The following is a 72,089-nucleotide window of genomic DNA, read 5'->3' on the forward strand; positions in this document are numbered from 1 at the left end:
CTACACACCTCTACGGACACCTCAACAGTCTTCAGAATGCCCCTATACCCCATGAAGCAAATCAGCTGAGCTGCACACAAAATCTCATACACAAGCTCCACCATTGCCAGAATGCAGAGCCCGAGGTCAACGCCTTGCTGCACACATTCTACTGATCGCACACAACCACTGCAACATGCCTAGCATTAGAATGCAGCTATACACCGTGCAATCTGCACAGTCTGCACAAATACTGAGGGTACCCAAGCACTATATACTAACATACTCTCTCCACTGACCTGGACTATGATCCCTGAGGACGTTCAACCCACAGCGCTTTGAGATAATAACAATGGTATGTAAGGCGATATACAAATGCACAATAACATGACATAACAGGCTGGTTGAGAAATGCCCACTGGGAGCAACAATTCTCTGATAGAATTCAGGTGCAAAGAATGTAGCAGTGCAAACAACTTCACTATTGGATTCAAAGTAAACTTTTATGGGTGGACTCTAAATTTCAAGGGCATTCATGAGGCTTTGACAGTCCAACCGGTGCATTTTCAAAACTCAATGGACTGGTATGTCAAAAAATGAACGATAGATTCTGGGTTACGCGTGACAGGATCTTAACGTTTGAGGATCACTTTGCAACTGAACATTTGGCACTGGCATAACCAAAGGCCCGAGGCTTTTCTGTGCTGTGCCTTGCGTGGAGGCAGATGAACTCAGCATGTTGTCATTCCCAAGAAATGCAGCATCCTAAAACAGCTCTTGAGATACACTACAACATTGATACACATTGGAAAAGTAGCACATGCAAAGAGCAATTTATTTTAGCCACAGAGGGATGTGACAGCAGACATGACATGATGGGAGAAGGCAGCAGAGGGTGTCTTCTGCAGGCCGCTGAGTGCAATTTATAGCAATTGGCGGCTAGGTCAGGGGTATCATGCCAACACCTTCCTTTGTAGGGCTATCCATGCCCACCAGGGGACTGCAGCAAGCATCTGCGTGCCATTTCGGACAGATCGCAATAAAGCAAGAGGTATCATGCGATCACCAGCTCTCGTGGGCAAAGCCGTGCCCATGGGGTGACTGCAGCAGGACCCTGCAGGCATATTGAGTTGAAGGTAACATCACGCCCAACACTTAAAGATGTCCAAAGCCACTCCTACGTGCATGTTGTCTATGCATGTACATGCCTTGGGGGTAATTCTCCAATGCCCTCTTTTAAAGTCCTGCCATTCTCTTTGCATGCATACAGCTGCTAAGTCTCCTAGTTTGGTATAGGAAGATGTATTTGGTGGGTGATCGCATTGAAGAAATTGGAAGTAAACAATGTATTTGAAGCTTGAGGAATGTTTTCCTGGAGGTCGTCCCACCGAAGTCTATAGAATCACAGGGGCAACGGGCTGGTCTTGGAAGCAAAACCACTGCAGAGCAACAGAGGTTCAAATCTTGGATCTGTGCTTAGAAACCGAACTCAGGTATGGTATTAGGCAGTTAGAAAAAAGCTATTAAACAAATAAATATATAAGTAATGCGGCTGGCTAGGAGTTTGGCAGTGAGCTGAAGGCCGATGATGGCACTAAAGTGACAAGAGTTTTTACTCTCCTCTCGTGTGCCATCACACACAAAAACACTCACATGTTAGAGCAGACAAGCTACATGGCAGGGCCAGGCCTATTGAACAATATGTGAGAGGCTGCCCTTGAAATGCATTAACATGAACCCAGAATGTTGACGCTGCTCCCCTAGAGGAAACCCGCAGGTAATGTGCAAAGAGCACTGAGCCAGCTAATCTTCGGTTGCTATGGCCTCTGCGAAGCGTTGTCAAGGCAAATATGTTTAGCGGAAAGCAAAAGAACTCTATATTGCAAGCTCGCGAGAATAGCTCCGAAAATTGTCATTGCGAAATTACCGGTAACATTTCAGTACACGGTTTAAGAGGATTGGGGCCTTAGACCACTCATTACCTCTTACATGCAAGTGGGGGAGGGGGATGTTTAGAGGGGGCACATCACACAAAGGTGCTAATAGCAGCAATACGTTTGGCTGTGAGCTGTGCGGGTCAGTAGCCGTGGCACCAGTCCTTGCTAAAAGCCCTTGGAGCCCCACAGTTTGGGGATTATTGCGTAAAACGTGTTCGTAATTTCTCAGTCTAGTTAGGACTGAGAGCAGTTAAAATACCTTGCTTAGATATATAAACAGGTGGGGGGCTTCATAAACATACTGGGGACGTACCAATAACATATGACTAAAATAAAAACAATAACATTGCATCTAGGCTTAAATACACTGTCTTGCAACACTTATATCAAATGATCCGTGTGTCTCTTTTAGTTTGCATACTGCTCCTACCAAACCACTTTTTTTTCTATTTAATGTAAAATAAATAAAAGCTAGAGCAATGTTCTTCAAACAGTGGGGCTGTGACCCCACACCCACACCATCCCCCTCTAAGGGGACACGAAGGATGTCCAGGGGGTTGCCAGTCACTTCAAACAATTGGTATGGTGGCTGCTTTTGCTAGAAAAGATAAGAAGAAATGGCATCTGTGGGACCCTGAAACAATATGTTTACTCCGGGGGTCGGCAACAATATGTTTGCTCAGTGGGGTGGGTTTAAGGCTTAGCATAGAAAAGTTTGAATACCACTTAAATTCGAAGCGAGGGGAGGAGTGGCACAAACAGTGAGGAGGAAGGGTCCCAAATTGTGTTCGTTTAGCCCGGGTGTAAACATGGCTACCTGGCTCTGTGTGAAACGACACGCGTTTCTTCGTCTGACATCACTTGCATTGTTTCGGGTACTCCTCCAATATTCCACCTCAGCATTTCCTGAACGCTCCGGAAGTAATATTTTGTCATTAATGATTAGTCTGTGAAATAGATACATCGAATTTACGAGACTAAAACGTTCGCTGTATGTGAAAATGGCGCCACCTGAGGAACAGGGACCAAAATCCTAACACGATTTGTTTTCAGTGAATTCAAGGAGTAGTATCAGCATTTCCCAACACGTGATTGAACAGCACTTACGTAGAGGTTATAACACCAGGAAAAACCTCCAGTTTTCAAACATCGCACTCATCGTAGGCACAAGTGCCTCATGTAAAGTGCACAATAATGTTCTACAATTTGAATGTCCTGCCCTTCAAATATAAGCTTAACATAGTGATCATTTGATGGGGAAAGGGCGCACGACATCCCCACTGTCATCTTGAAAAGGCTGCTAAACCACCATTTCGAAGTATTAAATCTGATTGAAAAAAATGCTGCCCTGTAGTTCATTTTCTCAGTTCCCACAGCGGATGCCATGTACAAGTGCTACCCCGAAACAAAGCTCAAGTGTCGCATTGGTGCCCAGATGAAGCAAGGAATCACACACTGAGGCAGCACTGACACCTGGTGGCAGGTTAGAATCTACACTTGAATCAGTTTCTATTGGACACTGCAGTAGCTTCTCAGCAGGTGGAGTGAAAGAAAAAGGAACAAGGACAAGCATTGTTAGAGCCAACTGTTTTGTTTTTTGTGTAGGCATGGGACAGGCATTTTCCAAACACTGCCATAATGATGCTCCCTCGCCATAAGATAGCAACAGCGGGTAAGTCGTCTTAATATGTAGGAATATTATGAACTGGCAATCTGATACCTAAAGAAGCACCTAAACTATTGGCTATGCAAGAGCTTGTTTTTAATGGGAGTTTAGTACCCGGAGCCTATTGAAGGACAATATACTGCTTCTAAATCAAGTGGCTAAAGGAACTCTTTTTGAAGACTTTTGTATCACTTACCACCATCATCGCCCTCATGTCCAAAGTAGACTACGCCAATAGCCTATACCTAGGCATGCCTGAACGACTCTTAAAAAAACTACAACGCATTCAAAACGCGGCAGCCAGACTACTTCTGAAACTACCCCGAAGAGAACACACTGCACCAGCGCTGAAAACACTACATTGGCTACCAATAAAACAACAAAAAAATTCAAAATAATGTGCATTACGCACAGAGCAGTACACAACTAAGGCGCAGAGTTCCTAAGAGACAAACTGCGCCTACATCAACCAACAAGAACGCTCAGATCAAGCATGGACATCCGCCTGGAACCGAAGCCCTACAACAAAAGAAAACTTGGAGGGTCCTCCTTCTCTCACCAAGTCCCGAAAACCTTGACCAACCTTCCAAACAGGGGCGTTGCTAGGGGGGGCTAAGAGGGCTATAGCCCCTGATCTTTTGGTTGTAGCCCCGGATAGAATCTCAGGAGCTACAGCCAAAAGACTAGCTAGCCCCCAGTCCCAACAGTTCCGACATCAGCGTAGCCCCGGGTCTTTTCCAGACCTAGCAACACCCCTGCTTCCAAAGTACATATGTAACACAAGAAACCACCTATTATTTAGGAAATTACTCAAAACCTGGCTCTTCACCTCATAACTAGATAGACTGGCCACAGGGGCACCGACATAACTAAAAACATCAACAAACGTAGAGCAACTGCAATACACACCGATCAATCAATGGGAAAAGCCGAGGTAAATAACCCACAACATACTAAAAACCAAACGGGAGACAGTCGCAATATGACCAAAGCCAGTAAACATAGCAAACTAAGACAGAAAGACTAGAACGAATCATCAAGAGGACCATGACCTTAACTATTACCTTCCCCAACAGCCCTAAAGACAAAACATAGAGAGGGAAAGGAAGCAATGCTCCACGGGCCCCAATGCAATGGGTGAGAAACAGAATGTTTCATCACCACACACTGTCCACCAATACAAAACAGGAAGCACAATGCCCCACCACACAAAACTACAACTAAACAACAGTCCCAAGGATGGTCACCCCACGGAAACCAAAGAGCCAGTGAGGACAGAAGAATACGAACGTCTGAATACACAGGCTCACCAAGACGGATCCACTAGGACAACACATCAACACGACCCCGACCCTGAACCATCCAAAGCCTTAACCGACCAGGGTCACACTAGATCACCTGAGAATAGATATCACCCACCCAGTCCCACACCTGAAGATTAGTTTCAGACGCACCCACCAATCCAAACCATACTCAATAGGATACAGTTGGATCAGTGCAACACTACCAAAGCGAATCGGCCCACGAGGAACCAGCAACATCCCAACCCACAGGTATACAACTCTAACGGAACCATAAGTACCTGAATCAGGATACAGACCCCACTAACCCAACCTTCAACCTTCTGCATACTTAAACCCACACAAAACCACACAAACATCTCTCCCCCAGCAATCCGCATGCACTTTACCAAACCGCATCAACAACACATAAACTTCACCCACAGCACTCGAGGCCTTTGCCCGATCCGATGCTAGCACCAAAGCCCAGCACTTGGTGTATACCGAGCTGAAGCTGCCAACAGCACACCACTTCTCCCACTCTCCTTCTCCCCTCTTCCCGACTAACCCTACCCACCCTTCCTGTTTACAGATCCGCCAGACCACCTGGGGACCATTTCAGTTGGTGACGGTGCACTATACAAGTACCGCTAACATAACACAGTTGCAGTAAAATCATAAGTTTTCACAAAATGTCCTGTAAATAACATTGGTATACCCTTAAAAGCACAGAGCTAGAAAAGCGATCCAGTGGTTCGGGTTAGGTGGTGCAGGTTATAATTATCAATGGCCCTATGGTCTAGAAGTGGCATTGTCAGACAAAGCATGAGTAAACCACCAAACAGCTCCCACAGGCTTTGTGTCCTTCCTCGCATCCCATCCCTCTCCCAACTTCACTTCCCAAGGGATTAGTTGTGGTTTATCGACAGCGCTATCAGCACCACTTTAAAGCCAAACCTAACACGGACTGGCATAATATATATCGAGTGGAATGGGCCATGTTGGCATCAATGTAAAAGAGGTGAAAGCACCACACCTGATGTTTTGTGCACAATTGCATTTAGAACTTCTCTGAGAAACTCAAAATAATCTCCAGCCCCTATGACATTTCCGTTCACATCCCATCCACCTCCATTGACACTGTGACATCATTCCCCCCTGCCGTTCTTTATGACACCCTGAATTGAAATATATTGGAATGTATGGTATATTAAAAATTATCAATAATATATGTGGGCTTCAACAGGCCCTATGCTAGCATGGTGCATCACATCCCAGTGGCATAACACAACATTTGTGTGCCCCCATGCTAGCCATGCTGAGGGGACCCCCAGCCAACTCGGCAACAAATCATGGGTCGTGCCACTCTCTAGGCCGGCCTAGACTACCACACTTGCACAATGCGCACAAACATGCTGCTGCAACGGTACACCGCACACTGCACTAGGAGAATCATATAAATATGTGTTTTAAGGCATTATACAGCACACTTTCTGAGAATAATTGGCTTAAAAGCCAGAGCGTTTACAATTGGTCTGTAGGGTAACCAATCTAAAAATCCAATACACGCAAGTCACCAACAGTTCACATGTACACTAGTGCTCTAATTAATATAATGCTTTGCTATCAATAATGCCAGGCCACAATGAAAACTTGTCCAACTAGCTGCACAATGTAGACCAGTCTAGACACAGAATAATATATATAGTAAAGCATGCCAGGCCACATTTAGACATACGCAGACTGGTTGCACAAAAGTACCAGTCGAAGCAATAACACTTATCATGGTTATTTTATCACTGATACCCTGCAAAATATACAATGCTGCAGTAAGAAAAGGCTAGACTGCCAGCACACAAATGTCATTCTTGCGAGGTAATTACACTTAGCAGTACTGCTTTATGAGAGATGCCCAGTTAAAAAAAGTCAAGCTAAACTAAGAAATTAATTGACTGGCTGCACTAAAATGCCTCTCTAGCCACATAGCAAGCCTGCTTAGCCTAGACATGGATGACTATTACGATTTATCACACAAACCCCATCCCACCCCACCCTGCCACACATCGCCTCTCCCTTGCCCCAAGCCCCAAAATCAGCTTTCAGCCCAGAATTACCTTCACATCACTTTTCCTTGTTCCAGTGCTTACGTATGAGGCTCCTTGTCTCATAGGTAAGTACTGGGATCAGGGAGAGTGGGACTAGGAGTAATGAGGATTAGAGTTAACTAAGCCAGGCATTGCCTCCATGTCCCTCTACCTCATCCCAGTACTTGTGTATGAGTCAAAGTGCCTAATACACAATTAGTGGCACAAGGAAGAATTGTGCTATGAGTAATGAAGATTGCCAATAAGTAACCAAGGGATTAAACACAAGTAGTGGTGCAACACCATTGAGCTGGCTCTGCTTCAACCCAACCGCGCCACCCCACCCCTTGACATTTTGGCCTATGTTGACTCGACCTGGCTGACCTACAGAGCTGTTGCCGGACAGAACAGGACACAGATATTAAACAGCACCTTGATTTTGCAGTTAACAGTTAACAAAGGCCCAGCATTTACTAACGTAAAGCATTTTACTGTTAGTGCCTGCATTCAAATGCATGATTCTTTAGGCAATTGAAATCTTGATGTAGGTTTAGTACCTGCATGACAGGGAAGTGATTGGAAGGGTAGAGAGGGGACAGGAGACCACTTATTCTCACAGCAGTCCATAAGTGTGGGCTTTCAAAATTACTTAAAGGAGAGAGTTAACTGCTTGTAACATTGAAGTTGCACTAGAATAGTCTCATTAGAATGCATAAAGAAGTTAGATGGCCCACACAAATAAGTGTGCCCCAACCCCCCTACTCATGAAGTTATCACCTCTCCCAACATTTGAAGGGTTAGCACCCCCAAATGTAGGTTTCATTGCACCCCTGAACATAAGCACACACACCATTCAACATTCACACACACACACGCACACCCAGCCACCCATACATTTAAGTGTGCACCCTTTCATCAAGAACGGAGAATAGCACAGGGGCAATGTGCTGGTCTTGGAAGAAAGACCATGCCGAGCAACAGAGGTTTTGAATCCCGGATCTGCGCTTGGAAACCAAACTCAGGTATTAAGCACATTATTAAAAAAAACAATTAAATATTTTTTAAAAAGAAATACAGGCACACCCAGGCAGCCATCCATACATTTAAGTGTGCACCTGTTTCACCATACACTCTGCACACACACCCAGCCACCTATACATTTAATTGTGCACCGTTTCACCATATACTAACACACGCACGCATCATGGGGTTGAGGGAATACCTATTACTTAAAAAAGAAATGGTTTCTTTTTGAAGTCACTCCGACTTCATATCAAAATTATTTCCGTTAAGGACCGAACCATAATGGAAAACATTTCTTTATGAAGGCAGAGTGACTTCAAAAAGAAACGATTTATTTTTGAAGTCATAGAGCTCCCCCACCCCTTGACATGGAGGCCTCCAGCCTAGAGGCTTCAATGTCATGGGGTCGGTGGAGGAGGGGAAGCACTCAGACTTCAAAAAGAAATAGTTTATTTTTGTAGTCACTCTGCCTTCATAAAGAAATCATTTCTGTTACGATGTTACGATGTAACTGAAATCATTTCTTCCTGAAGGCAGAGTCCAAGGGGAGCCCGCCCAGTACATGTGGTGGCGGGGCCCCCGCACTCCATGGAGGTACAGGGCCCCCATTAAGCCGGTACCACATCCAAAGGCTGCACCTTTATACCAAATGGCGTGATGCAGGCTATACCACAACCTCAAAGCGATGAGAGTGATTTTCTGAACAATGCAGCAGTCATAGTCCCAGAGAAAGTCCCTTCCTATTAATTTTGGAAACTTGTCTGAATGCTTGCCAAATCCTACCTTGCCCCCCACCCCCCTGAATGCCCATAATGAAGGAACATGTGCACCTGCAGTCCATTCCAGGAAATACATTAAAGTAAAGATCTGTTTTATTTTGTTTCTGCAAATTCCACATTGTGGATTGTCTCTTAATATATACATAATAGTAAATATTTTTAGCAGTGACTTTATTCACCTTCGAGGAATAAGCAGCAGAGTTTTCTTGCTGGCCTTTGAACTTTGACACTGAAGCCTGCAGTATGTGCCTGACAAACTGAGCTACCCTACTGGGCGGTGTTCGTAAACATATCTTTATTGCAAATTGTCAATCACAAATCACAGTCTTTCTATCAATTAAAGTGAACGTATTGATCCTTTGTGTAAGCTTTGTTTGTCAATGAACAATCAATAGATCCCATTTTTGTTTTAAATTCTCCTTTTGTGCCTGAATGGAACTGTTTAACAACATATGGAATAGTAAATATTCGGAATGATACAAATTGTCCATTATAACCAGATCATGTATAATAGCACAATAGAATAATCACATGGCTACATCCCTGACAGCTCCTTTGAAAATGGAGGTGCGTGCATGGGTTGATAAATAATCTCCAAAACAATACAATCATACTCAGAAGTGATTCTACCCAAGTGTGAGACTTTCCCAATGTGTGGATGTTCAAGCCCCTTGGCTGGACTACATTTACCAGAATACATTGTGATACAAGTTTGAATCGCCTGAGCATTGTTCATCTTGTTGGGTCAAATGAGTGAGTCACATCCAGCTTATGTTCTTTGAAGCCCATAAAACGAGTGCCTGTTGTTTTCTCCTGTTCTACAAAAATCTGACAACATTAGCCCGCACATTATCAGAGAGAGTGAACTCACAATGATGGATCAATGAGTTATGGGCTGGCATGGACGTCATTTGGGGCTCGCTAGGGGTCGCAGATGCTACCCCTGGTGACTCCCCTGGGATCCCTGGCATGGCCTCTGCAACCCCTGGCATGGAGCTTGTGTTTTTAAAAAAATAGCTTGTTGTTTTCAACAGGGGCCGCAGAGTCCATCTGTGACCCCTGTTGAAAACAACAAACTATTTTTTTAAAAGTACAAGCTACATGCCAACTTGGGCGGCATGCGCAGCGCCAGCGCCACTGTGTCCCAAGTTCTGTAAGAGTTGCTTAGCAACCATGAGCTCGTCCAGCTTTCAACCACCCACCTGACTAGTTCTGGGGCTGGGGAGCGGGTCCGCCAGAGCACAACACCAAGGAAGCAGCCAGAATCTCGAAATGAGATGACCGTAAAAAATACATAGCAGCTTGAATAGTAACTCAGCGCCAGACCTTACCGGGGTAAAGTTAGGCCCGGCAGAGTCAGTCCATCAGTTCTTTGGTCGATGAAAGATGTAAGTTGAAAATTTGAATCTAAACTTGTATCTTTTCACCTCCAGCAAGGGGCGCAGTGCCCTTTCACCCCGGCACACCAGTCTTCACTTTTAATGATGCACAAACATGTACAGCAGCTTCTATCCATTAGCATCCTAGGCAGCGCCCTAAACCAAGGAAAATGCTCGGAACACGGGCGGTATTAACCAAGGAAAGCCTGTGCTCAGAGCATGTTCATTACATGTTGATTGCTTTAGGATGCTTCTCTTCCCTTCCCCGTTCCCCCCTTCACCACGTAGCACCCGTGTAGTTTCCTACACGGGTGCCATTGGTGTCTTTAACAAAGAAGAACATTTAAAAAAGAAACTTACCTTTGTTTTACAGCCCGCCACCACACAGTGCTGCTGTCAGAAAAGTCCATTTTCCTGTTGATGACATCACAGTCATCAACATGGAAAACAAACTTCCCTGACAGCAGCACCCCCTGGCGCCAGGCTGTGCCACAAAGATACGCTTATTTTCTTTAAAAAATAAATTAAAAAAAAGACCATAAGCACCCATGTAGAAAGCTACATGGGTGCTAATTGCGTGCCGACCCTTTTGGTAACAGCACCGCAACCCTCGTTAAGGCAGCGGGCCATTACTTATCAGGTCAGCCCACCACCTCTGGGCACATCGCCTCAATATTGCCGTTGCCGCTCTTCAGTCTGCGACTGCAGCTTAATCCACCCAGGCAGGCACTACAAGTCAACACTGGCGATGCTTTTTGTAAGTGGGTTCAGACCAGAAGTCCTTCCTTTTGCTGTTCCCCTTTGGTGACCATATATGGTCTCAAGCTCTACGCAGGGAATCTGTGAAGCAGGCTGCAGAGGGCAGAAAGTTGCTGATGCCAATCAGGCCTGGGATGTTTTCATCTGCATGGAGGACCTACACACCATAGCAGAAACCTTCATGATCCTTCCCATTTCAGTGCTACCAGCCCCCGTCTAAAAGCAGAGGAAGAGGTCAAGGGGCATCCACTATGGGCTGCGTGTAACCCCTCTGCAGGAAAGATTCAAATGTTGTACCCACTCTAGGGGCATTCGGTTTCAGACCAGTGGGTGCAGGACATTGTTTGCAAAGTATATCCCATCAACTTCGTAGAAAGCCCACCTGGAGCTACACTTTTGGAAACTCCAAGACTGAAATCATCTACCAAGGCTCAGCATTGCTCCAGCGGATACTGTATTTTGTTAACGAGAAAGCAATCATATTTGACCTGTTAGAGCAGAGTTCTCATGTTTCTACTACTTTCCTCTTCCTGGTGGGCACAATTTCTTGTAGATTACATCCTGTTTTGGATATCAAAAAGGTCACCAATTTTAAAATGGCATTGTTCCATATGAAATCAATCCATTCATTGGAACTGTCCTCTACAGCAGGGATATTATGGTGGAACTGTACTTTTGGAGTGAGTATTTACAAAACACTATCATTCCTTCAGACTTGAAATGGCGGCACTTCTTGCTTTCAGGGTCTCATTTTCAGTTACAAGGGTTCCCTTTTGAATCAAGGCAGCACCATGGATCTCCATGTAGATCCTGACTCCTCTATTGGAATCCTTCATGCAGAAAGTTCGGCCTGTGCCCATACCTGGATCAAGGGTTAATCCACGCTTCATTTTGTCATCTAATCTTAAAAAATCAAGACTGCACTCGACTCAAATCCTGTAATTTGTCGGGCCTGAATTAAAGGATAATGTTTCACACTCAACAGAGGATGCAGAAACTTCAATTCTGTCTACAGGCTCCTCTTTCTCTGTCACAAACACTGGCTTCAATTTCATGTTGCATGTGTCCTCTCTGTCCCTTGGGCAACATTAGCAGCCTCTTGGAAGAGATTTGTATATCCTGTAGTCACCAAATTCCCTGGAAAACAAGGCCATCATCCTCATTCCAGTTCCTTCTGGTCAGAAAACCCGTTACTTTGTTGGTTACAGGATGAGCATTTGTATCTGTACCTGCAGTGGCCTTGCAAGCGACTGTAGCTCAATGAACAGTAGCAGGCTGTGGGTGCCAGAGTTCAAGTCTAGTTGTTGCTGCATGTTGCTTTGACATGTACTTGGGGAAGGTCTGGGCCATAAATACACTTTTGGTGGCAATCATTGGCACCTGTGAGTCCATTTACATCACCTGGATGCTTTTATTGCCACCTTTAAGGTGGAGGTACCTGCACTGTGTTTTTGGTGAAATTAACCCCCAGATCTGGTGGTATTTCGGTCGTATTTCCACTTGTAATTTGCCAGAATTATCATTTTAATTTTTGGCTGTAATTCTGCCGGTGGAATTACCACTCGTGTTAATTCAGAAGATTTTCAACATAATTACGCAGGGGCTAATTCTGCTGGCAAAATTAGGGCTCATCTTAATTCAGCAGAGTGGTAAAAGTGACAGTAATTCTGTTAATGCCACTTTTTCCACCTGCCACCCAACTCTTAATGAGGTTTATTCTTTCTTTCAGTCTTTAACTCAGACAGGGCAAAATAAAGCTATCATTGTGTAATTATAACAGTGTATATGTTGTCAGTTTGCTTTGCTATGTCATTTGTGTACTTATCAAAACATTTCTATGAAAAGAGTACTATTTTAGTTCTTGTAACCCAAACATTAACAAATACTTGTACAAAATGAAGATGGGAAGACATGTGGTCAGCATTTATTTACAAAGTAATCACAACCATTGTGCCCAATCATTATAAATCTTCTATTTTCAATGATCAAATTAAATTAAGTGTACTAAGAATCACAATTTAGCCATTTATCCAACAATCATTTTGCATTTTTTAAAATCTTAAACCATATTTCAAATCACAACATGAATGCAAAGAAACACACATCCTTGAAACATTACAATTGTGGTGTGCTAATGTAAGAACGCGATCTTCCTCATTTCAAAGGAAATGTAAATGTATTAGTGGTACCATTTTTATTCAGAATCATTACACTAAACATATTACTGTGATCATATTAAAATTCAATAAACTCATAACTGTGTGCACATTAAATTCCAGCACACATGAGTATCTGGTGTTTTCAAGTATTGTACCGTCTCTAAACCAATTAGTGACATCTAAGTGCCAACGCGTGTTTCACTTGTTAGGTCATACACTATTCACTACCTCTGGTGAGCTTCATCAGGGCAATGGCTATATCATGGCTATATCATTGGGTCACTAATTCACACCATAAACAGAACATGTAAGAAACCAAACACATCAAACAGTAATACATATTATCAATAGCCTTAAAACCAAAAATTAACATATAGAAACAGGGAAACAAAAACAGAATCAAACATTATTTTAACTATGTATGTCTCTACTCAATGGCATGTCTCATTACACAATATGGCTATTGTGAGCCTCTTCCCAAGTCATTCTTAGCAATTCTCAAACAGGTTTATATATTGCTATGTAACTGCTTAAACTCTTACTTCTCCTAGTTAGCTAAGGTGTGACCCATTTGTGATACTATGAATAATAATTTCTACGTGATCGGTTTCCTCCTCAAAATTAAGATATTTGCCTTCAGTTCATGTAACGAAACATTACTCCAACTCATGTAGCAAATGTAAATGCTCTCCTTGAGCTTACAAGTAGTCTAAAAAAGGTTCAATTACCTACAGATGTAACGTGATGTTCAATTAATCAAATTAATTCCATTCAGTAATGATCTTCATTGATATTTTAATAATACAGCGCTAACACCTGTATGTGTATTCATCCACAAATCACTTCCACGTGTATGAATGTAACTAATTTGTCAATTGCATTTCTTGATGAAATGTAAATAATCATACAGTATTATAAAATACATTGTGCAGCAATTTAACTGTTGGTGCACTTGGCAATTCCAATTCACCCTTCTTACTATTTGCAGATGATGTGCTGAAATTGACCTTGCTGCGATGGTTTACCTATTAGATAAACAGAGTGCTAATGTTGGGAACTTAAAAAGTCCAACTGAACTTGAATTTCTTGTAACTAACCCATTGTTGCCTATGACCCCAATTACCTATGTGTTAGTTGATGTACTGCATGGCGTCTATGCCGTCCAAGGTCCGCGATCCTGTAGGATACCTGCAGCACCGTCTTGGCCTCTATTTCAATACTGAAGCTAAGATTAGCACTGAATATAGCTTCACTAAGTATTCCTTGTCTTGAATAGCTGCCATATTGGACGGGCTAGCCCATACCCGTGCACTTGTATTTTATCTCTAAGCTTAGCTTAGCGTAGCTTTTTTATAGTTTTTTATAGAGCTAAAATAAAATGATCCTACCGGATTGCGTACCTTGGGTGACATACACACCATGCAATACATCTACTGATATAATAAGCAGTTATATTTGCTTAATGAGATAAAGTAATGTTTAGTTAAATGAACTGAAAGCAATTTTCCTAATTTTGAGGAGGAAACCTATCCAGTAAAAATAATATTCATAGTATCACAGTGGGTTGCACATGAGCTAATTAGGAGAAGAACGAGTTTAAGCAGTTACATAGCAATATATAATCATGTTTAAGAGTTACTAAGCATGACGAAGAATGAGGCTCACAATAGCCATGTTGCGTAATGAGTAAAGCCTTTGAGCATTGCCATACATGCTTAAAATAATTTTTTATTCTATTTTTGTTTCCATAAGTTAATTTTTGGGTTTAAGGCTATTTATATATGTATTACTGTTTGATGTGTTTGTTTTCTTACATGTTCTCTTCATGGTGTGAATCAGTGAGCTAATGATATAGCCATTGCCCTGAAACTCAATAGAGGTTGTGAATATTGTATGACCTCACAAGTGAAACAGGTGTCAGCATTTTGATGGCACACTAACTAATTGGTTTAAAGATGGTACTATAATTGAAAGTAACAGATACTCACGTGTGGTGGAATTTAATGTGCGCACAGTTATGAGTTTGTTGTATTTGAATATGATCAGGGTAAGTTCAGTATACTGATTTTGAAGAAAATTGGGGCCACCCAGGAAATGTACATTCCTGGCGGTTTGAAATATGGTTTCAGATAAGTAATTATTTTTAAAAGCAGTGTTATATAAAAGGCTGAATTGTGTCTCTTAGTGCACTTGATTTAGGGGTCGATTCATGGAACTAATGTGCGCTGAAAAATTGGCGCAAGCGTGAAAAAGCAAGCGCACGCACACATGTACGATTCATGCAAGGGCCTGCGCGTGTTTACTGCGGGATGTGCGCCAAATCCGAGCGTGGTGCGCATGGGCGCACACGTCACAGCAACATCCCGAACGCTGTGCGCAACGCACACAGCGAAAGCGCTCAACGTTGGTGCACACACCAAAAAGGGGGCAGAACACGGGACAGAACATGCGGAATGTGGAACAATGCATGAAAAAGAAGGCGTAACTGGGGAAAAAGACACGCACAGGCCTAAACGCGTCCGCCACACGAAGGCAGGCGGAAGCATCCCGGCGCAGCATAAAAGTGCGCACAAACAACAAACACGTATATACAGCTACGATGAATGTCCCATTTTGTGGCCCCTCAGGAGAAATGACATGTCACGCAATGCTCAGGCACCCCAAAATACAAGAAAAACGTATATGCAATCCCTGTAGTCCACGTACGTGTAAAAAAAACTCACACAGTAAGCTTTGGCAACCAGGAACACAAAAAAGCATACACGATCAACACGCGGGCTACAATGACCCCAATAAATGGGGTACGCAACAAACAGGGGCACCCGCAGTGGGGAAAATAGCGTGCAATAGCAATAGCGTGCGCGACTCACCGTGTCCGTGTAAAAGAAATACGTGTAGGCACTGCAACCGCTGTGAAGTAATCGCGTGTGAACCCCAAAGTAGGAAAAACACACGCATCGGTCTCCACTGAAAGCACATACATCGCGCTGCAGACCCGCGCGGAGCATTAACAAGTGCAGAAGGAAACACCTACGCGTATCACGTCACTTTTGCGCTTATGCACTAAGGGCCTTTCCTCGAATTACACGCTGACGTGCTGTTTTTTTCACGTGCCAAACTACTCCGTATCAAGCCGGCCACGTGACAACACACGGAAGACCACGCTCCTGCCCAGAAGGCCGAATTACTGCCCCCCAGAGCCCCGAGCAGCCTCCCACGAGCCATCTGCTGCTGCCTGCCTGCCTGCTGCCACTGTGCCCTGCCATTTGGTGCCTGCACATCTGCCATCTGCACGGGTCCAGTTGCTGTGACCACCCCTGCTTGAACAGAAGACTCACGACTGGTGTTCCATCGCTCCACAGCCCAGCCCCAGGTCCCAGTTGCCCACCCACATATGCCTCGGGGTTGCCATGTCTGAATCAACACCATCCGGCACCAGTGGCAACCCCCCAGCACAGAGGCAGAGGGCTACAAGCTTAAGTGAAAAGGAAGTTGGTATCCTGGTGGAGCAAGTCCTGGGGCATTATGATGCCCTTTTCACACCATTGCATGCCGACAAGGAAGGACGGAAGAGGATCTGGAAGGACATAGTGGGTGCCATCAACGTGGAGGGGGTGGCACCCCGCAACATCAAACATGTCCAGAAGTGCTCGGAGGACTACAATTCCAGGACCCTCAAGAAAGCCCAGCACCTCTTGGAGGCAGCAGATGCATTGGGGTGCCGGGTCCAGCTTACCACCCAGCAGATGAGGGTCCTGGAGCGCATTCGCCCAATGCTTCAACACCAAATCCTCAGGATGCAGGCCCGTCTGGAGTCGAGCGGTAAGTGGCCATGCATTCACGTTTAAAAAAGGGCATGTTGCAGTTTGTGTGCAGGGACATGATGGTACTGCATGTGAGTCCAGTCAGGCGTGATCCACATGGATGGTGTATGTGTTACAATGCATCATGTGGAGCACCATGTGGAACGCACACATGTATGCATGCCTGTGTCTGTACTTTGACGTGTTTGGGGTGTGAGAGATGTGTGCTGCTGTCATGGACATGCATGATGTACATGTCTGTGTGTCTGAGTAGTGTGTGCGCAATGGATGCATGACACATGTCCGTGTGTTGATTCACTGATACAGCCTAGTCATGCTTTTATCCACGATGTCTGTGGGTATACGGGACCAGATGCATGACCCTCCAGTGATGCGTGTGCATGTGATCAGCATGTCCCATGATACATGTGATTTACAGCCCACCATTGGATGTTTGTACGCTGCCGTGGACATGGATGCAAATGTCTGTTGCATGTGCCATTCCAGTTCCTGCATGTGTGTTGCCTGCACTGACCCATGTGTTGTTGGGAGACATGATGGAAGTGACGTTTGACAGTGCCACTCATGTGCTATTGCTTCCTGTCTAGGGGACTATTGTACAGTACCCTGATGTTTGTGTTCAATGTCTCCCTTTACACAGCAGAGAGTGAAGAAGAGGGCGGAGACGGCGCTGTGGAGGAGAGCGGCAGGGATGCATCCACCGGCCGGTGGCACAAGACCAAGTCACCCTCCCAGGTAAATCCATCATCCGGGAGAGAGGGGACTGGTGCTGCGTCTGCCACTACAGCTGCAGCAGAAGGTGCGGATGAGCCCCCACAGGGGCTTGCAACGGCGGAAGACGGTGCAGAGACATCCAGGTCAGTGGTGTGTATAGAGGAGGAGGAGGCCGCTACAGAGCGCACATGGGGCCTGGTGGGGGTGGTACCACTGGTGCAAGTGGTGCAGTCCAGGGGCAGGAGACAGCACAGGTTGCCGTGGAGGTGCCTGTGCATGTCTCTGTCCCTGACACTGTGACTGCATCACCATGCACCAGCAGGGATGCCACGTCCCAGGCCCGTCCGCAGGTAGGGGGAGGTCCACGTCATCTGGCACTCCTCTACCTGTGGACGAGGGGACCCGTGACCGGATGGAGACCATCCTGATTGGTGTCGCGCTGCGCACACGTGACATTCGTGATGACGTGCGTGCTTCCTGGGGGGACCACGCACGTCATCACGAAGAGCTGTGTGCCAATGTGGCCCAGTTGGGAGGGTCCATGTTCGGGGATTTCCTCCATGTGTCGGCCAGTCTTGCGCCCCTCTCCTCCTCTGTGCACACTATACGCCAATCATTCTCCGTGCCGTCTTCCAGCCCAGATGCCACCAGGGCCCCCTGTGGATCTGCCCCAACCAACGCAGCCAGCCAGGTGGAGATCCCATCCCTGCCGCAGTCGGGAGTCGGAGGTCCAGCAGGGGTAGCCACCCCACCAACTGGACCCCAGCGGATGGAGGATGTGCCGGCATCATTGGGCAAGGCATGTGCACAACGGCGCCGGGGGGATTCCATCAGCCCGGATGCGGCCGTGGTGGCAGAGGCAGTTGCGTCGGAGGCAGCAGCAGGCTCAGCGTGGGAGGCATCATGGCTCGGGGCCTTCAGCACCGGGGGCAGGTATCGGCCGAGGGGCAGGAGGACCCCAGACTGCCAGTGTCTTCTGCGTGGCAGCGGTTGGGCCGGCAAATAGATGCAAATAGGTGGCGGGAATAGAGGGCACGGCTCAAGATGGTCAGGACGCAGAACTCCATACACCGGGCTTTGAGGCGGGCAGAGGGCCTCAAGGAAACTCGCAGGGAGTTGAGGGATTCCATGGCTGCATCCCTGCGAGTCCTCAAGGCCAGGGAACAGGCCCGCCTTCGGAACATCGACGTGGAGTTTGATGATGCCCTGGCCCGGAACAACAAACAGTGAGCCATGGGACTAGCCCGCCGCCTTTGTAAATAGTTATGTAGTTGTAGGTTTCCTTTATTTATTTTTTCCTTTGGGGCGCATGGACTATGCCCCGCATTTTTGTAAATAGTTATTTATTAGGTAGGTGTTTTCTTAGGTTTCCTTTGGATTGTTGGGCACATGGACCCTTGATTTTTACATTGTAAATAGTTATGGACCTGATTTTACATACTTATTTTTACCATGGAGGAATTGTTTTGTTTTCATTTTGACTTTGGATTTGGTGTTATGGCCGGACACTTTGGAGGCACTTTTTTTTTGCATTTTATTGATTTCACCATTAATATGTTTTCCTTCATTTCGGACATCCTTTTATTTATCATTTATTTCTTGTGTCATTTCGTTTCATTCATCCATTTCTGTATATAATCCATTTTTATATTTAACTTCAATTGTGTGGTCTTCTCTCATTGGTTTTGGGCATATCACAATGTGGGTTTTCTCATGCATGTGTCGCCATTGTGTGGGTCTGACAGACTTGTACTCATGCGCATACTGGTTATTTGGGATCTATCATGACATGGGGATTTCAATTTGGAGTGGATGGAATGCTTGGTTGGGTGTTAGACTTGGGGTGGCGTGGGGTGGTATTTGGGTGACCATAAGGGCCATGGATCTGGATTGTCATGACGTGTTGGGTGGGGACATAAATCGGGGCCTGCTGGCAGGTGACCGTCAATGGGGGGGTGGGGTGGTGGGGGGACATGAGTCGGGGCCTGCTGGCAGGTGCCCGTCAATGGGGGATGTGGGGGACATGAGTCGGGTCCTGTTGCCAGGTGCCCATCAATGGGGGTGTAGGGGGACATGAGTCGGTGCTCCCGAGTGCATGGTGCCATGTGGCCTGCCTCCGGGGCATGCCCAGGGGTTGATGGGCTGCCTGCGGGGCCTGCCCAGGGGTGATGGGCTGCCTGCGGGGCAAGGTCTGGGGTGATGGGCTGCCTGCGGGGCATGCCCAGCGGTGATGGGCTGCATTCGGGCCAGGACTGGGGTGACGGGCTGCCTGCTGGGCATGGGGAGCGGGGCACACCCGAGAGGACACACACTGCCAAATCCTGTATAAAAGTCCACGTGCACCCCCCGGAATACACGTACCCCGCTCACGCCAGAAAAATCGTGTGTATAAATCCACACGCACCCCTCGGAATACACGTAGCCCCCTTGGGCCAGCGAAATCGCATGTGAAACTCCCCACGCACCCCTGGAATACACGCAAGCAGCCCATCCACCCTCCCCATACCCCGCAGGCAGCCCATCACCCCAGACCATGCCCCGCAGGCAGCTCACACCACAGGGAGGACCTTTCCCACGCAATTTACCTGGCGCGAGCCGGGTACGTGTATTCCGAGAGGTGTGCGTGGGCTTTTACACGCATTTTCGCTAGCGCGGGTGTGGTACGTGTATTCCAAAGGGTTGTGCGTGGTCTTTTACATGAGTTTTCGCTAGCGCGAGCGGGGTACGTGTATTCCGAGGGATGCGCATGGACTTTTACATGCATTTTTGCTAGCGCGGGTGTGGTACGTGTATTCCGAGGGGTGCGTGTGGACTTTTACACGCATTTTCGATAGCGCGAGCGGGGTACGTGTATTCTGAGTGGTGTGAGGGGAGTTTTCCACGTGTTTTCGTGGTTGGGGGGCTGTATGCTGGTCCACTGGCCTTTGCGCCATGCAGGGGATTTGTGCAATGTTTTTGGCATATGGGGCGGGGTTGGGGGCATTACTGGCGCTGCTGCAAGGTCGCTGCGCCACTTTGCGTCACGGCTGCTTATGGATGTATAAATCCATGAGTATGCTGTGCGCTGAAATGGGTTTTGACGCACGCGGCTGGCACAGACTGCCGCACGCGCCCTCTGTGCACCAGCCGCGTGCGCCACTTGTGCGCCGAATACTTTGAACTACCCCCTTAATGTTAGCAATGAAAATAGACAATCTATTAATGGTTATGTGAAATGGATGTGGTTACTTTGTTGAAAAATACAGATTGTGCAATTGTGTATAAGTAAAAGTGCACTTAAGTAAGCAATTTGTTGCATATGTGTTATTACTCGCATAGATCACACAAAGATTTAAATGAATAAATATTTAGCTCAGACAGGATTCCAGTTACACTTTTTTCTACTTTTATGTAACTAAGAAAGGTTGTCAAGTTCATAAATTGCAAACTGAGATCAAATCCTGACTTCAATATTTAACCAAAATGTGTGATCTCTGTCAAATAGTTAATCTCACTGAGGCTTATTGGCCAAAATATGGACTCAGGTTACAGTGCTGGCTATTAGAATGAGCTTCACTTGTGGGTTTTAAGATTCTTTATTAGCCAATTATTATGACTTGACTAGTGAAAATGTTTACTGATGCGACATATTCACCTTACAAAGAAACCTTTTCTTTTTCTACTCTGATGATCCTGACTACATTTGAAGTTGCTGATACTAATTGTTCAAATGGTTTTCAGTAAATAATAAACAACTAGTTATGCTGAGCACATTAACACAACAACTCTATCTCTCTCTCTCTTTCTGATCTTTCTCCGTTTCTCTTTCTTACTCTCTCCCTCTGTCTCTCTGTCTTAGTTGATTTCCCTCTGACTCGCTCAATGTCTATGTCTCTCTTTGTCCCTCTGTGAGCAAGAGTCACTTTGCCAGGTGTACATTTGTTAGAGCCACCCACATTATTGCTTACAGCAGCACAACCAGATAAAACCTAGCGTTCTTGAAAGGATGGGGATATGGGGTGATGTGTATTTTATGACTGAATGTAGAATGAGAATCTTACGGATTATGGCAAGGTTATGAAAGCCTTGTATTTTTTATTTATATGAACTCATGAAATGATGCAGGCTATCTGGTTTCTGAAAGGGAGGCCTGCTAAAACAGACCACTCTTCCATAAAAAGCTCCACGCCAAAAACATAGTGCATGCATGTGCCCTTGCTGCACCAGTCTACTGAAAACTGCAGCACATGCTCTTCAGTGGCAAATACTGGTTTAAAAGTCACATTTGCGTTCCTGACAGATGCTGTGACCCAAAGTTACTAAAGCCAGAGGTGGCATTTTAACTTGTGCAACTGTGATTTCAAATGTAATATTTGCTGTTTAATCAGTCTTTTGGCAAGGTATTTTCCAAAAGAATCCAAACCTAATTGTGGTATGGTAACTGATAAGAACACATAATTAATTAAAGCTGCAACAATTTGATATCATACTAGTGTCGACCCTGTGAACCCATTTCAGTGACCTCAAAGCATTGCATATTATTGGCTAGCCTGGCTGTCTACACAGTTACTAGTGAGACAATAGCCAGGAAACTGCCTTAGTTTGCTTCCCCGGGAGGAAGGGTAATGCATTCACCCAGGGCACAGGAGTTCTCCCCAAGAGATCTCCTGGGAAACCTGCTTCAAACCGGCACTCACGTAACAAAAGCCAGCCTCACACCGGGGTGTTGCACACCAAAGGACCTTTGAAGTCTGCATGCTTGGGATGCGGTGGAGTTCGAATAGCCAGATAGGGAAAGGTGGAACTGAGAAGAGGACCCACCATCTTTTTTCTGTTGGGTCTCTATTACTTCCTGTCCCCACAAATTGCCCAGTAACATTTTAACTTTATAAGAAAGAGATCTCCAACTCCTTCCTTGATTCCATCCTTGAATGCTGAGACAAATGCATCGAAGGAACCCTGTTAGGAGTGTACTCGATTCCAATGTTCTCTATAATGGAGGTGAAGACAGGAGACATTCAAGGACAAGTGATGCTCTTCTCCCTTACTGTCCCCCAGGGCACATTCTGGGTGAACATCTGGACCAAGGCCTCATTGCTGGATGCACAGGAACCAGGACCCTGAGAGTGGAGGAGAAGAAGCCCCTATACGTGCACACCAATCTCCCTGGATTGGGAGTTCATCAAAAGGACATACCTTGTCCTGGAGCACTTGGACTGGAACTCACAGAAACCTGAAGAAATCCAAGGCAGCCTGGAATGCTGGTTCTTCCCTTCGAGCTGCATTTGAATCCTTCAACTGTGCTTGATGCCTTAGAACCATCACATAATCTGCAGTGCTACTTTTGGCACACTTTGTATCTTCCTACAGCTGCTTGCATCTTTGTACCAGTTAAATGCCACAAAGCACCAGCAGCACTCATCGCTGCGTTCACTTGAACAACTTCCTGCTTCTTTGAGCACCGCATTGAACCAACTGGGCATTGAACCAACTGGGCCTCACCTCAACGTGACTTGAACACTGATTTGAACCTCTGGAATGCATTGTACCACGTGTCGACTCAACCATGCAGCAACATCCTCTCAAACAGACTCTATCTCTGATCTGAATCTGGTGGACTCTTCAAACCAAATTGCATCCAAAGCCAATTTGAGCTGCACAGAACCCTGTCTCAACGCCAACTCGACACTGACTTGCGGCCAGGATCAACATGGCTTGCTGAATCTCAAACCCACTTCAAATGCAAGGAAAGTGCAGTGAAGCCTAGTTCAATGCTTTTGAACAAACCATGACCAAGAATATGGTACTGTTAAGAGGCTCTGTCCGCCTGGTCCTCCTCTGTGACCATGACAACTTATAAGCCCCATTTTCAATCCTTTTCTTGAAATACATATTCGTTGAACAATGACATTGCAGTAATTGCTTACCTAAATACCCTCATACAAGTACCCTGGGTGCTATTCCATAACAGTTCTTCCTTTTCTGTATTCGTTCCAGAGGGGTAGGGTTTAGTTTATGTTTTTAGTTAGTTATTTGCATTCTATATCGTTTATTCAAAAGGTTTGTTAAAGAGATGTTATGGTTACAAGTAAAACCAAAAAACCCTTGAAATTCATCAGTTATGGTAAGCTAATATAATTGGTTATTTATAACGCACCTAATAACCAGAGTCTCTAAGCGCAAATATTGATATTGATATTTTATTTCTATCGCGCTCGTACACAAGTGTTTCAGAGCGCGACAAGGCAAGGGAGGGGAACAGGGGAGAACAAAACAGCGATCTTACTAGGCCCAGTGACATTGAGAATGCGTAAGTGCATGGGAGAGGGGGAGGGGAAAAGTGCATGGAAGGGGGAGAAGTGGAACGTGCGAAGCAGAGGATAAACAGGTAAATAACAATAAATAAATAATAAAGGCAACAAACAGTGGTAGTGCAGCCAGCAATTTGCAAGTGCTAGGTGTAAGGCAGCAGACAGGGTAGGTCTGATAAGTGCAAGAAGAAAAAAGGAGGGGGGCTGTATGGGTACAGATACAGACCCCAGTGCAAGGGGTGGCTCGAAAGCAGTGCGGGAGGGTGGCAGGGTGAGCAGGTACCTGGGCCCGGAGGACAGAGGGTGGCCAGCTGCACAGTGCCAAGAGAGAACAGATCAGCAGGGGAGAGGGGGAGCGAAGGCAGAAAAAAAGAGGAAGGTCTTGAGGTGCTTTCGGAACCGGAGATGGTTCTCCTCAAGTTTGGCCGGGAGTCTGTTCCAGAGGGAGGCCCCAACCAAAGACAGAGATCTACCCTCAGCTAGTTTCTTTGAAATATTACTGACCCTGAGGGAGTTAGAGGTAGAGGAGCGAAGAGCTTGAGAGGCGAGGTATTTGCGGAGGGATAGCTGAAGGTATTTTGGACCCAGGCCCCAGAAAGCCTTGTGGACAATGCAGAGGGTTTTGAATGTAATCCTTGCATCCAGTGGGAGCCAATGGGGAAATTACAGAGCTGGAGAGATACGATCCCAGGGCTTGAGGCCAAGGACAAGTCTCGCAGTCCTGTTCTGGATTAGTTGCAGAGGGCCGAGAGTAGAGGCAGGTAGATTTAGAAAGAGGCTGTTACAATAGTCCAACCTAGAGAGAACCACAGCTTGGGTTACCATGAGCTTCTGGGGGAAGGAGAGGAAAGGCAGAGTACCTCTGATGAGGTGCAGTAGGAAATTTTACTTTTTAGAGACCTCAGAGATGTGGGCGGAGAAGGAAATGGTGGAGTCAAAGATGACCCCGAGGTTCTTAGCCTCGCAGGTGGGGGTAGGAGGAGGGCCAAGGGAAGTCAGCCAGAGAGTGAGGGGAAAGGATTGTGAAGGTGTGCCGATGAGGAGGATCTCCGTCTTGATGGCATTCAGACAAAGATCATTGGCGGCACACCAATCTTGAATGGCAGTTAGGCAATCAGAGATGAGAGAGGGAGAGGAGGTGGCAGAGCGCAGCATGAAAATGAGTTGATTGTCGTCAGTGTAGCACTGGAAATTTGAGCAGAAAATGGCAATGCAGTGGGCTAGAGTTGCCAGGTATTGGTTGAAAAGCCAGGGCGAGAGGTTAGACCCCTGGGGAACACCACAGGTAGAGAGGAAGATAGATGATAGGAAGGACCCAAGTTGTACCTGGGAGGGTTGATCTGATAGGAAAGAGGTCGGCCAGGCCAGAGCCTGATCAGTGATCTGGGGATCAAGCCTGTATTGCCCCACGGCATCTTGCTTCCAAGGCGAGTGCGTTCCTCCTGAGCTATCCTCTCGAGACAAGCAACAATCACTTGCACTAACTCTGTGCACTGCTAAGACTAACACCCAGAACATCAAAGATGACATCACAAATGTCATTGCTGACATCACAGATGACATCACACATCTGAGCCACTTCTTTTTGTTCTCTTACATGTCTACCCCACATGGTTTTGTTCAATGATAGAGACATCAATGACATTTGTGATGTCTTACTATAAATGGCGAATTTCAAGGGTTTTTCGGTTTTACTTGTAACCATAACATCTCTTTGACAAACTTTTTTCATTGAATGTCATGGGTTTTTGTTAGTGCAACTTAACCATAACGTCCCTTTAGCAATGTTTTTTCACTGAATTACAAAGGGTTTGATGAGTGAAAATGTTTCATGAAGTTACATCACTGAATATAAGTTCTTATTAATTCTTCTTTTAACATATATGAAAGAACTGTAAACCTCCTTTAACAAACATATTTTTTGCAATGCATACTGATGTGTGTCGTTATCAACAGTGCATGCTGGGAATGCAAGTCATGGTTGAATTGTCTTGGGCATGAGGCTCAACCATGACCCCAGCCCCACCAAACCAGCCCCGTTATCCGCCGTACATTCCCTGCATCTTAGTTCAGTGTTCACTATATTCTCATAATGTGACCAATGGCCAGTGCTCATGGCTTGCAGCCATGGGCAGTTTCCACAATCCATGGGGAATGGGCTTCCGCCATTCGAATTCTCCAGCAGGAAAATCAAAGTAAACATGTGTCCTTGCTGAGGGCCAGGCTCACTGCCCAGGCAGCAAAGTTATATCACTATTTTTTGTGCATACTTTTTGACACTTTCAAAAATGTAAGACAATGGACAGATGTGCAAAACCATGCTTTCGGATTCTTGCAGAAGCTCCTCGTGCAAGTTTTCTGCAATCCTGTCCAGCAATTCAGGTTGCAGCTGCAAGCAGACATTTCTTTCCCATTCAAACCTAGTGCTTCGGCCATGCCACATGCCCCAATAAGCAAATCAGAGTACACATTTGTCCTTGCTCAGGGCCAGTCCCATTGAACATGAACCAAAGTTATATCACAATTTTTTGTACTTATATTTTGACCCTTTAGAAAAAATAAAACACAGGACACATTTGCAAAACCATGCTTTGAGGTCTTTGCTGATGCTCCTCGCGAATGTTTGCTGAAATCCTGTCCAGCACTTCAAGCTGTAACCACGGGCAAAATGTATTTGTCCATTCAAACCTATACCGATTTCAAAAAACGTTACCACTTAGCCGGTCCCTGGTGACTATACCCACTTTAACCCCATTGCACGTCCCAGACTTTCTGGGTTATGTCCTTTGGCTATGACCCGGACAATCTGGCCACTGCCCATTGCCACAGGCTATACCTCAGTGTCACCAAAGGTATATCACTATTTTTTTTGCATGACACTTTAAAAAAAAAACACTGACACTTTTGCAAAACCATGCTTTCAGGTCCTTGCCAATGCTCCTTGCACGAGTTTGCTGCAAATCCGTCCATGTTTTATTTTTTGAAAAGTGTCAAAATGTACATACATATAATAGTCATCTAATTTAGCCCCCACTTGACAGAATCTATTTAGACTTTGCACATGCATTCAAAATTTGGTCTATAATCTTTCTGCAAACATGAGTGCACATTCGTCAAATGGTAACAAAACCCTACCAAACTTTGCAAATCCATTCAATTATGGATCTAAAATCTGTTTGCAAATGTTTGTGCAGATTCGTCAAATGGCACCAACATTTTAAGCCTTTCAAACATTTTTGGTCCCTCCTTTTACTTTTGCACCCTCTTGGCAAAACAGCACCAAACTTTGCAGAATCATTCAGAGTGAGGTCTAGAATGATATTATAACATTTCATGAGGTTTCACTGAGTGGTGCCAAAGTTATAAGCCATCCAAAAACTGATTTTCACCAACCATGTAATTCAAAAATAGGTACGGATGCCCCAGAACATCTGAGATGTTTGCGAACATCACAGATCTGTGCCCGAACATCCGGACTGTTTGCGGACTTTGGGGATGAAAAACACCAGTTTTTTTGATTTTTATGGCCATATCCCATTCCATCCTCATCACCCCTCACCGCCCCAGAGATTGTTCCATTAGTTTGACAAGTGGAATGTTGTGTTTTTTAATATGTTTTTACCTCGTTGTGTGTGGGCCGCGGGCATGGTCCGCAAATCCAACATGGCGGGCGTTTCCCAAAAATATGCTGCACTTCACGCTTTTCACCATCCAATCAGCGGGTGCGTAAGATGTCCACAGACATCACTCTGCCCTCTGGACCCATCGGAGGCCTGTTCGTGGACCAAACAGGGAAGTGAGTCTGCGGACCGAACTCATCTAGCTCTAATTTTATTTTACCAAATTTTTGGCCATTTTAAAAATAACTACTAAACTGATTTACACAAAATTTACAAAAGCATGATTTCAGGACCAAGTGGTCGCTCCTAGTGCACATTTGGTTGAAATCCGTCAAGTGATTTGGGCTGTAGGCCTCAGCAAATTTTTGTTTGCATTGCATCTATGGGAAAACACCCAGATTTTGGGGCCCCCTTTAAACTTCGCCTCCCCTGCACGAAACCTCACCAAACTTTGCAGAATCAAAATAGGCCATATACTTTTTTTGCAAGGTTTTGTGAGGATTCATTGAGTAGGGCGAAGTTATAAGCCGCCCCAAAAGTGCTCTTCCAATGGGTTGAGCAATTTAAACATAATTACAGGGCGTAGTTATGTTTAAGTTGCTCAACCCATTGGAAGAGCACTTTTTGGGCACCTTAAACCTTTGCCCCACATACAAATCTTCACCAAACTTTGAAAAAAAAGTATATGGCCCCTTGGATTGATTCTCTGAAGTTTGGTGCGGTTTCATTCAGGAGGGCAAAGTTACAGGGGGTTCCAAATTTTGTGGGCATCCTCATAGATGCAATGGAAACAAAAGGTTGCTTCCACCTATAGCCCAAACAACTGGACAGATGTTCACCAAATTTGCGCCCTGAGCAGTGCTTGGTCCCAAAGGTGTGCTTTTGTAAATTTGGTGTAAATCTGTAGAGCCATTTCTTTTTAAATGCCCAAAAAGTAGGTCTAAAAAAATGTGTGACATCTGAGTCTGGTCCATGGACTCACTTCCCTATTCACTCCACGGAGACACTCTTGGACCAATCAGAGGGCGATGCGGTGTCCGAGGACATCACACATGCCCGCTGATTGGATGGTGAAAAACGTGATGTGCGTCAAAACTTTGAAACGGACGCCATGTTGGATCCGCGAAAACCACCCGTAGTCCGCATCTGGAGATATGAGGGGTGATGAGGATGGGATGGGATATGGCCATAAAAAGCTAAAAATCAGGCATTTTTCTTCTCCTATGTCCACGAACATCTCAGATGTCCGGGCACATCTATTCATATTTCTGCAGAATAGGGTGGGCACATTTTTGGGCAGCTTCTAACTTTGGCGCCACTCAATGAAACCGCATGAAGTTGCACAATATCATTTTGGACCCGACCCTGAATGGTTCTGCAAACTTTGGTGCCGGTTTGCCAAGAGGGCTTAAACTAGAGGGGCGGGGGGTTTGACAATATTCGAAAGGCTTATACATTTGTTGGTGTTGGACGAATCTGCACAAAAGTTTGCACAAGATTTTAGACCCAGATGTGCACAATTTGGTGGGATTTTGTCAAGAGGGGGCAAAATTAGAGGCGGGTTTCAACATTTTTAGATGGCTTATAACTTTGTTGACGTTTGACGAATCTGCAGAAAAGGTAGCAGAAAGATTATAGCCCCAAACCTGAATGTTCGTGCAAAGTCTGACTGAATTTTGTCAAGATATGGCTGCGTTATATAACAATTTTTTGTATGTACATTTTGACAATTTTTGAAAAATTAAAACATAGACATGTTTGCAGCAAACCTGTGCAAGGAGCATTGGCAAGGATCCTAAAGCATGGTTTTGCAAATGTGTTTGTGTTTATATTTTTGAACAGTGTCTTCAGTAATGTCATCATGACATTTTTGATGTCATCTTTGATGTCCTGGGTGTTCGTCTTAGCAGTGCACGGTGGTGGCACGAGTTATGGTTGCTTAGCTTACCATAACTGGTGAATTTCAACGATTTTTCAGTTTTACTTAAAACCATAACATCCCTTTACCAACGTTGTTTCACTGAATTTCATAGGTTTTGATTAGTGCAACTTATGTAACGTCCCTAACAAAGTTTTGTTACTGAATATATATGTATTCACTGAAAAACATTAGTTAAGGTGCAGTAAAGTTGAGCAGAGTTAATGAAACAAAACCCTTGAAATTTAGCAGCTGTGGGAAATCATGGATATGGCTAGTGGCCCAGTAGTGTTTTAAAATAAACAGTGGATAGGGCCAAAGGCTGTGTTCACTGGCCAGGGCCCAAAAACATGTATAGAGGGCTAGGCCAAACTCCAGGGCCACCTACTGGGTCTAGAAGAAACATATTAAGGGAACATGTTCCTCCACTATGTTTCTTCTGGATCCAGTAGATGGGCAAGGCCTTTGTCCATGACCACTACACATGTCGTTCGGGCCACTATCCAGGACCAAATAACCTGGAGAGAGAGCACAACCTCTGGCCGTGCCGACTGTATATTTTAAAACACTACCGGGCCACTAGCTATGCCCCCCCACCTCACTGCAGATGTAAAGTTCCATTTTGTTTGTATTGTTCAATTTGTTTTAACTCTCTCTTCTTTACAAAAAACGTTTTCCTCATAACCGCGGTTATAGTGGTAATGTTCTACAAATGACCATGGCTATCTGCAGGCACCCGCAAATAAGCGCAGTTATCAATAAAAATTGTGCAAAATACCAAACTTTTCCCTGCCCTCTCAGGCCCTCAGCAAGTGTTCCCCTTGTCTTGGCATGCTCCCCCCGCTCCCTTTAGGTCCACTTTCCCTCCCTAGCCTTTCCCCATTCCCCCCAACACTGGTCCTTTTGTCTGACACACTTTCATTCACAATCTATTTTTCTATCATAACTGTGATTAACCCACCGGATAACCCGGTTATGCAAAACACGTTTGAGCACTGAACTTGGTCCCTAGCCCCCTCAATGCCCCAATTTCACATGGTGTCCTCTTTCCCCCTCACCACCTTATGCCATTTCAGAATTGTTCCTCCTCTGTAAGAAACCTGAGGGCCTCCAATTCCTTCTGCCCGCTATCCTCTGCTCAGGTGGCCTGGGGCAGGCCATTGCTTTTAGATAACGGCCCGAGGGTGGACATGCGAGGGAGGATCACCTAGGTGGAGGATATTTGGGGAATGGAAGGAGGATATCCTTAGATGAGATGCAGTATTCCCCATTCTTATTTCACAATTAACTTTCAGTCTCAGAAACCTTTATAGGGTTCTGTCAAATCCTTTTCTTCCTTTCAAAATGACCCTTTGATAGACCATCAGTATAGAGGGACAAAGAAGATAACAACAAGGAGAACGCCTCCTTCTATGGGCAAGTTAGACCCACTTCCACCTCCTCTTGTTAATACAAGAAATTGTCAGAATTCACCCTACCCTCCCCTTGCCTTTGTAAGTTATTATCAGTCTTCCCCACTTTCTCCCACACAAACTGTTGCACATTCATATTCCTTTAAGACTGGGACGAGGAATAGGCAACTGGGAGTAATGCACACTTCCATTTGTGCACACCACTTTGGAACTGAGACGAGGAAGAGGCATGTCCCACTAATAAGGTCAATTATGAGCAGGCAAAGGATTTACACCTGCAGCCTTTTGAGAGGCTACAGGTGCATATAAGGAGAGACAGGTGAGAGAAAAAGGAGAACCTGCCTGGGGAGAAGGACACAGCAACATGACACAGATCAGGCTGGAGAGGGGCCAGGAAAAAAGACCGTTGAGTGCTGCAGGGGAGCGATAAAAACTCTGAGGCCCGAACGGGCAGAGAGAGTGCCAAGAGCCCTGCAGATCCCTGTGCCTTGTGTCCACAGCTGGAGCTATGGGTCACAGAAGACAACAATAGCCGGAGACCGCAGCAGCAAGGATCGAAAGAGGCAAGCTCACCTCACCGGAGCTCCCAACAAGTGAAAGGAGAGCGAGAGAAAGCCGGGAAAGAAACCAAAAGCACCCGGCCGAAGACATACACCGGTGAGTGACAGAGAGGGAGCACTCATGCCAGGCCACTGCAGGGGCTGGATTTGGGCAGAGGAAGAATGAAAACCTGTAATGAATGGGTCTGAAGACGGAATGGAAGACTATTGAATACCAAACAAGCTGCAAAGTACTTTATGAATTATTCAATACAGAACTAAGGAAAAGATATGCAGAGTATATGAAAATACTGCACGAGTGAAAAGAAAGTGATGTGCATTTATGAATAAAGTTAAAACAAGTAATAAACATTGATGGGCAATGTGAAATTATTAACAGAGTAAAAGCCAGTAAGGAGAGCTTATGAATCAAGGGGAAAGCAAAAGCAAGGTGAAGACAAGAAATAAACACTATGAAGTAAGTTGTGTGAAAGTCACGGTCAAGGCCTAGTTAAGACACTACCAAGAAGAAACAGAATTGACTGTGAATTAAACAAACTGGTTTAAAGAAAAGAAAACCTATGTTGGCCATAAGGATTGTATAAAATACAAGTTGGGCAAGGTGAAGCTGAAATAAATGTAAGAAAAAAGCTGAATTGATTGGCGACAAATAGTACAGGTTCATAAGGGAGAGAACACAAGTGGGCAAGCAAGTGCCCAGGGCCATTGGTTGCGTGACCTGTAGTGGATGGACCGTGCGGTCCGACAACTGTGCCTAGACCGAGTGAGCCCCTTTGTGAAAAGAACTAAGGAAAGCTCAGAGCATAACAGAGTGTCAAGGGTTATCGCTTATGTGACCAGTAATCGGTGGACTATGTGGTCCGACAACTGCGCCTAGACTGAGTAACTCCTTACTTGGAGAGAACCAAGGAAAGTCAAGATACTGCAGCAGTTTTGCCCAACAAGTAATAAAGCAATTAAAGAAAGGAGCAAGCTATGTGAATTGTTGAAGGACCTAAAAGGTTACAAAGTTAATTTGGAATCATTATTGAAAGCTGAGAGAGTTGAACTGACTGTGATTTTGAAGCTAGAAAAGCTAGAAAAGCTGTTTTCTTGTGGAGGGAAACCGCAAGACTTTGTGAACTGTGTTGAACTTGGGAAAGGGAACCCAGAGGCATCTTTGTGGAACTTATCAACTTGCGGAAGGGGAAGCTGAAGATTCTCTGCACTTTATTTTTTAACACTGTTTCTTTGGTTGCTGGCATAGGTTTTGGACACAGACAGACTTTTGAGTTGAACTTAATGACAAAGACTATCCTTAGTTTGTTGAGGTATGGAAATCCCACCTTAGCATAGGGCAAGTTAGGCCTTTCTCCATCCTGACATTTAAGAAATAAACCATTTTATTTTACAAAAGTGAATCTGTTGATTGTGTCATACTTTGTGATGCCTTCACACATCCAAATGTCATTTTTTCCACTATTCTTTTTTGACTGACCCCAGTAATAACCATTATAACCACAGTTATCTCACACATGGAGCAACAAAGAAAATGGCTGCTTTTTCATTTCTGAAAGACTTGCTGATGCATTGTGGGAACCACATAGAGCTATAAGCTCGATTATTTGGGGTGAGCTGGAAGCCTGGGAAGTAGCAAGCGGTTGTTTGCAGAAATTCCAAACTGATTTCCATAGGGTGCTTTCAACCTCCCTTTATGGTTTTATCATTAGATGCATTCAAGAATATTTGTGGGGAAAGGACACATCTACCATTTTTGTTGCAATGATAGACTACTCGCAGGCTTTCGATTAAGTAAATCACTCTCTTTTTTGTTTAACCAATTAAGTGCTAAGGATGAGTATGCTCATCCTAGGTGCATAGGAATTTCCATTTGATACAATTTTCTGAGCAGTTAAGTGGTTAAAAATAGAATCAGGTACAGGCTATAACTGCAGGATGCTTTTCAGGGCCCTTGCAGCAGGGCAGCTTTGAGGAAATCCGAGTTTGTGGCACTTGTAAATGGGAGCGTAACGATCAGACCTCACTGAGAATGTCCACACTTTCTGTGGGCAGTCAGACGCCTCTCATCGCCAGTGCCATGGAGCGGTATGTTGGAGATGACATTCAAAACACCCAGATCTGTTTATTTTGCGGACCAAGATTTCTTGCAAGTGTAGACAACAAACTAAGGGTAAGATCAACATCAGTTTGAGCTAGGAAATCGACAAGAGCATTTCGACTATTTTGACTCCCCTCAGGAGAATCCTTTGCAACTTATTTTGCCCTTATAACTTCTTGAAGAATGTCTTCTTCTAGCATCTGAAAATATTGATCAAACTTTGGGTGATATTTATTTTGCCGATTTTGCATTTTTACTGAAGCGAAGGAGCTGTCTGGTGTGAGTGAGCACCGATAGAGAGGTCAAGGAAAAAGAAGTATAGGAATCATATGTCTACCGAGTTGGGAGCAGTCTCGGCTGTCTCTTTGCAGTATCTATCCTATTGCAGCAGGCAGAGCAAACCTTCAAAACCTCTGTGTCAATGCTTTGCATAGTAGAATTGGGAGCAGTCGTGACAGTCTCTGGCAAATCTGGTGGCCTTGTGGACATTGGTAAACGTTGTTCCTGCTGCATTTGTCCTTTAGAGCATGGGTGAGACCGCTGATTTTTCTTTTCGTGTTCTGCCAATGAACATTTGTACATGTGTGATGTGACTTTCTGGCTGGAAGGAAGACGGGGTTGTGAGCGGGGCTCTTCGGCTGCTAAGCCGAGTCAGCTTTCTAAGGCTGGCTGAGCGGAGGGCCTGTGGAGTGAGATCCCCCCTTCAGTGACTCTCTACTTGTCTACTCTAACCATGAGACAGCATTGTTACGGTCTCCGCAGTGGTGCAACAAAACAGACAAAGCGGACTAGGAGTGCCAATAGATACCGGAAGCAGGTAAAAGACACTCCCCTCCCTAAGAGAGGGAAAACGGAGTAATGCCTTGCCAGTCAGCCTAAAATCACGGGGTTTCTTTTGCCTCCCGCTCCCAGACCTTTGAACGAAACACAGGTATTGTCTCTGCGACAAACTGTTGAATCATCCAGAATTCCAGACCCCATTGACATGCCACATTGATTCTTGATTGATAATGATGGGTCCTTGCTAAAATTGGTCATGAACTTCAAACAGAAGTCCCTTGGGCACAGCTCTTTTTGCCAGGATGACACCCTGGGGCTAAACCACGATGAGTCTTTTGGGACCAATTTAGCTGTCACTCCGGACCTGAAGGCTTTGGTCTCTAGCTCGGAATCCTCTGATAAAGAAATTTCATATACTATGGAAAGAGCAATTTCTACTCCAGATCATCCCATTTCAGAAATCAAGGTCCCTCACTCCTCTATCAATATGATCCTAGCAAAAATTGAGGCCCTCCTGTCTCTGTGCTCCAGACTCGCTGAAGAACAGCAGGAGCTAAAGACTGTGGTTGCAAGGGTTGTGGACCTAATCTTAGACAATGGTGGAGAACCCTTTGCCCACACAAAGGATCCTCTATTTGAGGGAGCAGGATCAGCTCAGATTTTGGCAGTGGAGGGGGCTCAGATAGGGTGCCTTGTAAATGGACCATCCAGTGAGAGAGACGATGTCGATCTTGTGGCTGCCCATACATGTGTTGAAGCAGCCCATATTCAAATGAGCGACTTACTAACTATCCATGCAGGCACGGAGGAAGAAGCCATCGAAGTGTTGTGTAATGAGATCTCCATGTTAAGAGACCAGGACTTAGCCAAAAAGCGAAGAAGAAACAAACAGTCAAGGAAACCAGTGTGCTGTGATACCCGAGTGGAGCTATCCAATAGGAGCTTGGCAGTATTGAAAGAGGGTCACCTTGGGTCTACTGCTCTGGCCCCTCTGTCAGCATGATCTGTGGTAACTAGTGATCTGGGAAATGGCATCCTGAGACAAGTTGAACTAAGGGGTCCATTAGACAACTGGATAAACACTCTCAGCGAACCAGATCAAGTCCCACCAAGAGTATAGAAAAATGCATAAGGCCAAGAAGTGACATCATGCCGGGCTAATAATAACATAAAAACATGCACAAACCTAAAGATTGGTGAAAACACTAAAGGTGGAGGCCGAACCTTGGGCACAGGTGATACTGGGGTCCTCATACAAGATCAGAAATTTCTGTTAAGCCATCTTTATATCCGACTGTATCTACAGGGTTGGTCAATCTGGTGAAAGTGTAAGAGATACTCAAAAAGGGGGACAGTCCTTTCCTTAACCATACTTACATCTTGGCTCTTTTGAAGAAAATCCCCTGGCTATCAGTTATTACTAGAAGAGACTTTTTACAGGTGGAGCTCCATCAAGTGGGATAGTGCAGCTTATTTGGCGCTTATTAAACTTAGCTCCCCTGCTATTGCCGCTTAGTTATGCTCTGGTACAGAAGCTCTGCGAATATGGGGATTTAATTTAACTATATGCAATACCTATCCTCTCGAACACTCTAAAGGTGCTCAGTCAGATTGACAAGATGGGTTTTGGCTCTAGTTCCCTCTGATCAGCCCGCGAGCAGACTCGTAATGGGGCGGTAAGGGGTTGACGGCTCTGGCACCATTACCGGCGCTGTTAACCCCTTACCGCAAACCTTGTAATGACCCCCTTGGTGTCTAGGTGGGGAGACTGCCCACCTGGATTATGTTGCGGCCATTACTGCCCTCTTCGAATTATGTGAGGATCTGAGCGAGGAGGACTCTAAAATAAGTGACCATGCTCAGCTAAGTCTGAAAATTAAGGTCCTCATTGATACTCCAGGAGGGCATGGGGTAAGTGGGTTGATAGTTAACTCGTCAGGAAATAGAGTCTTAGGATACGTGGGGAGACCAGAGGAATTTAATACTCAAGTTCAGAACTTTCTTATGAGATCCTCGGATAAGTAAATTAAGTCTGGATCACCCCCAACCGTTTTGAAGCCTTCCTGGATGGCTTCAAAATAGCATCACAAGATAATTTTAATGGGGGTAGCAAGAGATCACATATATATGATGCAGTGGTCCAAGAGAAAAAGAGAGGGATCAGAAAAGAGATCTGATCCCGGAGAGGTAATTGTTTGACCCCAGAATTATATTTAGTTGCTCTTGAACATTTGAAGCAAAAATGTAAGAACTGGTTGAAGAGCTACACATTTATTTTGATGCAAAATGATGGGGCAACAATGCTTGAGACTTTGGTTAAAAAGGATACAAGGAATATTTGGGATATGGTCAATTCCATGCAAAAGACACAAGGTTTCCCGCAGAGCAACCCAATTTCAGAGGGGGGCGGCGGTGGATAAATCACAAAATGTCTACAGGGCTTCTGAACAACTGTTCTTGTGTCCATCAGTTAAGTCAGCTTGGGATTTGAACATGTCAAAGGATTGTATTGAGAATTTGATTGATAAGGCCTTAAACTCTAGGGCAGCTGGTCCTAATGGTATATTGAATACCCTGATCACATCTGACCTAGGATTGTGGTCAAGGGTGATGTTCACACTGTTTGGCTCGATCATGCGAGGGGGTGTTGTGTCGACTTCTTGGCACACAGCCATAATAGTTCCCATATATAAGAGGGCAGATAGAGCTGGTCCTGAGAATTACCACCCTATCTCACTGCTCTATAGCGAGAGAAAGATTTTTGCAGGCTTAGTCTTGCAGGATCTTGAAGGGTGAATTAGGAAAATGGGCCCTTTGGGTAGATTTCAGACTGGCTTTCGCAGAGGGATGAGTACAACGTTGAATGGTTCGGTAGTTGGTTGTCTGAAATAGGAATCCTTAGGGCTGGAAAACTTCCATTATTCTCCATTATTAGATTTCTCGCAGGCTTTTGACTGTCTGAACCATAACCTGCTTTGGCTTAAGTTGAGAGTCTGGCAGATCCCGGGCCCATAGCTGTCAATTTTGATACATATTCCTGAACACATCCTTTTGCGAGTAAGGTTGAATGTGTGGGGGTGACCTGACGGGGGCCTTCAGTGCACTGAAGGGTCTCTGTCAGGGCTGTGCATTAGCTCCTTGCTTGTTCGACCTATACTTGACTGTTCTGGGAGACGCCTTCAAGAAGGCACTGTTTGCCCCCCCAGAATATTCACTTTGACAATTCCGTTCTTGATATATGCTGATGACGTTATCTTGATAGATAGGACACAGCTGAGCCTCCAAAGATTACTGGATGCCATTAAGGAATATGCTGTGGCCAATGAGTTATCTATTAATGGGAAAAAGACAAGTATATTAAGATTTTCATTAAAAAAAGAAAAGAGGGATTTTACTTGGTGTATTGATGATCAGGTAATAATATCGACAGCATCAATTACCTATTTGCGGTTTACGTTGGATGCAGTCGATAACTTTTAAAGGCCTCACAGGCTGGAGCCCAGATGAGAAAGATCAGAGCCAAGTATTGTAGGTTTTCTATTCATCCATTATTGTCATATTATAAGATGAAGGTGGTGCCGGGCATCTTATACGGAACAGAGATCAGTTCTTATCTGAGCTCTATAAAATTACGAAAGGATTGAGTCTAGAATTTGGAAGAGGGCGCTTGGTTTGCCATACTGTATGCCAATGACGATTTGCGATTTGCCTTGGGAGTAACAACACTTAATGTAATATTACATTGGAGGATACTATCATACAGAAAGATTCTAATGTCTCTGAAGGGTTCATTGTATGAGGACTTAGCAGGTGTCCTGCAGTCCACGCACATGGCAGTGGTAAACTTTAGGGAGAGAGATGATTGTATTTTAGCAAGGTTGGATGTTTCGGTGGAAGACCTTAAGAACTATCAAAATGTGGTCAAAAAGGTGTTGTTAAGAGAAGACTCGATAACAACAATTACTTACACTCGGCAGTCAAAATTGTATTATAGCTCATCATTCCTGGATAAGAAATTGGGGAGTATTCCAAAATATTTGGATAGATTCACAAATTCTTATTGGGCTTTACAGTTTTTGAGATATAGGCTGAACTTGCTTCCAACTGGGGAAATTAGACAAACAAGATCCAGAAATAGGGAGGTCAGGACAAGTAGTGACGCATGTGGGAACTTGAGGGTGACACAGAACAGAGGACATGCAGTTATGTACTGGCCTGCACTGTTAACTTTTAGAACTTTAGCCCTGGGAAACCTGCCAAACAATTATGAAGTGCTTGATGCGGTTCACTTCTTTATTCGGGTCTCCAGTGGGTATCAGGTAATAATATCCCCATATATATGGTTGCCGTATATAATATCGCCGGGAAAAGGTTGTGGCGATATTATATGGGTGACCATATATATAGGGACAGGGGCAGCAAAAAAAAAAAGAAAAGAAAAAAAAAAGGGTTTGAGGGGTTGCAGGGGTGTCCCCCGCATGTTCCATGCAATAATGTCCCCACAAAAAACAGCCATTTTTCCCCAACATTTTTGCATGGCGATATTTTTGAGGGGACATATTACATGGAACCCTCCAGTGGGGATGAAACAAAAGCGACAATAGCAGTTATTACAATTTTGAACAGAGCAGGACTGATAAAGCTGTGATGGTCATCTTTTGATGAGTTATGTCTGAAGTGCCATGTTTTAATTATTTTCTATTTAAGTGTGATGTTTTTTATGTGATGATTTTATGTAATTACTTGATTTTATTGTTGAATGAATTTGTATTGGTCTATTTCTTTTTAATATGTGTAAGGTTGACTTAGTGCAACCAGAATCACAATTAAAATTTGTTTAGAAAAATCGCACTCTATAGGAGAAATTGCAAGATTGGAACATGCCAACCTCTTTGCTCTCTATATTGACTCTGTTGTACGAGAATAGTGCATTGCAGGTGAGATTGAGCAGGCACGGAACTTTGACCAGGGTTATTCCCACTATGATAAGATTAAGACAGGGATGTGTCCTGGCCCTGTGCCAGGTCAATTTATGCCTGGCGAACCTGGGGGAGCATTTGGGGAAGTCAAGTTTGGCCCCACCAAACATTCCTAGCCTTGCAATACCCTATCTCACATATGCGGGTGATGTAATCTTGATGGACTAAAACCCAGATAGGATTGCAGAGGCAACTGGTATCAATTCAGTGCTTCTCAACCAAAAATAACTCTTAAAAATGATAAAAAAGACTCCTTTCATCCGCTTTGTGGGTAATGGTGGAAAAAGAATTGGGTTTAAATGGAAGGTGGGTAACCATGTGTTGGTCCCTGAACCTTTTGTGGTGTCCTTGGGTTTGTTTCTCAATTCTATCCCATCTCAAAAAATTATGATTGCTTAGTCTGTGGAGAAAGTAGATCAGCTTGTGTCGCAGATGAAAAAGATTTTCTATAAATACTGCACATTTTCTTTAATACCATTGATTCATTTCTACAATTAAGGCAGCACTATTATATGGCATGGAGACGGCCCGGGCTACAAGATCTATTAATTGGGCTTTACTGGAAGCCACACTCTGGCGCAAGGCCTTAGGGCTCCCCAGCTCTGTTCCTATTGACACATTGCACTTTGGACTAGGCCTTACATGACTCAAGTGTCATCTATATTGGACAGTTTTGACTGTATACGGAAATGTATTAGACCCAGTGGTTGGTTCATTGTATGTGGACCTGGCCGAGGCGATAATGACTGGCAGGTCAATGCCATTAGTACATGTTGAGGAGGAAGTGGTGAAAATACCAACCGAATGCAATCTCCAGACAGCAGACCTTATTTGCGATCCAACACAATTGTTGGACTACAAATGGATCTGCACAATTGATGATATGAAGGCCCATAAACTATCCAAAAATCGGTGAGTAGTTGATTGGAGAATAGGAACACTAGTGCTGCATTTGAAAAGGTTCCCTAACTCCTATTGTAGAACTCGGTTTCTGAGATTTCGGTTAAATATATTACATACAGGTGAGGTATTGCAAAAGTGTTTCCCTAATAATGCCACCATTTGGGATTGTGGTTGCTGTAAGGGGGTGGGAGGCCTCCAAACAAGATTTCATGTAGTTATTGAATGTGAGGCCCAACAGCCAATAAGAAAAGGCCTGTGGTTAAAGTATGTGCATGCATATGACTATTTTATTGTGTTAGAATTTTATAATAGAGTCACCAGCGGGGAGGAGACAGGGCTGACTTATAGTGTCATTAAATAGCTAAAGGCAGCTGGGCTTATTGAACTGCATTGGTGAATGATAGTGCGACGGAAGATCTGTCAGACTGTGGTTGCACATTAGTCAAGCATTGCACTTTAACTTTTCTACTTAAAAGACTTTGATGTTAAATATTATATGAGATTTCACTTTAGTTCAGCATTTGCCCTTTAACCTTTTAATTTTTATTTTTTATTTTAATCTAAATGGGTAAGGTTTACTGTAAAATTTGAATTGTTTGTTTACAGGCAAAGTACTATTAATGAAATTGATGCCACTGAAGTTTTTTTAATGGTTTTAATGGCTTTGTCAAATGTTGAATCATGAATTATGAGGTTTTAAGTGCATTGTGGACAGAACATGAACTCGGAAGAAAGTTTGTCTTGCTGTTTGTACTAAGAAGAGTAGGACTTGTTATGAACTGTATTTTGATTTGGTTGATTTGTGTTTTCTCAGTGACGCATGGGTGATAAATGTGAATGTATTAGTGAATAATGATGATAAATGCCGAGCTTTGAAGTGTAATGGAATGTTATATGTTTTACTAAATTGTGTGTTTTGATGTTTTGTTCTTTATTAATTATGATAAGTGTGACTTATGTAAGGTTGTTTTAAACAACCAGTATTACAATACAAAAATCAATAACCACAGTTATCTCACACATCGAGCAAAAGAAAATGGCAGAATTTCCATTTCTGAAAAGCCTCACTGATGCATTGTGGGACACACATATAGCTATAATTTTGAGAGGATGGGAACCCCCTTCTGCATCAAATATTTTAACTAGTAGATGTAATAACCTCAGACCTTACCCAGACATTTTATCAGCCTCTCTCAGCCTCTCTGCTGCGAAGCACCATGAACGATATAAAGGTTTTAAGGAGCAGGGGACACACTGTTCTCTGTCTAATATTTGAGAAAATACTGGATGGAGTTACCCCAAACCAGTCAAAGAAATGAGGTCAGTGCTTTGTGCCCAAATTGTTTGTTATTTGGGCCAAATCTGCCAAGCAGTGTTCGCACTACAGCTGTTCAAAAACTTCACTTTTTCTCAATGGGAAAAAGGATGGGAGTAGGCGGAAAAATGTGTTTGAATCTTTTAATCTTTTCTTAACAACTTTTTTATTTTTTTATGAATTGTGCCCAGAATTTCCAGTTCACGGGGGGGCCTAGACAATCTTGTTGTTTACAAGATGTCATCCAAATCCATCCAGCAAGTCAAACTTTATTAGCATCTCTCAGCCTCTCTGCTGGAAAGCACTGATACCGATAGAAAGGTTTTAAGGCGCTGGGCGTACTGTGTTCTCAACTACTGGATATATTTACCCCAAACCAGTTAAGGAAATTAAGTCAATTATTTGTACCCAAATTTTTTCTTATTTGGTCCAACTCTGCCAAGCGGTTTTCATGCTACGGCTGTTAAAAAACTGCCCTTTTCCTCCATGGGAAAATGAATGTAAGTAGGTTGAAAACAGCCATTTTTATGTTTTCTTAATAACTTTTATATTTTCTAGCGAATTGTGCCTGGCATTTCCAGTGTAGTGGGGCTCTTGATAAACTGTTTGTTTGTAACATTTCATCCAAATCTATCCAGCAAGTCAAAGGTTATTAGCCTCGCTCAGCCTCTCTGCTGTAAAAAGCACCAAGGCCGATATAAAGGTTTTAAGGAATGGGGGCACCCCTTTCTCTGTCACATATTTTAAAAACTACTAGATGGATTTACACCAAACCAGTCAATACATTTAAGCCAATTCTTTGTGCTCAAGTTGTTTTTTTATTGGGTCCAAATCTGCCCCTTGGTATTTGCACTACAGCTGTTCAAATACTGCATTTTTTCTCTGTGGGAAAATTAATGGGCTGAAAACTGTGAAACTGTTCTGTTTTGTTTTCTAAATAAAGTTTTCATTTTATAATGTATTTTTCATAATTTGCAGTTTGGAGGGGCTGTGGACAAACCTTTTGTTCTGAGAATTTCATCCAAATCCACCCAGCAAGTCAAATGTTATTAGCCATAGAATTGTGGGCACAAAAAGGCTACTTTTTAATTTCAGAGAAAATCCTGTCAGCTTCTCTGCTGCAAAGCACCATGGGACATATAGCTATCATTTTGGGAGAAGGGGGCACCCTCATCTACATCAAATATTTTAACAACTACTCAACAGAAGAACCCCAGAATCCCCATTAGCCCCTTGGAAATCGAGTCAATGCTTCCTACCAAGTCATTTCGTACCTGGTCCAATTCTATCCAGTGGTTTGGGCTGTGCGCTGGAGCAAAATTTTGTACTGTCTTAATAACGTTTTACATTTTTAACAGATCTTTGCCAGAATATCCAGTCTGAGGGGGTTGGGGGTGAAGGCATGACAGCTATTTCTTTTGCAAAATTGCAGCCAAATCCGTCAGTCAAGTCAAATGTTATTAGCAATTCATTTTTTGGATTTCCTATGGAACTTGATACTCACCTTAACTATAATTGGTGACTGCCGCACTATTATATATTTTACAGGTCCTGCGGTAGCGGCCATGTAGTTTTGGTTAAGTTGCTCAAATCATAGAAAGAGCGGTTTTTGGGCGGTTTATAACTTTGCCCCCCTTGGACGAATCCTCACCAAACTTTGCAATTATATGGCCCCCTGAGAATGAATTTCTGAAGTTTGGTGTGGTTTCATCCGGGGGGCAAAGTTATAGGGGTGTCCCAAAATGTGTGGAAATCCTCATAGACACAATGGAAATAAATGTTTTCTTGCGGCTACAGCCCAAACCGCTGGATGGATTTTCACCTGATTTGTGCCAGGAGTGCCAGATTGGACCCATAAGCATGCTTTCGTAAATTTGATGTAAATCCGTCCAATAGTTTTTGGGAAAAATGGCCAAAAAGTAGGTAAAAATATAGTAATATCTGGGTCCGGTCACCGGGTCTGCGGATGCCTCTGGACCAATCAGAGAGCAACGTGATGTTCGCGGACATCATATGTGCCTGCTGATTGGTTGGTTAAAAACGTAAGGTGCGTCAAAACTTTTGAAATGGACGCCATTTGGATTTGCGAACAGCGCTCGTAGTCTGCGGACATCATGGTAAAACATATTAAAAAACACACAACATTGCACTTGTCAAACAAATGAAACTATTTCTGGGGAGGTGAGGAGAGATGAGGGTGGGATACGGCAATAAAAAGCCAAAAATCGGATGTTGTTTCTTCTCCAATGTCCGCAAACATCTCAGATGTTCAGGGGAATTCCTTTTTGACATTACAGGGTGGGACAAAAAGCAATTTCTGGATGGCTATTAACTTTGGCGCCACTCCATGAAACGCCATGAAACTTTGCAATATCATCTTTGACCTAACCCGGAATCGTTATGCAATGTTTGGTGCTGTTTTGCCAAGAGGGGGCACAATTATGGGGGGGTCCCAAATTATTTGAAAGGTTGATAAATTTGTTGCCATTTAACGAATCTGCACAAAGGTTTGTAAAAAGATGTAAGACCCAGATTTGAATGGTATTTCAAACTTTGGTGGGATTTTGTAAAGAGCGGGAATATTAGAGGTGGGTCTCAACATTTTTATAACTTTGTTGCCGTTTGATGAATCTGCACAAACGTTTTCAGAAAGATCATACATACAACCTTGAAAGTTTCTGCAAAGTCTGAATGGATTTTATCAAGTGGGGGCTAAGTTATATGACTATTTTTTTGTACGCACATTTCGACACTTCAAAAAATAAAACATGGATGGATTAGCAGCAAACTTGTGCAAGGAGCATTGGCAAGGCCCCGAAAGCATGGTTTTGCAAATGTGTCAATGTTTTATTTTGGAAAAGTGTCATAATATAGGCACAAAAAATAGTGCTATACCTTTGGTGACTGAGGTATAGCCTGTGGCCATGGGCAGTGGCCAGATTGTGCGGGTTATGGAAAAAGGCAGTGACACTGCATGGACAGTGGCCCTGGCCCTCGTCAAAGATTTACTTATTGGGGCATGCGGCATTGCCGAAGCGCTAGGTTTAAATGGGGAAAATAATTCTGTTTGAGGTTGCAGCCAAAAGTGCTGGACGGGATTGCAGCAAACTTGCGCGACGAGCATGAGCAAGGACCTGCAAGCATGCTTTTGTAAATCTGTCCCGTGTTTTACTTTTTTGAAAGTGTCAAAAGTAAGTACAAAAAATAGTGATATAACTTTGCTGCCTGGGCAGTGGCCCTGGCCCTCGGCAAGGACAAATGTGTTCTCTGATTTGCCCATTGGGGAATGCGGCAAGGCCAAAACCCATGCCCCATGGATTGTGGAGACTGACCATGGCTGTAAACCATAATGTTAGGCAGAATTACATGCAGTACCATTTGGGAACACTACACACAATTAAGACTACAGGTGTAAGCACAATCTCACCTTTGGTATAGTCTGTACTACACAGTTTTGTGGTAGCAGGGCTGAGCAGACAGGCTTATCTCAAGAGGGATGTGAGCAGTACAAGGTGTTACACAAAGGACTTGCAATCACAGTGGTTCAAACAAACACTTACTCAAGGTTTCTCAGTAAAGCAATATTAATTTATTGACATAGTCATTTAGAAAACATTCCCCTAGCAATAAGCAGCTCAATATCACACTATAATACACTCCAGTACCAAACCAATAAGTTTCTGAACAAGTTAGGCTCCCCACAAGTGGGAGCAAAATGGCACTTCAGTAACTTTAAATGGGAGTAAAGGACACAAGTTATAAGAATTAAACACAAATTCTTTTTTAGGCAGGGCAAATAGTTTCAGTTCACTACAAAAGGCAGTTCAATTCAATAGGCCTGGGCCGAAATCAGTGGATCAGCGTCTTGGACAGGATAACACAGTTCTGGTAGTAAACGGTTAAGTTTTTGCCAATGTTCTTAGAAGTAGTTTGCACAAAGAATAGTTATATGTCAGATTAGGAGCGAACAAGACTCCAAATTTGGGAAAGTTTCACGAAATTTCACCGTGACAGAGAGGATTTCTCCACCACGTTTGCACAGTACCTTGGTAATGAAAAAAAGCTGTAGCTGAGGTAATTGTTCCTGGCAGTACCTGCAAATCTGGCTGTTCCTAGGCCTCAGTCATGGGGACAAGAGGGAGGATGTCCGGAGGTTCCTGCACTGCACGGGGACGGACCCACAAGCTTGGCAAAATGTCGGTTTAAGGTGTGAGTTCTTTAAAGTCCACAAACTGGTATCCTTCTCACTGGCTATCCGGTTTTCAACAGCACTCTGATCAAAAATCTACCAGCATGGAGATGGTTTCCAGGTGGCTCGCGACTTGGTTGTTCCCACATGCTCAAGGGAAGAAGTTATCCTTGAAGGGGCTTCTCTATCGAAGGAGTTTCAGGCTTTTTGGACCTGCAGCCGGGTTTCACCCGGCAAACCAACAGTCCAGGAGTTGCAGCAATTGTCTTCCTTCAGCTCGTCTTCGGTTCTTTTGTTCCAGTGGTCGACTCTGCCTTCCAAGTCCCAGAGACCTACTTTTTAAACAGTTTTCTCCCATTCATTCCAGCCTAGCTGCCACTCCCCCAGCAGGGTGGCTGTCCTTGCCGAACAGTCAGCCAGCCAATCATGCCAAAGTGCATGCAGGTCTCCTAGGAGACTAAGCACAGAGAGTTTCAGGCACCTCCCTCACTTCCTGTCCACCCCAGAAACTCAGGCGCCAGAGGGGGTCTTCAGTACTGAAGCCTGCCAAAGGCAAACAAACAAAGGGACCAAACCTGGTTTAGCGCGCAGAGACAAACACTAGAAGGACCTTTCCAAAAAGAAATGGCAAATAAAGTCGATCAGAACCTGTTTTTACAGAGGGGGCTCAGACCATCTTGGAAAACATGGCTCCGTTGGATTTTAGCTACCAGAGCGTTTAAACGGGTCGCGGTTGGGAAAATCATGGTAATACCACTGCCCCCAGCCATTCTGAGAGGAAATGGTAGCATTTGAGTGCTACATGAGTTTTCTAGGCATAGGGAAGACTAGCACTCTGCTGTAAGGCAGGGTATGCTGGGTCTACCAATTTAAAAAGACTAGCAAAGTCAATTCAACTTTACATTCACTGGGAGACAGTAGTCAGTCCCAGAGAAGGTATTTAAACCTTGGGAAGTCTGAAAGATATCCCTGTGCCACTGCACTGAGGGTGCTGTGTGACACACAAGAAAAGGTGATGCCTATGGAGTTGTCTAAAAATACATATCCAAAGAACACAAAAGCAAAACACACATCAAAATACATGAAAGAGTGTGAAAAATGGCTCACACTCTTTCCAGGTAAAAATTAAAGTCCTAAAAATCCAGCAAAGTTGCTGGGGGGTCCCAAAAGGTAAGGGAAATTAGCATATTTATGAGAATGCTCCCTAACACATGAGCACTGTCCATTGGTCACATAATGAGAGTATAGAGGACACTGAACTAGAATGCAGGGTAGGTGCAGCGGATAAAGGGGGTGGTTTGTTGGGGCTGGAGTCATGGTCGAGCCTCATGCCGTAGGCAATTGAACCATGACTTGCATCCCCAGCATGTGCAGCTGATAACGACAAACGGCAGTATGCATTGCAAAAAATATGTTTCCTAAAGGAGGTTTACAGTTCATTGATATATGTTAAAAGAGGAATTATTAATAACTTATAAACAGTGATGTAACATCATGAAACGTTTTAATTCATAAAAAACTATGAAATTCACTGAAAAAACTTTGTAAAAAGGGACGTTATGGTTAAGTTGCACAAATAAAAATCTATGAAATTCAGTGAAAAAATGTTCACCATTTATGGTAAGCTGAGCAACCAGTACTCGCGCCGCAACCGTGCAGTGCTAAGACTAACACCCAGGACATCAAAGATGATATCACAAATGTCATTGATGACATCAATGATGACATCACATATGAAATTAATTTTGATGAAAAGTCCCTACAAGGGGTTGTGTTTATTATGTTGGTAAAAAGATGTCAGGGGTGATCGGGAGACCTATCATGAACTATTTAATGTATTAAAGAATATACTCATCTAAACAAAACAATAGGAGGCCGATTCATGGAATTAATGTGCGCTGAAAATTCCCACGCAAGCGTGCAAAACCGTGCGAATCGCAGTGCAAGTGCGAAAATCGCAGTGCAAGTGCGAAAATCACAGCGAAACCTGCGCACATCGATTCATGGAAGTCCGTGCACGAGTAAAATCTGGGATGTGCGCTGAAAATCTGCGTGGCGCACGCCGGCGCACAGGTCATCTAATGGCGTGCGCTACGGCCACAGCGAAAGCGCACATAGCACGGCGCACATAACAAAAGTAGGCGTAACACGGGGCGTGACACGCGGAATGGGGAACAACTCGTGAAAATGTGGGCGTCAAGGGGGAAGTACAGGAGGCAAGTGCACGGAACGCCCACACGCTCGCCTACAACATGTATTCATGGAATCGAACAGGGAAAAACAGCGCACGGGCAAAGACGCGCACAGGCCTAAACACGTACGCCACACGAAGGCAGGCGGTAGCGTCCCTGCGCATGAAAAAAATGTGCGCCAAAATGTGCACTAACAAAAAGCACGTATATACAGCTCTGATGAATGTCCCATACTGTGGCCCTCTAGGACAAATGACGTGCAAAGGGGTACGCGACAAACACTGACACTCGCTGTGTCAAAAATAGTGTGTGCGTGTATTTTGGGGGTGCGCGGGAAATTTCACACGCGATTGGCCTTGGGCGAGCGGGGTACGTGTAAATCTGGGGTTCGCGGGAAGTTTCCCACGCAATAAGCCCTGTGCGAGTGGGGTGCGTGTATTTCTGGGGTTCGCGTGAAGTTTCAAATGCGATTGGCCTGGGTACGTATAAATCTGGGGTTCACGGGAAGGTTCACATGCGATAGGCCCTGTGCGAGTAGGGTGCGTGTATTTCTGCGGTTCGTGTGAAGTTTCAAACGCGATTGGCCTGGGTACGTGTAAATCTGGGGTTCGCAGGAAGGTTCACACGGGATAGGCCCTGTGCGAGTGGGGTGCGTGTATTCCTGGGGTGCGCGTGAAGTTTCACACGCGATTGGCCTGGGTATGTGTAAATCTGGGATTAACGGGAAGTCTCACACGCGATTTCAGCAGGGTACGTGTACTTCGGGGGTGCCGTGGAGTCCTACACGTCAATTGGCAGTGTGGCTCCTCCCAGGTGTTTGCTCTACACCCTCCACGGCCCCTGCAGGCAGCCCACACCACAGGGGACTAGCCTGCACCCCTGGTCATGTCCCGCAGGCAGCCCATCCACCATGGGCATGCCCCCCAGGCAAGCCACATGTCAGCTTGCACTACTGATCACCAACGCATGACCCCCTCCACCCCCACCCCCCAGCACTGAGGGGCACCTGCCAGCAGGCCCCCACTCATGTCCCCCAGCACCCCCACCCCCCAGCAGTGCAGGGCACCTGCCAGCAGGCCCCCACTCATGTCCCACTCATGTCCCCTTGCACCCCCACCCCCTAGCAGTGCAGGGCACCTGCCAGCAGGCCCCCACTCATGTCCCACTCATGTCCCCTTGCACCCCCACACCACCAGCAGTGCAGGGCACCAGCCAGCAGGCCCCCACTCATGTCCCCTTGCACCCCCACCCCCCAGCACTGAGGGGCACCTGCCAGCAGGCCCCCACTCATGTCCTCAGCACCCCTAACCCCCAGCAGTACAGGTCACCTGCCAGCAGGCCCCCACTCATTTCCCCCAGCACCCCCACCCCCCAGCAGTGAGGGGCACCTGCCAGCAAGCCCCCACTCATGTCCCCAGCACCCCCACCCCCCAGCAGTGCAGGGCACCTGCCAGCAGGCCCCCACTCATGTCCCACTCATGTCCCCTTGCACCCCCACCCCCCAGCACTAGCACTGAGGGGCACCTGCCAGCAGAACCCCACTCATGTCCCCCATCATCCCTACCCCCCAGCAGTGAGGGGTACCTGCCAGCAGGCCCACACTCATGTCCCCCAGCACCCCCACCACCCAGCAGTGCAGGGCACCTGCCAGCAGGCCCCCACTCATGTCCCCCAGCACCCCCACCCCCCAGCAGTGAAATGGCGATCTCATGACACAAAGCAAAAGTCAACTATGTACATCAACACACGTCCGCCACACGAAGGCAGGCGGTAGCGTCCCTGCGCATTAAAAAAAATGTGCGCTAACAAAAAGCACGTATATACAGTGCTGATGAATGTCTCATACTGTGGCCCTCTAGGACAAATGACGTGCAAAGGGGTACGCGACAAACACTGACACCCGCTGTGTCAAAAATGGCGTGTGCGTGTATTTCGGGGATGCGCGGGAAGTTTCACACGCGATTGGGCCTGGGCGAGCAGGGTATGTGTATTTCAGGGGCTCACGGGAAGTTTTACACGCGATTGAGCCTGGGCGAGTGGGATACGTGTATTACTGGGGTGGGCGGTGAAGTACAGGAGGCAAGTGGGCAGAACGGCCACACGCTCACCTACAACACGTATTAAGCGTGCGCCAAAAAAGACGTGCCAATCCAGAAAGATGTACGCCAGCAGGAAGCAGGCGTACGTTGACCCACGCAGCATAAAAGTGCACGCAAACAACAAGCTCAGACGCCAGGATGAATATACCGTTCCTAGCAGCAGTGGCCGTGGGATACCGCAAGAGGAGGAGGAGGATAGTCAGGGCCAGAATTTTTACACCCAGAACAAGCCTTTTTGGGATGCCTGATGACCAGGTGTATGGGAGGTACAGGTTTCCACCTCACATAATACTCGACCTGGTCAGTGAGTGGGAGGATGACCTCACATCACCCACCCTGTGCTCACAAGTACTCAGCCCCCTGCAGAAGGTCCTCAATGTACTGCACTTCTTGGCCACTGGATCATTTCAAAGGACAACTGCTATAGTGGGGTGGGGGGGTGTCACAGGCCACGCAGTCACGCTGCCTACACCAGGTGTTGGCCATGATGACTGCACGCCCATCAGTCCGCAGGCACATATACCTGCCAAGAACACCTGCAGAAAGGCAGGCTGTCGTCCAGGATTTTTATGGGGTGGCACACTTCCCCAAAGTGCTAGGTGCCATTGATTGCACCCATGTGGCTCTGCGTCCCCCCAGGGCATCAGAGCACATCTACAGAAACTCAAGCACTGGCATTCCATCAACGTCCAGGTAGTAGTGATGCCAAGGGAATCATCACCTCAGTATATGCCAACTATCCAGGGTCCACCCACGACAGTTTCATTTACAGAATGTCAACCCTAAACCGGGACCTAGAAGCTGGGCGGCATGGCGAAACATGGCTGCTCGGTGAGTATAAATGCCACAGCACATGCATGCATGTCAGATACTGAGCAATGTCACAACCCCACTAATGATACCCATCACCACCTCCCCAGGGGACAGTGCCTACCCTCTGAGCACCCACATGATGATGCCAATTCGGAACCCCACTACGCCACCCGAGGTAAGATACAACACAGCCCATATTGCAACCCGGGGCATAGTGGAGCGCACATTCGGAGTGCTCAAGTCACGCTTTCGCTCCCTTGACCATTCTGGCGGGCAGTTGTTATATGCTCCCCCAGTAGTGTGTAGGATCATAGTGGCAGCATGTGTCCTGCACAACGTTGCAACACGCCGGGGCCTGCCGGTGGACATGCTGGTGCCCCCACATCCCCAACCACAAGCACGCCCGCTGCGCATGGGAGGGGAAAGGGCACAGGGTGAGGCAGCCCGTACACAGATGGTGGATAATTACTTCACCTAAAATCACACCCCTGTGGAGTGCACACAGCCCTGGCACATGCCAGCTGACAATCAATGATGATGACATAAGGGACTGTCAACTGTCACAACCATACCAGCCTGAGATTGGTCACCTGGAAGTGTTACATTGTGTGCCCTACCTACACAAACACCATGAATGCTGTGTCATCAAAAGACACACTTCTATGCTGCAAAAATCATTACCCCCTTGCAAAATACAACATGACAACAGTGCCATGTCACCCAACCCCTCCCCAGCACCGCCACCCAACACACCATGGCATGTCATGCTATGTGAGAGCAAACAAAGCAATCCCCAAAACATCACACAAGTGTCAAAGTACAGTGTCCTCAATGGAAAGTGCCCACACACAATATGCTCCCAGTAATGTAGAACTAACAACACACATGACCAAATACTTACCAACAATTCAATGCAGCTACACAACCTCAAACATAGCATAAACATGACAGTATTAAGTTAAAGTAGTGGTAGTCTTACAACCTGATCATGCCAGCACATCGGCCACTTCCAACTGTACAGTGCTGCTGCCACGCAAATGTCCAAGTGCACTGCTTACAACATGAACTCTATCTCCAAAGGAGACGGCCTTGTGAAGACATGAGGAATTAACCTGCAAATTTGGCGAAAGACATGGATGCACAAGCACATAGCAATACACCATGCAGTGTACAATTCAACAACAATATCCACTAGGAATGTATACACAGTATTGACTACAGACTGCCCATACAGCTCATGGGAGTCCTACGTCACCGTGTAAGTCAATGTCACTTGGGCACACCCTTTGCAAGCCCATGGAAACGGGAAGCAGGAGGGGTTTGTGTCTCACGAACCCAAGCATCTAACCCAAACTCAGGACAAGCCTGCATGTGCCCAGCCGGAATACAGCGGATGCCGACGGGAGCCACACAAGGCAACACAGTGCAAGAAATAAAAAAAAATTCAAAAATCAAAAATCAAAAATGGCCATGTGGGGGAGGCCACCCAGGAGGTCCGAGGACAGGGTGCGCACCAACACCCACCTGTGTGGATGTTGCGGAAAAAAACACCTCCATGGGCTCATGGCCTGCACGGCTATGCCAAAATGGGAGAACTGCTGCTGTCGCTATCATCACCCTCTGCTGCTGCCACATGAGGTGGTGGTGCAATGGGAGGCAGCCTACGCAAAGCCCTGGTATGGTCCTCCATGGCAGCAAACATGCGGGTGTGGAGGTCTCGTTTTGGAGGATTATCGTGCGGAGATCCCCATGCAGAACCTGACGTGATGCACAGATCTCCTCCCGAGTTGCCTGCATCTCAGCTGAGAGCGAACGTGTGAGCCGCTCCAGCTGCTGTTCTGTCCTCAAGTTAGTGGAAGCCTCAAGGTCAACAAGAGTCTCCCTGATGTGATGGAGTTCTACCCTCAGGTCTTCACTGTGGCCCTGGGACTCTATTAATATCGATTAGCGTAGAGTCTCCAGTGCCGCCCGTCTGTCCCTGTTGGACACCAACATGTCCTCCCTGTGTGATTGGCAAATGGAGTCTGTTGCCTGCTGTAGTAGCTCCATCTGCCTGTCAGGGGGGACAATGGAAGTGGCCATCCTCTCCATTGCTTGAGCCATCATCTCAACTGATGCTGCCTGTTGGGTTGCCATACCGTAAATGGATTGTTCCCATGCGGTATTGCCTGGTGGCGTACGGCCACTGCGTCGGCGGGCACCACACCTGTTTGGGGCAAGGCGATCTGCGCCTTGCTGTGCCAGCACTGCCTGAGGCTGCAGGACCGCATTCCCCCTCTGATCTGCTGGCCTAGGAACAGGATCAGATGTTGTGGAATGTGACCCTGCATCCGTAACCACCAAAGGTGGACTTATCAACACTGACATCCCCATAGAGGGTTCTACCCCTGGTACAGGTGGGTTGGACAGAACAGAATCCCTGCCAAAAACACTTACCTGCAACGCCACATAGGTCTCTTCATCCAAATCAACACCTGAATAGAGGTCTGGTAAGGTGCACCCAGAGGCACCCCTCGATAGAATGTTCCGCAGCAAGATTGGGTTCTCACCCACCACCACACTACGTCCCCCACTGGTGCCCGGTCGTGCCTGAGATTCCTCCTGGGTCTGCACCATCTCCTCAACCTCAACAGCATCAAGTGCGTCATCCCCTGCAAAAACATGAAAGACAAAAAATGGAAACAGGAATTAGCACCATAGCACACAAATAGGCCTGACACGCTACAGAACCACTACATGATTTACACGATTTACACATGTCCCGCATGACTATAACCCTCCCATGCATGCACTGTTACTGAGTTTGAAGGGGACCCAAAAGGCAGACACTGATGACACCTACATGGAAGAGACACACATTTGCTGCATGCTGGGTAGCACTGCCATCACACATTGGCCTGTGAGTGGCATGTCCAATACACATACATGACACATGCCATCACACAGATGGCATGTACCATAGCCATGGTACATTCCACAAATACATCCATATGTCAGTGAATGAATACTGTCAGCCATCCATGTGAGATGGACATGATGAGATGAAAAATGCTACATAGTGTGACAAAATAGGTATGTGCCAGACACTGCAACACATCCAGTGTCCAAAAACACAGTGATTGCAGGCCGATGTATACATCAATGGTTTGTCACTTCAACATGACAGGAAACAACTATCATGTTCCACATTCAAACAGGCCCCAAAAATGCATGTGATCAGGCCAATACTCAATTAGCCTGAATGGTCAAATCATTCATCTAACAAGGTAAGACATCTGGTCCAATGTGGGGTTCATCAATGACAGAAGTATGTCACAAATGTGACAATAGGGCTGAAGAATGAGTAGCCAAAGTGGGAGAATTGAAACAATTAGCCTGAACGAACACTGAAAAATACAAACAATGTTGTTGCAAGATGCCACTTCAAGGGCAACTGACGTAATGTTGAGCCAAATTACTAATGTGGGCAGAAGGGATACTGTCACACCCAAATCCCAGGCCGCTGAATGTTTTGAATGAATCACATGGGTGACCCATACCACTCAGGCACACACACCCTCACCTGGCACTCAATCAGAACCCGTCACCGAAACAACATACACATGCATTACACACATATGCATGGGCACTCACCGGACAATGCTTCATAATCAGGTAGTCCTCCCACACCTTGGATCTGTTCCTCTGTGACGAAGGCCCCAGCAACAGACTCATGTTCAGTGAGTTTGTTGTCCCCTTGTGGAGACCCACCGCCAGTCACCAGAGTAGCGGCATGATTTGAGGCCAGCTTCTTCTTTGCTCTGCGTTCCAGGTCATTCCACCGCTTGTAGCAATCATCAGCCGAGCGCCTCACAAATCCAAGGGCACTTATGCTGTCGGCGATGGTCTGCCAGTGTGCCTTACATTGACCAGGTGTGGTCTTGCACCCTGCAGTCACCAACATTCCGTGGCTATGTGCCGACACATACCGCACAAGTGCATCAAGTTCCGCGTCATTAAGGCTTACTTGACGTGCCGGAGTGTGTAGCCGTGTCTGGGGTCTCAGCCTGTCGTGCCAGAGCACCCTTCTTCCTCTTCTTTAAAGGTGGAGCAGAGCCAGAGTGGCTTACGCCGCTCTGTTCATTAGGGGCAGAATCACCGGTGGACTGGGTAGTAGGAGTGTGGGAATGCACAATGACCATAGTTCTTGATGCAGGCATTGGTTGCTGGGTAATGTTGGCAGGGGGAACGTCAGTTTGATGGACTGGGACTGACACTGTCCTGGCTGGGAGTGTCAGAGCTGGGGCGGATGGAGCTGCAGCTGCCCCTGCAGCCTCCCCACCCTGCATACTTGGGGCAGCAGATGACATAGCTGCCCCAGATCCACGTGGATTGGTGACAACAACTTGCACCGCCACACGTGGCCTAGACTTGCTGACCTGGAAGTCAGCCAGGGAGTCATCCTGTGCCAGGTCAGGTCAGGTGCCACAATGGGCTGGTCCAACAGGGGCTGAGCTTGGATGGTGTCAGCCACGTTTCCCTCAACCATGGGGGGGGCATGGGTGTCCCTGTTTGTTCCTCCACACATGGGGCCATAGGGGCACACTGCAAATCCCGGCCACGTCTCCTACCGTGCCCACCACGCCCACCTTTTGAGGGTCGGCCACCTTTGCCTCCCTTACCGCTTGGTCGCCTCCCAGCCATGGCACTGATGTTGTTGTGCGTATGGGAGTTGCAGTAAACTATTGTCCTGGGCAATTGGGGGTCAAAGGGGTAGGATACCAGATGGAATACGTACCCTAGTGCTCTAACAAGGCTGTCTGTGACCCCTGGGGGAAGATGATGGGTCACGCAACGCACAGGCAGTCCAAAATAAAAAATAAACGTGCACACAACCCCTCGTAGACCACGTGCGTGAAAAAATGAACTCGCACTACGCTGTGGCACCCAGAAACACATAAATAAGCGTACGCGTAATACACACAGCCTACAATGACCTCTGAAGGGGAACACGACGCACGGGGCAAGCACAGTTGCTAAGTACGTGCGGAACTCACCGTCTGCCTGGAAAATGAACGTGAAAAATATGCGCGTGTGCGCGTTGGCAACACCCCCGCCAAAAGAAGTATTGTACGCTGCCTGAGGAGACAGGACAAAAGGAGAAGTGAACTCTGTTTGAGGAAACAGGCCCAACAAAAAATCAGAAAAGAGCTGTCAGAGGTAACAGGGAGTACGAACTAGAAACGCTGTGAAGTAATCGCGTGTGAACCGACAAGAAGTACAGATTTCACCCACTCGCTCTCCACGAAAAGCACGTACAAGGAAACCGCGTCCTACACGCAGCTTTTAAACTGGCCCACACGTACACGTCAGATACGCGTGTACGTGGGCGCTTTCCTCCAATTACACGGGATGACACTCAGACGTGCAGTTTTTCCACGTGTGCTCTGTCATCACGTGCTATGAGGGAAACGCCCGCGCGCGTAATGTAACTTACGCGCCTATGCACTAAGGGCCTTTGGTCCAATGGAATCGCATGCGTGCGCTGACGCGCTTATGCGCTAAGGCTCTTTCCTCGAATTACACGCTGACGTGCAATTTTTTCACGTGCCAAATCACTCCGTATCAAGCTGGCCACGTGAAAGCTCACGGAAGACCACGCTCCTGCCCTGAAGGCCATTTTCCTGCCCCCAAGAGCCCCGAGAACGCTCCCACCTGCCATCTGCTGCTGCCTGACTGCCTGCTGCCCACATGCCCAGCTATTTGGTGCCTGCACATCAGCCATCTGCAGGGGTGCAGTTGCTGTGACCACCCCTGCTGGAACTGAAGACTCCCGACTGGGATACCATCGCTCCACAGCCCAGCCCCAGGACCCAGTTGCCCACCCACGCCTGCCTCTGGGGTTGCCATGTCAGGCAAACCACCATCTGAGACCACTGGCAACCCCCAGCCAGAGAGGCAGAGGGCCACCAGCTTCACTGCCACCGAAGTTGGTGTCCTGGTGGAGCAAGTCCTGGGGCAGTATAATGCCCTCTTCGGAAGTTCGTGCGCCGACAAGGAAGGACGTACCAGAATCTGGACGGACATCGTGACTGCCATCAACGCGGAGGCGGTGGCAGTCCGAATATTCCAACATGGCAAGAAGCGCTGGGAGGACTTCAGGTCCAGGACCCTCAACAAGGCCCGGCGCCTCTTGAAGGCAGCGGATGCTAAGGGGCGCCGGGGCCACCTGTCGGAACACCAGATGAGGGTCCTGGAATGCATATGCCCAGCGCTCCACGTCCAGGTCCTTGAGAGGCAGACCCGTCTGGAGTCGAGCGGTAAGTGTACATGCATACTGATTGGAAGCTGTGCGTGTGGTGGTGTGCCAGTAGTGTGCAGGTTGCACATGTGGTTTTGTAGGGCCATGTATGGATGCGTATGTATAGGGCCGTGAGGCTAACACATGTGAGTCCTCTCATGGGTGAGACACATGGATGGTGAATGTGTGGGTAAGCATGCATGCCAAATGCATATGTGTGAGCACACATGTTTGAATGACTGTGTATGTAAATTGGCATGGTAGTGGTGTCACACATGGATGTTGGTTCCAGCTGCATGTATCTGCACCGTGTACATGTGCATGTGTGTGTATTTGACAAGGGTGCAACAGTGATGCAACATGGATGCATGTGACACTGATATGTAAAAGGCTGATTGCCAGATGTGACATGGATGCCAATCTCATCACTGTGACAGTTGGTGGAGGTGTACACATGCATGTCAGTGTGGTGGCGTGTGTGCATGTCTAGTGCACTCCCTGTGTTTCATGTGATGTCTGGCTCATCTTTGGCTGCTCATGCTGTTGTATGTGTATGGATGGTGCTGGCCGTTGTGATATGGCTGTGGAATAGCTCATGTGTCTGATTTCAAATGACATATGTGTTGGGGATTGTGATGCCATGTCTGAAGTTTGACACTCATGTGGAACTGTCATGTGTGTATCAGTCCATTGTACAGTGCCCTGATGCCTGTCTCCTATCTCTCCCTGTCTGCAGCATCAACTGATGAAGAGGGCGGAGAGAGTGCTGTGGAGCCCAGCGGCAGGGATCGCACCGCCAGCCGGAGACGCAAGGCCCGGGCTCCCCTCCCAGGTTGTGATCTCGTCGGGGAGTGAGGAGTCCGGTGCCGCTTCCCAGGCCGCAGCTGCCGATGGTAGGTCCAAGAGGTGGAGGTCGGAGTTGGACCGCTCAGCAGCAGAAGGGGCAGCTGAGACCCCACAGGGTCCGATGGAGGAAGATGGCATGGAGTCATCCAAGTTGGTGGGGGGTTTGGTGGAGGAGTAGGCCATGCAAAGGACAGAGACGGGGTCTGGAGGTGGGGATTCCACTGGTGCTAGTGGTGCAGTGCAGGGGCAGGGACAGGAGGCAGCACAGGCCGCCGCAGAGGTGCCTGTGTATTATCCTGTCCCCGATCCTGTCACTGCATCATCCCGCACCAGCAGGGATGCCTACGTCCAGACCCATTCTCAGGGAGGGGATCGGCTTACACCAACTGGCCTTCCTCTCCCTGCGGATGTGGCTATCCGGCACCGGGTTGAGCCTGTCCTGGGTGGGGTGGCGTTGCATCAACGTGCCATGAGAGCTGACCTGCAGTCTTTTCATGAGGAGACTGCACGTCTTCTCGCATGGCTCGTTGACCGCGTTGACCCACTGGGACAGCTCACCAGGGCCGGATTCCTCCGTTTTCTTGACCTTGTTCCGACCCCCTCCTCAACTGAACCCCCTATGCGCCAGTCATCCTCCGTGCCATCTTCCCACCCATGTGTCACCTGGGTGCCCTGTGGAGCTGCCTCTGACCCTGCGGCCAGGCTGGTGGAGGACACATCCCTGCCACAGTCGGGAGTCGGACGTCCAGCAGGGGTGGCCACCTCAACAACTGCACCCCAGCTGGAGGAGGATGTGCAGGCAGCAGGAGCCAGGGCACAGGCAGAAGCACAGCAGCAGCAGTAACAAGGTGGGAGCCATGATGGCTTGGGGCCTTCAACATCGGAGGGGCAGGCATCGGCCAGAGGGCAGGAGGACCCAGGACGGGAAGTGTCTTCCATGTGGCAGCGGTTGGGCCATGCTATAGATGCGGAGCGGCAGCGGGCGTAAGAGGCACGGCTCACGATGGTCAGGGCGGAGAACTCCATGCATAGGGCCCTGAGGCGGGCCAAGTGCCTCGAGGCCATTCGCAGGGACCTGGAGGTCCAGATGTCATTGTCCCTGCGAACCCTCGGGGCCATGGAAGAGGACCGCCTCCGGGACATCAAGCAGGAGTTTGATGATGCCCTGGCCCGGGAAATTCGAAAGTGAGCCGTTGGACTAGCCCGCTGCCCTTGTAAATAGTAATATAGTGTTAGGTTTCCTTTTGTTTTTCTTTTCATTTGGGGCGCTTGGACAATGCCCCACCTTTTTGTATATAGTTGTTCATTATGTAGGGTTTTTGTAGGTTTCCTTTCAATGGTTGGGCTCATGGACCCTGGATTTGTACTTTGTATATAGTTCCACAATGGATTTCACTTCATTTGCCTTTTTTTTTAACCATGGATCAATGGATTTTTCTTTTTTTCACTTTGGATTTGATTTGACGGACAGACTCTTTGGACCCATTTGCTTTTGGATTGATTTTTATTCTAGTTTTACACATCTTCTTTTTCATATTTTGGACATGCAGCTTTTTATTTATTATTTACATTATTGTGTGATTTCATTTCATTCCCTTGCTTTTGTGTCTAATACATTTTTATTTGATACTTCATTGTGTGGTATGCTTTCCTTGGTTTCCTGCATGTCACAATGCATGTTTTCTCATTCACTTGCACCCATTGTGTGTGTGTGATGGACATGTATTGATGTGCATACTTGCCATTTGGGATGTTTCATGTGATGGGGATTTCAATGTGGGGTGTATGTAATACTTGGTTGTGTGTTTTGACTGGGGTGGCGTGGGGTGGGATTTGGGTGGCCATTAGGCCCATGATTGTGGATTGTGATGACATGTTGTGAGGGACATGAGTGGGGGCCTGCTGGCAGGTGCCCTGCACTGCTGGGGGCTGGGGGTTCAAGGGGACATGAGTGGGACATGAGTGGGGGCCTGCTGGCAGGTGCCCCACACTGCTGGGTGGTGGGGGTGCAAGGGGACATGAGTGGGACATGAGTGGGGGCCTGCTGGCTGATGCCCCACACTGCTGGGGGGTGGGGGTGCAAGGGGACATGAGTGGGGGCCTCCTGGCAGGTGCCCCACACTGCTGGGGGGTGGGGGTCCAAAGGGACATGAGTGGGACATAAGTGGGGGCCTGCTGGCAGGTGCCCCGCACTGCTGGGGGGTGGGGCTGCAAGGGGACATGAGTTGGTGATCAGTGGTGCAAGCGGACAGGTGGCTTGGCTGGGGTGCATGCCCATGGTGGATGGGCTGCCTGCGGGACATGACCAGTGGTGCGGGGTAGTCCCCTGTGGTGTGGTCTGCCTGCAGGGGCCGTGGAGGGTATAGAGGGAACACCTGGGAGGACCCACACTGCCAATTCACGTGTAGGACTCCCCGCGCACCCCCGAAATTCACGTACCCCACTCTGACAGCAAAATCGCGTGTGAAACTTCCCGTGAACCCCAGTAATACACGTACCCCACTCGCACAGTGCCTATCGCGTGTGAAACTTCCCACGAACCCCAGTAATACACGTACCCCACTCGCACAGGGCCTATCGCGTGTGAAACTTCATGCGAACCCCAGTAATACACGTACCCCACTCGCACAGGGCCTATCGCATGTGAAACTTCCCGCGAACCCCAGTAATACACGTACCCCACTCGCACAGGGCCTATTGCGTGTGAAACTTCACGCGAACCCCAGTAATACACGTACACCACTCGCACAGGGCCTATCGCGTGTGAAACTTCATGCAAACCCCAGGAATATTGGCCCTGTGCGAGCGAGCGAGGTACATGTAGTTCTGGGGTACAGCGTGAAGTTTTACACGCGAAAGGGCCCTGTTGAGCGGAGTACGTGTATTCCTGGGGTTCATAGGAAGTTTCACCCGCGATTTCAGCAGGGTTCTTGTATTCCTGGGGTTCGCGGGAAGTTTCAGCTGCGATTTCAGCAGGGTACGTGTATTCCTGGGGTTTGTGTGAAGTTTCACCCGCGATTTCAGCAGGGTACGTGTATTCCTGGGGTTCGCGTGAAGTTTCACCCGCGATTTCAGCAGGGTACGTGTATTACGGGGTTTGTGTGAAGTTTCACCTGCGATTTCTGCAGGGTACGTGTATTACGGGGTTCGCGTGAAGTTTCACACGTGAAAGGGCCCTGTTCGAGCGGAGTATGTGTATTTCAGGGGTGCGCGGCAAGTTTTACACGCGAAAGGGCAACGCCCGTGCACAATACGTCACAGACGCGCTTACACGCTAAGGGCCTTTGGTCCAATGATATCGCGTACGTGTGCTGACGCGCTTATGCGCTAAGGGCCTTTCCTCGAATTACACACTGACGTCCAAGATTTTCACATGACAAATCACTCCGTATCAAGCTGGCCACGCGTACACACACAGAAGACCACGCTCCTGCCCTGAAGGCCCTTTTCCTGCCCCCAAGAGCACTGAGCATGCTCCCACCAGCCATCTGCTGCTGCCTGCCTGCCTGCTGCCCACGTGCCCTGCTATTTGGTGCCTGCACGTCAGCCATCTGCAGGGGTCCAGTTGCTGTGTCCACCCCTGCTGGAACAGAAGACTCCCGACTGGGATTCCATCGCTCCACAGCCCAGCCCCAGGACCCAGTTGCCCACCCACTCCTGCCTCTGGGGTTGCCATGTCGGGCACATCTCCATCTGGCACCACTGGCAACCCCCAGCCAGAGAGGCAGAGGGCCACCAGCTTCACTGCCACCGAAGTTGGTGTCCTGGTGGAGCAAGACCTGGGGCAGTATGATGCCCTCTTCGGAAGTTCACGCGCCGGCAAGGAAGAACGGACCAGGATCTGGACGGACATTGTGACTGCCATCAACGCGGAGGGGGTGGCAGTCCGAAGATTCCAACATGTCAAGAAGCGCTGGGAGGACTTGAGGTCCAGGACCCTCAACAAGGCCCAGCGCCTCGTGGAGGGGGGCCGGGGCAGCATGAGTACCATTCAGATGAGGGTCCTGGAATGCGTAGGCCCAGCGCTCCACGCCCAGATCCTTCGGAGGCAGACCCGTCCGGAGTTGAGCGGTAAGTGGCCAGCAATTGCTGTGTGAGACAGGGCATGTTGCAGGGTGCTGGTTGTCTGATACCTGCCTGTATATGTGACAAAGGCCATGTACGTATGTGTGTGTGCAGGGACATCATGGTCAGGCATGTGGGACCAGTAATGTGTGAACCACATGGTTGGTGCATGTGTTACAATGCAACATGAGGAGCAGCATGGGGAATGCACACATTAATGCGTGCCTGTCTCTGTTATTGGACATGGATGGGATGTGAGAGATGGGTGCTGCTGTCATGGACATGTATGGTGTCCATGTCTGTGTGTCTGACTTGCGTGTCTGTGACTTGGAAATGCCATGGATGCATGACACATGTCTGTGACAATGTTCAGATTCACTGATGCAGCCTACTCATCCTTGTATCCACTGTGTCTGGGGTGTACGAGGCCAGATGGATGAAACTAGGGTGAAGTGTGTGCATGTGATAGGCATGACCTATGATGCATGTGAGTTTCAAACCACCATTGTATGTTTCAAGAGTCCCTTGGACATGTATGCTAATGTTCATAGCATGCGCCATGCCTGTTACTGCATGTGTTTTGCCTGCACTGCCCCATGTGTTGTGGAGGGACATGATGGAAGTGATGTTTGACAGTGCCACTCATCTGCTATTGCTTCCTGTCTAGGGGACCATTGTACAGTATCCTGATGCTTGTGTTCAATGTCTCCCTCTACACAGCGGCAAGTGATGAAGAGGGCGGAGACGGCGCTGTGGAGCAAAGCGACGGGGATGCCCCCACTGGCCAGCGACGCAAGGCCCAGTCACCCTCCCAGAATTTACCACTGTCCGGGAGTGAGGGGACTGGTGCTGCGTCTGCCACTACGGCTGCTACGGAAGGGGTGGGTGAGCCCCCGCAGGGGCTTGCAACGGCGGAAGATGGTGTGGAGCCATCCAGGTTGGTGGTTTCCACAGAGGAGGAGGAGGCCGCTACTGAGCCGCGCATGGGGCCTGGTGGGGCTGGTACCACTGGTGCAAGTGGTGCAGTCCAGGGCCAGGGGCAGGAGGTAGCACAGGTCACTGCGGAGGGGCCTGTGCATGTCACTGTCCCTGACCCTGTGACTGCACCACCATGCACCAGCAGGGACGCCCCATCCCAGGCCCATCCGCAGGTAGGGGGGATGTACCTGCGGACGAGGGGACCCCTGGCTGTATGGAGAAGGTCCTGATTGGTGTCGCGTTGCGCACGCGTGACATTCGTGATGATGTGCGTGCTTCCCGGGGGGAGCACGCACGTCATCACGAAGAGCAGTGTGCCAACGTGGCCCAGTTGGGAGTGTCCATGTTCGGGGGTTTTGTACATGTGTCGGCCACTCTGCCGGCCCTCTCCTCCTCTGTGGAGACTATGCACCAGTCGTTCTCCATGCCGTCTTCCGGCCCAGATGCCACCAGGGGCCCCTGTGGACCTGCCCTGACCAACGCAGCCAGCTCGGTGGGGATCCCATCCCTGCCACAGTCGGGAGTCGGAGGTCCAGCCGGGGTGGACACCACAGCAACAGGACCCCAGCAGATGGAGGATGTTCCGGCATCATCGAGCAGGGCACGTGCACGACGGCGTCGGTGGATTCCATCAGCCTGGATGCCGTCGTGCTGGCAGAGGCAGTTGCGTCGGAGGCAGCGGCAGGCTCAACGTGGGAGGCATCATGGCTCGGGGCAATCTACATCAGAGGGGCAGGCATCGGCCGGAGGGCAGGAGGGCCCTGGAATGGGAGTGTCTTTCGTGTGGCAGCGGTTGGGCCAGCAGATAGGTGCGGAGCGGCGGCGGGCAGAGGAGGCACGGCTCACGATGGTCAGGGCGGAGAACTCCATGCGCAGGGTGCTGAGGTGGGCTGAGTGCCTCAAGGGAATTCGCAAGGAGTTGGAGGTGGACATGGTGTTATCCCTGTGAGACCTTGGGGCCAGAGAACAGGCCCGCCTCCAAGACATTGAACAGGAGTTCGATGATGCCCTGGCCCATGACATCAACAAGTGAGCCGTTGGACTTGCCCGCCGCCATTGTATATAGTTCATTAGTGTTAAGTTTCATTTTTTTTTTCTTTCATTTGGGGCGCATGGACTATGCCCCACATTTTTGTATATAGTTATTAATTAGGTAGGTTTCATTGTAAGTTTCATTTATGTCGTTGGGCTCATGGACCCTGGATTTGCTATTTGCACATATTTTTACAGTCAATTTTTCTCCTTCATCTTTATTTTTCTTCACCATGGAGCAATGGATATTACGCTTTTCTTTCCCTTTGGATTTGCTTTGTTGGACGGTGACTTTGGACACGTTTTCATTTGGATTAATTTGGATTCTCATTTTTTTTATTTATCATTTTTTGGGACATGCTGCATTTTCATTATTATTGGCATTATTGTGTGTTTTTATTTCATTCACTTCATTTTGACTTGATTACATTTTTGTTTCTTACTTCAATGTGTGTTCTTCTCTCATTGGTTTCATGCATGTCACAATGTGGGTTTTCTCAGTCATGTGTTGCCATTGTGTGGGTCGGACAGACTTGCACTCATGCGCATACTGCTTATTTGTGATCTATCATGTAATGGGGATTTCAATTTGGAGTGGATGTAAAGCTTGTTTGGGTGTTTGGATTGGGGTGCTGTGGGGTGGGATTTGTGTGGCCATAAGAGCCAGGGATCTGGATTGTGATGACGTGTTGGCTGGGGGACATGTGTCAAGGCCTGCTGGCAGGTGCCTGTCAATGATGGGGGGTGGGGATGCAGGGGGACATGTGTGGGACATGTGTAGGGGCCTGCTGGCAGGTGCCCCTGACTGCTGGGGGGTGGGGGTGCTGGGGGACATGTGTGGGGGCCTGCTGGCAGGTGCCCCTGACTACTGGGGGGTGGGGGTGCTGGGGGACATGTGTGGGGGCCTGCTGGCAGGTTCCCTGCACTGCTCGGGGGTGGGGGTGCTGGGGGACATGTATGGGACATGAGTGGGGGCCTGCTGGCAGGTGCCCCTGACTGCTGGGGGGTGGGGGTGCTGGGGGACATGTGTGGGGGCTGCTGGCAGGTGCACCTGACTGCTGGGGGGTGGGGGTGCAGGGGGACATGTGTGGGACATGAGTGGGGGCCTGCTGGCAGGTGCCCCTGACTGCTGGGGGGTGGGGGTGCTGGGGGACATGTGTGGGGACCTGCTGGCAGGTGCCCCTGACTGCTGGGGGATGGGGTGCAGGGGACATGAGTGGGACATGTGTGGGGGCCTGCTGGCCGGTGCCCCTGACTGCTGGGGTTGGGGGTGCTGGGGACATGTTTGGGGGCCTGCTGGCAGGTGCCCTGCACTGCTGGGGGTGGGGGTGCAGGGGGACATGTGTGGGACATGTGTGGGGGCCTGCTGGCAGGTGCCCCTGACTGCTGGGGGGTGGGGGTGCTGGGGGACATGTGTGGGACATGAGTGGGGGCCTGCTGGCAGGTGCCCCTGACTGCTGGGGGTGGGGGTGCTGGGGGACATGTGTGGGGGCCTGCTGGCAGGTGCCCCTGACTGCTGGGGGTGGGGGTGCAGGGGGACATGTGTGGGATATGAGTGGGGGCCTGCTGGCAGGTGCCCTGCACTGCTGGGGGGTGGGGGTGCTGGGAGACATGAGTTGGTGATCATATTGCAACGTGACATGTGGCTTGGCTGGGGGGCATGCCCATGGTGGATGGGCTGCCTGTGGGACATGACCAGGGGTGCAGGGTAGTCCCCTGTGTTGTGGGCTGCATGCAGGGGCCGTGGAGGGGGTAATACACGTACCCAGCCCAATCGCGTGTGAAACTTCCCGCTCACCCCTGTAATACACGTACCCAGCCCAATCGCGTGTGAAACTTCCCGCGCACCCCTGAAATACACTAGCAAGCCCAATTGCGTGTGAAACTTCCCACGCACCCCCGAACCCGAAATACACGTACCCAGGCTAATCGCGTGTGAAACTTCCCGCTCACCCCTGAAATACACGTACCAAGCCCAATCGCGTGTGAAACCTCCCGCGCACCCCTGAAATACATGTACCCAGGCCAATCGTGTGTGAAACTTCCCACGCACCCCTGAAATACACGTACCAAGTCCAATCGCGTGTGAAACTTCCTGTACCCCTGAAATACACGTACCCAGGCCAATCGCGTGTGAAACTTCCCGCGCACCCCTGAAATACATGTACCCAGGCCAATCGCGTGTGAAACTTCCCGCGCACCCCTGAAATACACGTACCCAGGCCAATCACGTGTGAAACTTCCCGCGCACCCCTGAAATACACGTACCCAGCCCAATCGCGTGTGAAACTTCTTGCACAGCCCTGAAATACACTACCCAGGCCAATCGCGTGTGAAACTTCCCTCGCACCCCGCGCACCCCTGAAATACACGTACCCAGGCCAATCGCGTGTGAAACTTCCCGTGCACCCCTGAAATACACATACCCAGGCCAATCGTGTGTGAAACTTCCCGCGCACCCCTGAAATACATGTACCCAGGCCAATCGCGTGTGAAACTTCCCGCGCACCCCTGAAATACACGTACCCAGGCCAATCACGTGTGAAACTTCCCGCGCACCCCTGAAATACACGTACCCAGCCCAATCGCGTGTGAAACTTCTTGCGCAGCCCTGAAATACACTACCCAGGCCAATCGCGTGTGAAACTTCCCTCGCACCCCGCGCACCCCTGAAATACACGTACCCAGGCCAATCGCGTGTGAAACTTCCCGTGCACCCCTGAAATACACATACCCAGGCCAATCGTGTGTGAAACTTCCTGCACACCCCTGAAATACACGTACCCAGGCCAATCGCGTGTGAAACTTCCTGTGCACCCCTGAAATACACGTACCCAGGCCAATCGCGTGTGAAACTTCCCGCGCACCCCTGAAATACACGTACCCAGCCCAATCACGTGTGAAACTTCCGGCGCACCCCTGAAATACACTACCAAGCCCAATCACGTGTGAAACTTCCCACGCACCCCCGAAATACGCATACCCAGGCCAATCGCGTGTGAAACTTCCCTCGCACCCCTGAAATACACGTACCCAGGCCAATCGCGTGTGAAATGCCCCGCGCACCCCTGAAATACACATACCCAGGCCAATCGCGTGTGAAACTTCCCGCGCACCCCTGAAATACACGTACCCAGGCCAATCGCGTGTGAAACTTCCCGCGCACCCCTGAAATACATGTACCCAGGCCAATCGCGTGTGAAACTTCCCGCGCACCCCTGCAATACACGTACCCAGGCCAATCGCGTGTGAGACTTCCCGCGCACCCCCGTAATACACGTACCCCACTTGCATAGGCCCTTTCGCGTGTGAAACTTCACGCGCACCCCAGTAATACACATTCCCCGCTTGGCGTTTGCTGTTTGGCAACCCTGTAAACTGGTCCAGGGTTAGCGCAGCCCTTTGCGCTGAATTGGGAATTTTGATGGCTTTTCCTTGCGCAAGGGCGTTCTGGGGGGCGTAACTGGCGCTGCTGCAGGGTCGCTGCGCCACTCTGCGCCACGGCTGGTTTTGGAGGCTAAAATCTATGAATACGCTGTGCGCGGAAATCGATTTTAGAGCATGCGGCTGGCACAGACATTCTCACGCGCACACTGTGCGCCAGCCGCGTGCGCCACTTTTGTGCGAAATTCTATGAACTGTTGCAATGTGCCCACTACATTTTGTTCAATGGTGTTGAATTCAGGCTGGCACCACCTCCAGCCTCTTTGCTTGCTAGGCAAAACATTGCTGTATTGCTACTTATAAAATTAAAGGGCTCAGGTGCACTCTGGGTTTTAGTTGAATTATTTTTATAGATCTAATCAATTCATACAATCTAGGACAACATTTGCAGTGCTGGGAGATATCAAGGTTTTCTATCTAAAACCCTCCATGTATCAAAAAATACCAAAATAGTCACAACAGTTACCCTTTTGTCAGACCTCCTGCATTCTAATTGAGTGAATAACTCTTCTCTTAGAATAAATAGTCATTTAATTGTAAATTCTCTATAAATCTGAAAACAATTATATATACAAGTTTAAAACAATTAGCTTTGTAACACATGTTAAAAGTTAAAGGTATTTATATTGTGCAGCATCACCTAAGGAGTTGGTCCCCAGGCGCTCAGGCCGATCTGTAAAACAAGAAGGCGGGGGGGTTAAATGTATACATTTAATTCACAATGTGTCAAATTAACAACATATATATAAATGTTTTGCTTAACACTTGCTCAGAAATTATACTGATTCTTCATTTTTCAATAATTAATGCATATAGTCCAAAATAATTTGCCCAATCAAAATATTAATATGATTTATCAAGATTTTCTTTACTGAATCCATGTGAGCATGTTTTCAACATGTGCACAACAATTCTCTTTGTTTAAATGCCGAGGAATTAACCTTTAACATGAGATGTATTTACTGAATTGATGTAATTGTAATCATGCTTTCATTATGTGTTTAGGAGATATATATTTTCTCGCACTAATAAGTATACTTGCTTTACATTTATTTGAATAACTAACATTGCAATGAACATTAAGGCATTAATCTTCCGTAATAGCTATTATTTTTTAATACGTGATCCAGAGATGTATAACGTCCTATTTTAAGTGCTTGATATGCATTTTAGTGAGAAATATTGCAACGTTCAACATGAAAGTGACATGTTTTCATCAGAGGGATGTCACAAATATATTGTCTAACAAATATGTCATTATTGGATTATGGACTCTTATGTATACTTGTATTGAGTGTTATTTTAAATAGGTCAATGATGCCCTCCGTAATAGAGCTTTGAAAACATTACTATAGCATTAGTAACGCGTTCCATGGGCTATACCAGGGTAAATGTCCCGGCAGCCCAAGTTAAAGGCCTCAGCTAAGAAATCATCATATAGTCACTGGAGAAAATATATAATGCTGTGAAAGTTGACAGCTAATACATATTTTAGCTCAAAAAAGAAAATAGGAATGTATATTTACTTTTAATCAACTTTATTGTTTATATGTTCATTGGTTCCTTTGTATGAATCTGCACATAGAGATACTTTGCATATTTATCGACATTGTGGCCTATTCATATTGTTTTGAAAGTCAGTAGTTGTATCATATTCATGCTTAATAACGGAGGGAAATGTGTATTTTTTCTGTTAACAAACTTTATTGATTCAATATTTATTTATGATCCCATTTTATGAATTTGTTAACAGAGATTGGTTGCTTTTTGATAAATGTATAAACTAGTGATGTGTATAAAAACAGATATTTTAAATGTATACTTACAATGAGCAGGGAAGTGCTATTTTCTTAGATGTCATCATTTATCATGGTGAGGGTGAGTTACTAGTCAAACTATATCATAAACCAACATATTCCTTGCTCTGTTGTCACAGTCATTATGCCAAAAAACTAAAGGATGATTTGCGCTTTGGACAATTTTTGTGGTTAAACAAAAATGGCAGCACCAAAGCTGCATATATACTACTGAAGTCAATCATCTAATCAATAAGTTAAAATAAAAGGAGGTAGCTAAGCGTGCATGTAATAACAATGGAGAAGCCCTGTTAGAGTTGACACAAAAGTTATACGACAATAGACTTGTCTTTGTCAATAATATCTCCTATATGAACCAAAATATTATCAAAACCTTTTCAAGATATGCAATTAAAAAATTTAAACTCCCTGTCTTTGCTGTTTTAGAAAAGTACAGTATAAAAAATGTAATAATAGAAAATGACATCAGAAAAGTAGACACTAAAAACAAAACTATCACAAACCAAAGTAGCTTGGAACAAGTACAGGGAAACTATCCAGGTGGAAAATGGTAAGAATTTTAAATTACAGCAAAATAGGAGAAGGGCTTCATAAAAAATGGACATTAAAGAACTTCATTAATTGGTAAAGTAAAAATGTAATATGTATAATTAATTACATGTCCATGTGGATTGAACTACATAGGTAAAGCCAAACGGATGTGTGTATCACACATTACAGTACAATTTAATGAATTTCAATGGACAATATTGCATCAAATAAATGGTAAGGAACACATAGAAATAGACCAAAAACCATCAGATTTCAGCCAACATATTTTTCTTAACACAAAGTCACATGAAGGGATTCAATGAAAATATTTAATGGTATGACATCAAAGGAATGAATGTAACTTTATGTGCATTGTATTCCTGTGAGAATTACAATTAGTACAGTGATAGAAGTTTAATAGCATTGCTTGGTACATTTGTTTTTTTTAATGGTAGCTTTTATCTATTATCTAATAAGACAACAATTGCATATGTATTGAGGCCAGACATTTTTTGGATATGGATGTTTATAATATATACAATTTGCTATATAAATATATTCAAGATGTCGGGCATTCGCTACAGAAACCTACAACTACATTGTGTTGCACAATGCTGTCACTTCATGTACACTAGACAATGTGAGTGTAATGACTGCACTGTAAATTCAATGCACAATATGGTCGTGGCTCATCAATCTAATTCAGTGAGCTTGTAAACCATGCAGCATCAATGTTACAAGTTGCAGTGCAAAGTCGTAATGTCACGTATACTAATACACATAAGCGTAGTGAGATACTTCAAAGGCATTACACAAAGCACACTGTGATATTTCAATTTAATTTGGTGAACTTGTAACCCATGAGGAAACAATGTTTTAGTTTGTACATCCTGCACCACAATTTCCAATTTAAAAAGGTTTGCATACCAGAATGGTAATCATTAATTTTCTAGTTTTGCGTAAAAAATGTTTCTCCAAATTCAAGCATTACTAGAAGCTCATATAGTTTAATCCATATCCCTATTTATTATTTGTTTTTTACTGACAAGAAAAAAATTGACGATACATCTAAGGAAATTGCCATTTAGAAGCTGACTCCCTCATGTATGAAATTAGCTCTTGGGTGACAGTAACTTCAAAGAAAAGGAACCTGCAATTGAAAAATCTAAGAAAAAAAGAGCATAGTTAGAATTAATAATGTGTAACGCCACACTATTGTTAAATAGGTAATAGAGAGGTGTGCCTTTTTGTTTGTTCTCTGAAGATAAATACTAGCAGAAGATAATTCATATATCTATCAAGATGTATAAGAACATTTGCCCTAAAGTTGTGTCCTTATAAAGAAGTAGAGAGAAAGTTACTATTTCTTGGGATTATCCCCTTTATTTAAATGCAGCCTGCAATAGATCATACAGTAGTCAAATATGTCTTTTGATGTGCAGAAAACAGTTAAACAAATAGGTTACCAACATAGAAATATGAATATAGCAAGTTAGAAATGTTTAATCCTAAATACTCATTCCCTCATGGTTGAAAACATCAGGGACGTGTATACCCCCTGAAGAAAGTCCATACAACGACAGCACCAAGAACACAAACATGTAGGGCTATTGTATAAATTACTAAATGTGCCCAACAAATGGGTAACATTTGGACATGTGACCTTCAGAAAATACTTGTATCCACCAAAATATTAGAGCTGGCATTTATATTGCACTTTACGCTTTTGGAGATGTGTAATTTATATTGCACTTTATTATTATTGATGTATTATTTTTGCATTTCTAACTTTGTAAATGTTTTAATGTGTTATATTATTTGTGATTTTAGTGAAATTGTAATCAATAGTGTGATTAATTTATGAATATCAGGTTGCGCTGACATAATGTATACATTTGTATGATGGATTAAGGCATAGGTTCTTCTCTCTTTTTTGTATTTTTTTTTAATTACCCAAATAGTGGAAGAGGGTAGTTTTATCCACTTAGTTTTGGGTTATCCCATCCTAGTCATTTGCAATATACCGCCAAAATGGCACGGAAAATAGCATTTTTATCTTGGGTTTCGCAAACCCGATCCAGTATCTCAGACTCTGACTTTAACCCTGGATTGGCTTAATGAGACTTGGGGAATGACCAAAGGACATCACCCAGCAAACTGGTAGCTGGCTATGGTCAAGGTCCCATAGATCAGTATTGAGGGTAGAGTGGGAATTGTACCTGGCCACAGACCAGTAACAGTTGCTACTTTGGGTGGATTGATGAGGCCTGAAGTGGCCAACAGACCTGAAATGGGAATAAGAGACCGGTGGGCCAGGCCGCATGCATTGTACTCACTGTCTAGTG

Source organism: Ambystoma mexicanum, chromosome 10 (genome assembly GCF_040938575.1).
Source record: "Ambystoma mexicanum isolate Mex_15411 chromosome 10, UKY_AmexF1_1, whole genome shotgun sequence".
NCBI classification, from domain to species: Eukaryota; Metazoa; Chordata; class Amphibia; order Caudata; family Ambystomatidae; genus Ambystoma; species Ambystoma mexicanum.